Genomic DNA, 72,089 nt, shown 5'->3' with positions numbered 1-72,089 from the left:
GCAAAACTTTATAAAAGTTTTAGTACTGAAGCAAAAGAGGAGCCATTCGAAGTTGGGCTTCTTAATTCATGTTGCTTTTGTAGTGCACAATTCATATCATCTATGCTTTATGCATTTGATTATTTAACAACAACTAATCCTAATCATGTGCCATGCACATCATTACTTAAAAGGAACCAATCTGAATACTTGTAATTGACAACTTCCCCAATTAAATGCATTTTAACACAACTGCAATGTAATAATTTGAGGATAGATTTTGTCTGAATTCTAGCTAATTGGAAATGCATAGATTGCTAATTATTTGTATGACACCTTGTCTAATACAAGTTGGTTGATGTTCAATCCTGTACATTCTTATGTTTTTTGATTTCCCAAAATAAAGCATGTTCCCCATCTTAATAAGGACCATTGAAATGGTTAGTCCTGCTACACAATTGAGGTCAAAACTTCAAATATTTATACAAGTATTCTTGAAATTGAATTTGACATTACTAGATCCAAAGTAGCTTTTGTTCCATGAGCAAAGTTTTACTTCCCTCATGTTTATGATCTAAAATTTGAATATTCTCATTCAAATGATGAATTGGCAATACAATCCGGGGTGATACTTCATCATGTATATTCTCATTAATCATGTATCATTATATTCTATCTGTTTATTTTTAGCTTCAATTTAATACCTTTTTTCTCTCTCTGAAGCTCTTTTTTTCTTGCTTGTAAAAAGACGGTCTTGTAATTTTTAAACATAAAGAATTAGTTTCTGGCTAGATTGTTATTCATGATCTTTGCCTTTCCACTAGTCTATTGGCAATTGCTTTGCTAATGTGCTGCTTCAGTGCCTGATATACACAAAACTTCTTGCAGCCTATCTACTCCATGGATCGCATTCTCAAAAATGTATGTTATCATTTCTCAGTAGATTTATCCTTAGACACAGGCATTGCAATATTAGTTGTGGCTTGCAAAAACAATAACCTATACTATTTGTTGGGTCTGCTTAGGTCAGAAGAAAGACTGGTGCTTCATGTGTGAGCTTGAGTTTCTTGTCTCGAGGGTGAGAAGAGGAGATGGTGCCTTATCACCAATTAGAATACTTTCTAGAATTAAAAACATTGGCAATCACCTTGGATATGGAAAACAAGAAGATGCTCATGAGTTTTTGAGGTAACATGAATTGCAAAGTGCTTAGAGTCTTTCAATTTTTAAATCATACTGACATATATCAAGACAGAAATGCTCATAGAAAGGAGTATTTAAGGATATGCTACAAATTATGTGCACACAAAAATTAATCTCCATTGATGTGCTTAAACATACTTACATGGCACATGCATGCATGCTCGCGTGTGCGTGCGCACACACACAGATTGATATCTTATTTTTGTTTTCCCTTTTAGATTTGTAGTTGATACTATGCAGTCGATATGCCTTGGTGAGCTGATTGAAAGAGTCAACTCATTGAGGTGACTGGGTGGGAGTGACTTGACGAGCTGACTTGGAGAGTTGACCTAGGGGATGGGCTTGGTGAGAAAACTTAAAGAGTCGACTTGGTGAGAGCACTTGAATTTTTGGCTTGGCAAGTAGACTTGGGGACTTGGTGGGACATGTGGGCAAGCTGACTTGGTGGGCTAGCTTGGCGAGCCAACCTTAAAGAGTCAACTTTGTGAGTGTACTCAAACAATCAACTTGGTGAGATGACTTGGTGGGCTTGGCGAGTTGACCTGGCGTGCATACTTGAATAGTAGACTTGGTGAGCTGACTTAAAGAGTCAACTCGTTGAGGTGACTCAGTGGGGGTGACTTGGTGGGCTGACCTGGAGAGTTGACCTAGGGGGCAGACTTGGTGAGCGAACTTAAAGAGTTGACTTGGTGAGCGTACTTGAATTGTCAGCTTAGCAAGTTGACTATGGGAGTCAGCCTGGCAAACTGATATGGCGAGTTGACTTAAAGTGGTGACTTGGTGGTGAAGTTGGTGAGCTGACTTATTGAGGCCACTTGGTGAGGCAACTTAGCGAAGCGACTTGGTGAGCCGACCTACTAAGTGTACTTAAAGACTAACCTTGATGAGGCACTTTGGTTGGGTGACTTGATGAGAAAACTTAAAGTGTCAACTTGGCATGCCAACCAAGTGAGTTTACATGGTGAGCGAGCTTAGAGAAGCAACTCTATGCGGCAAGGTGGTAAAACCACTCGGTGAGTCAACTTCGTGAGCTGACTTAATGAGTCGCCTCATTGAGTTGACTGGGTGGGGGTGACTTGGTGAGCTGACCTGGAGAGTTGGCCTAGGGGGCAGACTTGGTGAGCAAACTTAGAGATTCAACTTGGTGAGCATATTTCAATTGTCAGCTTGGCAAGCTGACTTGGGATGTCAGCCTGGTGATCTAACATGGTGAGTGGGCTTAAAGTGGCAACTTGGTGGGGCAAGTTGGCGAGCTGACTTAGTGAGGCCACTTAGAGACGTGACATGGCGAGTTGACTTGGTGAGCAAGCTCGATGAGCGGACCTAAAGATTGACCTTGATGAGGCACTTTGGTGGGGTGACTTGATGACCGAACTCAAAGAGTCAACTTGGCGAGCATACTTGCACTAGTGCATTTGGGTTCATTTTTCGACCTTCATTGATCAAATTTTTGACCAAATTTGACCAACCCATTGGTCAAAATTTTGGCCAACTCACTGGTACATGATTTGTCTCAATCATATAACTAATTATATATTTTTCATATTAGTTAGTGTCAGTGTTTTTTAGGCATTCTATAAAACAGTTCACATGCCTTGCGTATGATATGACATTTTGCACGCATCCTGCACTCTCTCTCATTCGGCTAATGATGGATTACGTAGAGTGATCTGAAACCATGATGCTAAAAAGCACATAATCAAATCCAAAATGAACTTGCACTACAAATGGATTGTGGAAATCTAATATTGGTAAAATTGCATGCATGTCTACCAGGACAATCACAACTTAAACATATATTTGTCCTGGTAGACATGCATGCAAAATTAACAATATCAGATTTCCACAATCCATTTGTAATGCAAGTTCATTTTGGATTTGATTGTGTGTGTTTTTTAGCATCATGGTTTCAGATCACTCTTCGTAATCCATCATCAGCCGGATGAGTGAGTGCAGGATGCATGCAAAATGTCATATCATACGCAAGGCATGTGACTGTTTTATAGAATGCCTAAAAAAAATTTACACCTACCTGTTGCTAGAAATTTTTACCTTCATTGGTCGAAATTTCTACCTTCATTGGTCAAAATTTTTGACCTTCATTGGTCGAAATTTCTACCTTTATTGGTCAAAAGTTTTGACCTTCATTGGTCAAAATTTCTACCTTTATTGGTAAAAAAAATTTTCATCATTGGTCAAAATTTCTACCTTTATTGGTCAAAATTTTCTACCTTCATTGGTCAAAATTTTGACCAATTCCTAGTAGAACTTGCACCATGGCTATGGAGGTTTTTTGACCAAAAAAATTCTAACCAATGGGTTGGTCGAATTTGGTCGAAGTTTGGTCAAAAATTGGGTCAAATTTTTGACCAATAATGGTCGAAAAATGGTCTCAAATGTACTAGTGTCCTAAGGGGATGGTAGAGTTAGAACGTATCTTTGACCAAGATGAATCAACACGTAGTGAGAGAATGATTGAAGAAAAAGGGATTCAAGAATGTGATTCATATAATCTAGACAAGAAAGATGATCCTAAGTTGGTGAGGATTAGAAATACATGTAATCCTCAAGAATGAGAAAGTATGCTTTAGTTACTTACATGATACGAAGAACTCAAGACGTACGATCTTGACATCATCACTCATGATATCTCGTTGAAGCCTAATGCTAAGCCTTTTCGTCAAGACATATGATCTTGACATCATCACTCATGATATCTTGTTGAAGCCTAATGCTAAGCCTTTTCATCAAAGAAAGAAACTAGTGGACCCCATTATCAAGCCATTAATAATGAAAGAAGTCTAGAATGCTTGATGTCAAGAATATCTTTCCAATCTAACATTCTACATGGGTTCCTAACTTGGTGACAATAAGGAAAAAGACTAGAGAAATTTGCCTTTGTCTAGACTTTCACAATTTGAACCAAGCATCCCAAAAAGATAACTACCCTTTTCCTTTACTAGATGAAGTACTACAAATTATAAATGGGTCTAAAATGGTGTCTTTCATAGATGCATATTTAGGATACAATCAAGTGATGGTAGATAAGGAAGATAGGTTAAAGTTGCATTCACAACAAAATGAGGAACATTTACATACAAGAGAATGCCCTTTGGATTAATCAAGGAAGGAGCTACATTCTAAAGAGAAATGGATGAAGCATTCAAGGGGCTGATAAATAAATGCATAGTTATTTAAATGGATGACCTAACTATCTTTTCAAAATATTGGAGTACTCATATTATTGATCTCAAACAAGTTTTCAACCAATGTCATAGATACGATATATCTTAAACCTAAGAAATGTTCATTTGGGGTTACCAAAGGAAAGATTTTGGGTCACATTATCTCTGAAGTTGGGATATCCATTGATCCTGAGAAGATAGAAGTAATTCTAAAGTTGTCACCTCCCCATAGTTGCAAAGAGCTTAAATCTTTCTTTGGGAAGATTAATTTTGTGTGAAAGTTCATTAGTGGGTTTGCTAAGATAGTTCACCCCCTCAATGACTTACTGAAGAAGGGAGTAAAAACTAAATGGGTTCCTAAAATCAAGACATCTTACAAAGATCTAAAAGTAGCTATCTCCATGACTCCAATACTTGTAAGTCTAGATTATGAGTTACCTTTCAAAATCTATTTGTTTGCTTCAAAACATTCATGTGCAAGGATTCTCTCACAAAAGAAGGATAAAGAAGATGAGAAACCTATTACGTTCATGAGTTATCCACTAAAGAATGCCAAATTGAACTATTCCAATCTTGACAAACAATCATTTTCCTTAATAAAGGTAGTCAAGAAAATTCATCATTACATAATCAAAAGTAAGGTATGTGCTATTGTACTAGATCATGTAGTCAAACCCTTATTGATGTAGAATAAATTAGGTGAAAGAAGAGGAAAATGGATGGCTATATTACAAGAGTTTGATTTGGAAATTCAACCAATGAAGCTAGTGAGAGGACAAGGGTTGACCAAGATGATAACTGACAATGAGATTAGAACAAAAAATGGGATCATAACTGATAATGAAGAACAAAATATAGTGTCTCAAGTAGACATTGATGAAGGGATAATCACAGATGTTTGGTATCAAGATATTTTGTATTTCCTCTTGCAAAATGAATAACCTCACTAGATGAATAGTTCCCAACATAGAGGACTTGAGATGAAATGTGAATCCTATGTGCTTCAAGATAGGAGACTTTACATGAAGAATTATGAGGGAATTTATTTGAAATGTTTGGTACATGAAGGAGCAAGAGAGGTATTGGAACAATATCATGACAAGAATTTCACTAGACATGTATCAACAAACGCTAAGACCCATCACATTTTGAGATCAGGTTACTTTTGGCCTACAATTTTCAAGGACACATTTGAACATGTAATCTCTTGCCATACTTGTTAAATAAGTGCCAACAAGAAGAGAAACCCAACTATGCCACTATAACTAGTATTTGAGGTACACCCTTTTGTTAAGTGGGGGTTGGACTTTATTGGATCAATAAACCCACCATCATCAATGGGACATATGTTCATCCTTATAGAAATATATTATTGCACACAGTAGACTAGAGCATAAACTTTTCAAAACTGTACAACAAAAGTGGCTATTGATCTCTTAGAAGATCACATTGTCACTAGGTTTAGATGCCATTTTTTCTAGTGTGTGATAACAAATCATATTTTACATCAATTTTCTTTACTCAATGAGCATTGGGAAATCAAGTTATAATCAATTTTTCATCTAATTACTATCCCCAAGGGAATGGTGTGGTTGATTCTACCAATAAGAACTTGATTATAATCATAAAACACTTGCTCACGGAGAATCCAAAAGATTGGCACACTCAATTGAAGTCTGCATTATGGACATATAGAGTCAGGATTAAGAATGTTTTGAGAACATCCCCATATCTACTCATCTACAAAAAAGGACCAATATTCCCACTCAATCTCAAGATTCCAATGTTTAAATTTATGAGAGGGTAGGCTGGGGATGCTGATAGAGTCCATATCAAATTGATGAATCTCTTAGAATTGGATTAGAAGAGAACAACAACTTTAGAGAATATGTCCAAACATTAGACTATCATAAAGTGATGATTCAACAAGTAAGCCATAATCAAATCTTTCAGAACCTTAGACCTTTTTCTTCTATGGGACAAGGCTGGAAAAAACCTAGTCATACCAAGTTTCAATGCTTGTGGATTGGTCCTTATCAGATTGCAGAGATTTTGGGAGAAAACATATTTAGGCTAAGTTCTTTACAAGGGGAATTGGTTCTATTTCCAGTCAATGGTCAGTTTGTGAAACATTATTTTGAAGCCTAAAATAGAAAAATCTCAAAAATTAATAAAAAGTCTACTTTCTGCAAGTGTGTTTATTTTTTGCAAGTGTGTTTTCTTTCAATCGTGTGTTTACTTTCAAAGTTGTGTCTATCTTTTCTTGTCAGTACGGGGGTTAGGTGCAATCAAGATTCTTTCTTGATGCATACAATAGATCATCCCATCTGGTTTCAACTTTAGGGAAGAAGTATTTCTTTGTCAAAGCATTCAGATGATGTTGTTTCTTGTACCAACTAAAATAATAGGTGTTGCTCACAGTTGTAGAGGACTTCTAGTATTAAAATTAGAATCACAAATTGATAGCTCTCAACAAAAAAATTTAAGAATTGATTATCTAGGTGATTTTCTAATTTAGGTTGATGGTATCAAGGGATAATTTAGAACTTCCTGGTTCAGACAAAGGGTCTCTTCAAAGAACTACTAAGATCACTATTTGGCATGAGAGTTTCCTAAAAGTTAATTAAAAGAGGAATGCAAGAGTTATCAACATAAGTACAGATCTAGAAAGCAACACCAATACCTTAGCCACACAGTTTAAGTGTGGTCGGGGTAGAAAAGAAATAAAAAGAATCACAAAATTTGTTACATCTAAATATTCCAAATGATTGTAAGAGGTAATCAAATATAGGGATATGCACTCCAAAATGGCTATCCTATTCTATACAATGAATGAAAAGGCTTCAAGGAAGAATCAAGTGGAAACATGTGAGCTCCACGAAGCAAGTTAAGGAAGATTGCCAAAGACTCAAAAAGAAAGGATTGATAACTCTCCAAGAGCCCTCAAAATGGATTCTCTCATCTAGTCAGATAGTGATGAACAAATAGGTTTACGAGGATTCTTGATGAATGGACCAATAGAGCCAAATGTTTTCTCCAAGTTTCCAAATAGTCATGATAGACTACACCTTGAGATGTCAAATGGAACTTGGTACACTAAGCACACACTAAGCCTAAAAAATTGAGATTATGAAGTTTTGACTTCCAAAGGACTTGAAAGCTACTTGAAATGTTTGAAATCTAGTTGTCACTTGACAAATGTTAGAAGATTGCTTGCCAATGAAGAAATGCCTTTGTCATTTCTTCCCTTTTTGTTGGGGATATTTGTTGTGGTCCCACAATGTACACCCCATTTTGAGTCACAATATGGGGGCCCCCTAGTTTCAAAGTTCTCTATGAAGCATTTAGTCTAACGCCTTAGTCATTTTGAACACTCCCCTATGTCTAGGTCAAAACTTAACCCTCAATTAGGCACTATCGATTAAATTTGAAGGATAAAAAGTAGTCTAGGAGAGGAACTTTGCCCTATGAGTGAAGATGCACACTTGCGCACTCTCTAGATGTGTGCAGTTGCACACCCTCCAGATGTGCATAGTTGTGCACCCTCCAAAGGTGTAGTGTGCACCCTTTTAGGGTGGTCTATCTCTCCTCACTTCTCCCTCACTTCCAACCTGCACTCACACCTCTTCAACCTCTACAGCTATGCAAGTCTACTCCAACCTTACAACCTCCAAGGTATTAAACTCCCTTTCAGAGGTGCACATGTGCACACCTACAAGAGGTGTGCACCTCTACACCTAAACTAAAGGATAAAACACAAAACAAAGACTAAGTTTATCCCCCTCCCTTACACAAGTGCTAATGTCCATGTGCACAACTATGAACTTAGTTATTTCAAAGACAAAAGATAGTGCACCCTATGCACCTATGTAGGTGCACTAGTGCACAAAACAAACTTTGGAGGGGGAAATTCATAGTTTTGTCAGTTTTGACGAGTTTTCACTCACTTTTTTGTCAGTCAGGGCCCTAGTTGAGTCATATTTTGGTCCTTAGACATTAGATTAATAATGTTTGCCTCTTTTGTGAAAATATAATGGCACCATCATCTTCATCTATGGAAAAAAGAATGGTCCTAAACCTGTAGCATTCAAGTACTAGGGAGTTCCCAAAAATTCTATATTGGGCATGCAAAGATCCAGGATACAGAACTTGGTGACATTAACTAGAACACAATTTTGACAATATGCAACAAACCAAAGGAGAGGTCAACAATGATATCAACATTGATTCAAAGTGGGTTAGTGAACATCGCATCACACCCTACATCAGTTCAATCCTCATAAATGATCATGACACTAAATGAACACTACATGTTAGAAGAGAAGGTTGTAAAGAGCATGATGAGAGAAATAATCCTTGATCTTTGACCAAGGAACATAGAGAAAGTTTTCCACCTCCCGAGGGCAGATCAATACCTCCAAATATCATATGATGGAGTAAATAGGTGGTATAGAGAAAACAAGAAAGAGGCAAAGAAATTGGTATAGTCCACATTTTTTATCGATATGACACCTATGGGACAAAGAGTAGGCAAAGTGGATATGACCCAAGTGGTACATGAAGGATGATATCGAGTATTCAATTGTTCTCCTCAACAGAACAATGGGCCTCCCTACAACAGGTCATCTACAAACATGGATGGTTCACTTCATTGAGACCATCAGGACTACAGAGATACCTATTGATTGGGCCACCATCCTAAGTGACAACTTGGATGAGCAATTAGTCTCTGTTAAGATAGGCTCACACTTTTATATAACATCTTATATGGTGTATCTAATGGCGGCCAGAACTACATATTACCTAGGGTTGTATAGGAAGGGAAGCATGCAAGATGCAAATGCTTGGCCCCATGTGGTTTACCCACAGCTAGTAAAGAAGAAGCTTTCTATACCAAGTGTGGAATACAAGGTAATCAATGATGGTTTCATTTTCACCATCATTAGGTTTATTGAGGGAAATTATGCTAAACAGATGTTAGTAGAGGTAGCAACAAGGATAACTAAAGTAGGTACCTACTACATTTAGTTTAAGATATTTACCTATCTCTAGGTAGATGGTATTATTTTGTGCCCAAAGAACCTCGCAAGGTATCATTTTGACAAAATTATACTTTTGTAAATAGCTCACCAACTCACCTTTGCATATAAAATAGTGAGGAAACAACACAAGAAGACTTGCATTTGGCCCATAACCAATGGAGCATTCGAGATAAAGTAGAATCAAGACATTTATATCCTCGATTCATAATGGGATTAGCATCCCTTGGAAGAATATTAGGCTCCTCGCCCATATTTGATAATATTGGGATGGTTCACCATCTAGTGGGGAAGCAGTTTGTGCATGAAGAAGCCCTTAAAGACCACTGGATAAATGTGATAGATGAATATGATGTATAAATTAGGGACTATTGTAGGATTAGTCTACATCTGACAGAGAATACGCAAAAAATGAAGATACCCCTGAAAGCCATAGAAAAGGATGTTCTAGAGGTAATGAATCCTTTGTATAATAGGGATAAAATCTATGATAGGCCAATTATGAACACAAAAATAGGACACAAGAAGAATGATGACGTAGATCATTGGGCTAGACATGTAGTGGAGCTAACAAGGGAATAAATTTGGAAGCCATTTTGGATGGATCTAGTTCCCCAGGCCATACCTTTACAAGCTACTACTAGACCTTAGAAATGAAAAGGTGCTAAGGTCACTAGACCAACCTGTTGACAATTGGCTAATGAAGATGTAATTATTGTCATTTATGGCAACACATGATGTACATGCTTATAGGAAACCTCAGAAATAAAGATACTTAGCTTTTGGTACTTAGAAAATTGTCTAAGTATGAATTTGGTTTACAATAGTGTATTGTTTTGTATGTAACTCGTTATTGACATTATATTATGATTAGCAAAGTTAGATGGAGATAGTATACATGTTGATTATGACATGTATAAAATTGGACATCAGTATAGACTATACAGAAAAGAGATATTTGTGTTTTACCAGTGAAACAAGATAGTGAAATTAAAGGAAAGGAATTATTTTATTTACAAAATAATTACTTGATCAATTAGGGCTGACATCATAGATTATTACTCTAAGTTGGAAAAGTATATTATGGTCTTAGCCAACCTAGAAACAATTTGTGAAAAGGCATGGTATTTATGAAAAGGACATATTGCAAATTAAAAGTGTGCAAGTAAGTGATGCATTGTGATATGTGAACTTTCTGCGAAAGAAATATATGTGAAGTTGATTTTATGATCTGAGATTAAACTAAGGAAGAAGTTACAAAATCTATATTTCAAAGGACTAATTACTTGTTTGGGCAGTAAGCTCTTCTTGTAATTGGAAGTGCATGTTTGGGCAATAGGCTCATCTTGCATCTACTGTACTACAACTCCTAACAAGGTTGGAATCTCCTAACAAGGATTCAAAGTCTCCTAACAGGGACTCTCTATACTGATTTTTCTCATTGACTCCTAATAGGGTCCATCCTCTAACAAGGAACATATATATCAGTAAATTATCTAGTGGGTACCATCCTCACCATGTTTTTCCCTTGGCCAGGGTTTCCCTAGTTAACAAAACATGGTGTTATGAGTTATCTTTGTGCATGGTTACTATTACTATTCAACATTCCTTTATTACTTTCTTATGTATGGTTCAAAGTAATAAATAATATTCAATTGGTGACTAAAGTTTGTGAATTACTCACTCACCCCTTCCCCTCCCCCCCACCCCTCCCCCCCTCCCCGCCCCCCCCTGCCCCCTCTCAATAATTCCCATTTCTAACAATTGGTATCAGAGCACAGTTACTTAGAAGAGGCTTAACAACTTCAGTAAGATCCTTATGAATATGGAACAATCGATGAAGAACCTTGAAGAAGCACTTGAACAAATTGATCTCCTTACTAAAGAAAGAGATAAGATGAAGGATAGATATGAAGACTCCAAAGATATTGGACAACTGAAAGACAAGATTGAACATCTCAAATCCAAGACTGAATCTACTAAATTTGAAACTAGTGATGATGATTATTCAAAGCTAAAGACAAAGTATAAGATCTTGAAGCATGAATTGAAGATTACCAATCTAAAGTTTACTTTGAAGAATGATCCTAACAAAGTTGAATCTAATTTGAAGATTGAGAATATAGATCTTAAAGCAAGTCTAGCGAAGAAGACATCTGAATTTGCAACATTGAAAGAAGATAATGAAAAACTTCATAAGTACAACACTAATGTGAAAGGTGAGCTAACTCAGTGCAAGAAACAACTTGAGAAGCTTTATTCTAGCAAAGAAAAGCATGATGATTCAATGTCTATACAAAGACCTACCTATGATAAGACTGGTCTTGGTTATCTATTTAACATGTTTGCAAACAGACCTGAAAGTAGATAAGATCTGAAAGAAAAAGATAAATCTGATGATAAGATTTAATCTAGTCAATCTTTTGATAAACCTAAAGAAATTGGACAAGAGAAGGAAGTTGAGATTTTGGATGAACCAAAGCAAGTGGAATCTCCTAAATAACCCAGGTGTGAATTTAGAGGTCAGTGTTTTGTGTGTAATTAAATAGGTTATATAAAAAGAGATTGTAAAAATAAGTCATTTAATCATGTTAAGGATTTTTATTGTGATAATTGTCATGGTATGGGTCATAAAGCAATTGATTTTAGGAAACCTAAATATGATAGAAGGAACAATAGAATGTCTAGAAATACTAACCTTGTAGATAGAAGAGGATCTAATGAAAGGACATCAAGAGAAGGAAGACCTTGTGAAGAAAAAAGATAAATCATGTGTTATAAGTGTAATAACTCTGGACACATAGCTCAAAATTGTCATGCACTAGTTGATGAACAGAATCCTAGAAGCAGAACTCCAACATGTTAATTATGCAACAACTTTGGACATACAACAAAGTATTGTAGAATGGAAAAAAACTTCAGAGATAGAAGGAACAATGGAAGAAACTTTGCTAACAGAAGGAACAATGGAAGAAACATTGAAAATGATAGAAAAAACCATGAAAGGAACTCTAGAACTAAGAAAGACAACGAGGAACAAAGAAATGTAGTCAATGACCTTTGAGAAGAACTTAGTGAGGCATTTGTAAAAGGATTAGACATCTCAGAAGATAAGTTAGAAGATGGTGAGACAAGAAGATCGAAGTTAGTAATTGAGTTTGATTCAACTAAGTTAAATTAAGCTTGTTCACAACACCGGTATTTGAAACTTCACTTAGAGATAGAATTATGGGTAGTAAAATTGGGACAAGGTGTATCGAGATAAGTTTAGATGATATCTAAGATCGCTTGAAATTTGGAGCTTATTAAAACTTACTTTGAATGAATTAAGAGTTATTGTTATTTTAGAGAAAGTTAATTCTGTAGTAGAAGATGAAAACTATGTTGTTACAGACAATTTTGTAGAGCAAAGATTCTTGGAGCATTTTCATGATGGAAGGAAGTTATGATAAACCTCAAATAGAATTTAAAGATTGAATAAAGATTATCAAAAAAATATTTGATTTCAGAATGTAATTGACAACTTTTTCATGTTTGCAAAGTACATAATTAATGCAACTTCTTGAGAACTTGGAGAAAATCAAGAGGACCAAAAATGGTGTGTTTAGATTTCAATCATTGATCAATTATATATGTTTTCATGTACTTAAAAGATTTCCATACTTATCAGTTATAGAGATTATGAGTAGTGAGAAGTGTACCATGGAAAAAATTATCAATTTATGTAGAAGACATCCAACAAATAAAATCTTGGATAGTGGGAATTTGATAATGAAAACATTTCAGAATGAGATGAGACAAAGATTCAGAATTGCACCTAAAATTGTAGAAAGATTTAAAGATGACATATATGTTATGGTTGATACAAATTTTACTCATATTCAAGCAATAAAACCTCGGGAAACATTTCTTGATCCCTTAGGTTATGAATTAAGTGATGATATAGCAATTGGATACGTTGATTTATTGTTGAACTCTAAGAAGGACCAAGTTGAGTATAGATTTGGGACTTATGAAGAGATTATCGAATCAGCTCATCAGACATCTTTAGAGAAAGAATCTCACAATAAGATTGAGACAATAATCAAGAAATCTTTATTGGAAGCCGGTATGACAGAAAGTGAGTCACAGGCAGCTAGACAAACAATGAAACAAGGAATAATCTATGTGCAACCCTTATCAGTGTCTATTGCAGAGACATCTTTAGAATAGAGCATTCAATATGCTATAGTGTCAGATGTACAACCAAGTGATCCAAAGAGGAAATCAAAAAGATTAGTGGAAGTTGTGACTATAAAGACAAAAAGAGTCAAGCAACAGACTACTTGACTAGGTAAAAGACAAAAGACATTGTCGACAATTGTAGAATCTAGTAAAGAAGAAGAAGAAGAAGATGCAAAATAGGCAGATAAATTAACCACTTCTAAACAATCAATAGGTAAAAATCAACAACCTTGGAAGCCGAAGATTGAAAAGATAAATTCAGCCATTGATAATGAAGGGAACTTTGTTTAGATAATTTTTTTAAATGATTTGTATAATGATATTGAGAAAGATCATATTGATATCTCCACTATGAGATATATAATAGATAATAATCTGCAACTTAAGGATATTGAAAACACGGTAAATCAGAAAGTCTATGATGCACTTATTGAGAAGAAGGCACCAGCTTGAGAAGAAGACACAAAACTTCAAAAGTCTATGATAAGGACAATATGCAAGACTGATGATGAAGAAGAAGTTAGGAATTTGTTGAGCAGTCTGGCACCTTACTTAAGAAACAAGGTGAGACCATTTCTATTTATGGTGGATGAGAAGGATAAGATAAGAAGTGAAACAACTACAACTATTAGTCAAGTGGTCACGAAGTCACGAAGTCTAAGGTAGCACCTTCACCAATACCTAGAACCTCAGAAGTGTCAGTAAGTGGTGACACAATTCAAATGATCGGACCAATGCTACTATTAACATTGATACTAACCCTTTTAAGAGTTCAAAACATCCTAAATCTCATGCTGAGGATATTCAAGACCAATCAAAACAAATTGAAGAGGAGAAGAGGCTATTAGAAGAAGAAAAGAGGAAAATAGGAGAAGCCAAGCAGAAATTGCTTGAAGAAGAAATGAAGAGAAGAGTTGAGGAAGATAAGAAGAAGAGAAAAGAGAGAGAAGGAAGAGAAAGAGAAAGAAGAGAGAAAGGTCAAAGAGGTAGTAGAGAAGAAGCAAAGGGAAGATGAATCTAAACCATCTAGTTCGTCTACTCCACTCTTGCTTGTTAGCCTAACAAGTGATGATGATGATCAAACTAACTTGATCTCATCTCTAACAAAACTTATTGAGAAGAACATGAAAGTAAAGAACCTATAGAAAACCTTAATGGAGGTTGCTAACAGATTACATAGTACTCTAGTAGTCAAACATACAGAAGCAGATCCTAAATAGAGGGCACAAGCAATGTTGAAGTCTTTTGATGAATAATTTACAAATTTTTTGAATGTGGCAAATTCAAAGGCCCATATTTCACATGATGCTAATCTATTTAGCACCATTTTTCAGAACATCAAGAACAATTTTCTAAGTCTTGATAATTGTATCAAGGAACTTCAGAAATGTCAACAAGATGGAAAAGTATTGTACATTAAGTGTACCTTATCTCACAAGTTGACCAAGGATCTTGATAGTAAGATTAAAGGTAACCTGAGTGAGCTAGAGGCTCTATCAAGCCAGATACAACAACCTTCTAGCAAAGTTAATGACTTTGAAGGACAAGTGGCTAGTATTCATAATGATATTAGAAAAATGGAACTTTGGAAAGAACAAATTTTGAAGAGATTATCATATTTTAGAGAGTTTATTGCTCTAAAAATATCTATTGTTGAGAAACAGTTGGAGGAGTGTGTTAAAACAAAGGACGCATACTCAAACTTTTTATACTCCAATCTTAATGCAATTGAGATTGCATCATATTCCCTATGTGTGATTCTCACCTCTACTAAATTAGCCAAGGATAGATCAACAAAAGGTATGAATAGTCTTAAGGCAAGTTTTGATGACTGTATGAAAATACTATCAGTTTAAGGTAGATGTTTTTTGAGTTTTTGAGAGTTCTTGACATTTCGCCTTTGTCATTGATGTCAAAGGGGAAGAAGATGCATAAGAAAAATTGTAAATAATGTAAAGGGGAGAAGATAAAATTGTAAGTTATGAAATCATATTGTAAGGGGGAGCATATGTAAGATGGACAAGTTGTAATAGATTATTTAGGTAATGTTACTATATTGTTTTTTACACTTAGCCAATTTTCTCTATTTTGTTGCCATTAATGCCAAAGGGGGAGATTGTTGACAATTGGCTAATGAAGATATGTAATTGTTGTCATTTAAGGCAACACATGATGTACATGCTTATAAGAAACCTCAGAAATAAAGATACTTAGCTTGTGATACTCAAAAAATTGTCTAAGTATGAATTTGGTTTACAAAAGTGTATTATTTTGTATGTAACTTGTTATTGATGTCATATTATGATTAGAAAAGCTAGATGGAGATAGTATACATGTTTATGATGACATGTATAACCTCAAACATTAGTACAAACTGTATGGAAAAGAGATATTCGTGTTTTACCAATGAAACAAGATAACAAAATTAAAGGAAAGGAATTATTTTGTTTACAAAATAATTACTTGACCAATTAGGGCTGACATCCTAGATGTTTACTCTAAGTTGGAAAAGTATATTATGGTCTTAGCCAACCTAGAAACAATTTGTGAAAAGGCATGGTATTTATGCAAAGGAAATCTTGCGTATTGAAAGTGTGCAAGCAAGTGATACATTGTGATATGCAAACTTTCTGTGAAAGCAATATATGCGAAGTTGATTTTATGATCTGAGATCGAACTAAGGAAGAAGTTACAGAATCTATATTTCATAAGACTAATTACTTGTTTGGGTAGTGAGCTCTTCTTGTAATTAGAAGTGCATGTTTGGGCAGTGGACTCATCTTGCATCTATTGTACTACAACTCCTAACAGGGTTGGAATCTCCTAACAAGGACTCTCTGTACTGAATTTTCTCATTGACTCCTAATAGGGTCCATCCTCTAACAAGGAACATATATATTATTATATTATCTAGTGGGTATCATCTCCATCGAGGTTTTCCCTTGGCCAGGATTTCCCTAGTTAACAAAATATGGTGTTATGAGTTATCTTTGTGCATGGTTACTATTACTGTTCAACATTACTTTATTACTTTCTTATGTATGGTTCAAAGTAATAAATAATATTCAGTTGGCTAATAAAGTTTGTAAATTATTGATTCACACCCCCTAGTAAATCACCAGTGAGGCCAAAAATTGTACATCAATATGAGTGGGAGGTTGAGTATTTCGAGGTAGACAAGGGAAAAGGTAAGAGGAAAAGAGAAACTCCTAGGGCAAGGAAGCAAGTGATCGAGGCTCGAGTAGCATAAGCCTAGCCAAAGCCAAAGCCAATAGAGTAACCATAAGAGTCACAACCAGAGTAGCAAAAGGTTGAACCTTAAGAGGAACAAGGGGTTCCCACCACCAAGAACTTCAAAGGAAGAAGCCTCCCCATCTATGTCAAGGAGAGCTAGAATGAAAACAACTATGGTAAGTGGTTAGAAGGAGGAGATTGAAGAAGAAGAGTACTCCCTCTCCACAGGTCCTAGAAATGATTTATGAAGCAAAGGATGAGGAAGAAGGGGAAAAATCAAGTTTTTCCATTTAAGTCAGAGAACTCGCTTAGCTAAGGCATCAGAGGAGGAGAGAAGGAGAAGCTCTACTCAAACACCTCCATTTGCCCCAAGATAGCCTATCCGGGTAGAAACTTCAGAAGATGAACAAAAAAAGTGGATAGTTGAGATGGAGGGCGAAGCAGCTGATATTTTTGACCTCTTAGATTTTGAATTCATGCCCATAGGCACTGAGATGGTAGGTGAGAAGATAAGAGATACTCCTATGAATGAGCCATTAGGAGAGGATTGGAATCAATTGCCTCAACGACCTCTTAGCATTCCACCACCACCACAAGACATGGCCACTATACTAGATAAAGGTTAGTAGCTCTACCTCCTCCTATAGTCCAACTAAAATAGGGTATTTTTTAGTGGTGAATATTCATAATTTTGTGAATTTTATAAATTTTGTGCTAGTAATTTGGCTAATAATTTAAGATTTAATGCAACCTAAATCACCACATTTTTATTAAATTTAGTTCTAAAATATTTAAGATCACTCAATAATTTATTTTATTAAAATATTTAAACTCAAAGATTCACCACAAGATTCAATACATGATTAGATTTGATTCACCAAAATATTATATATTATCGAAGAAATTAAAATTGATTCACCAATAATTATAATAATTATTAGTTACTTTAGGGTTATATTACCAATATTTAGTTTTCACTATTTATTTAAAATATAATGTAATTATCCTCATAGTTTCCATGAGATAAAACATGTTCAATTTTGATTTGTAATATTCCACGACAATTAGTGAACTTCCTATTATTATCAATTTTCGCCAATATTTTCTACTCAAAAATTATGATTCCAAAATAATTGCCAATGTAAATAATATTTAAAATAAAAATAATTGAGAGATTCGCTAATAAAAATATTTTGGTTTTTCAAAATAATGAAAGATTCAACAATAATTTATATCTTTTTTTGGAGGGGGGTTTCTTAAAGTTTATCTTGAACCAGAAGCAGAAAGTCAGGACACTAAGGAAGTAGAATATCAATAGCTTCAAGCTGATGAAGTATCTAAAGAGGGGCAACTAATAGAAGAAACTCAATAAGTTCCCTTAGATATAAAGGCTAGATCCCCTAGCCCAACTGAGCATAGAAACTCCCTTCGAAGAACTTCCTTGACACGAGAAGACTCCAGAGAGAAGTAATAAGGGAAATGAGCTTGCTTCTAAACTAACTTCTTCAGCCAAGTACATCACCTATGGGGACTACACCATCATAGCTAAAGAAGGAGGATATGTTCTAATAGAAGAAGCAAATGGAGCAGACATAAGAGGAGGGAATGAAGGAATTGATAAAAGTAGTAAAGAAGCATGAGCCACCTAAGGGTGATGCTAGAACACTTTCCTTCATTATGAAAATGCAAGATCAGAACCTTCTAGTCCATATAGCCATTCCTCCTCCTCATGCTGACATTGAAGAACTGACTCCTAAGGATTACCAAATGAAGGAGATCATATTGAGAATGCCCATGGTGGACATTTCTAAAGTGTTGATTACTGGAAATCTTAAGGAGGTGTTTAAGCACTTGGATCAGGATGAATCATAGTTGATAACACTATGAAAGCATAATGAGCTATTAAGAGGGCACCTAAACAAAGTGGTGGGACCCATTGACTTGGAAAATCTTAAGATCTCTCTTGGAGATGCATTTGGAAGGAAGCAAGTAGGGCTATAAAAAAATTCATTTTTGGAGGCATGTCAACAATGGCGTGATAGTTTTGAAGAGAGAGGAGTGCAAATAATACACAACAATTTGAACTTGTTGCACCATATTCAAACTAATGTCGACAATTTGGTTTCCATTATAAACCAAGATTTTGGGTTGATGGATGAAGTGTGTACCTGGGCTAATGATTTACAAGCACTCAGATCGATAAAGGGTCAAAGGTAGTAGATGCTAATGGAAGTATACTCTGTGGAAGAGCTAGATAAGCTAGATGTTTGGCTAGAAAAGATATTCCCAGGAAATAAAGCTATAGAGGGATTACATGAGGGAATCCAACAAATAAAGAATAAAGCTCAAGAGCAATTTTTGGAAGTAGAAAGGTACAATAACGCTACTAGCATTGAGATTTTTGAAGATGAATCAAAGACCAAGCTCTCCTCTATGTAGTCAATAGTTTAACAATTTAGGGATACATTTGAAAATGCTTTGTTAAAAGATGATGTACAAAAAGCATTCAAAACTGAAGAAGCATTGTTGGAACTCGACACCAAGCTTGAGGATTTTGTGAATAGTAGGATAGAAGTAAGTAACTACTGAAAAGTAGTAAAAGACAAATATAGTGCATTATATTTATTGGTGGATAGTGAAGTTGTGGAGATAATAGAGAAGTTCAAAGGCAAGCATCCATACATCGTTTTGGTATAAAGGGGAAGAAAACCCACATGATAGAAATTTAACATTTATGCTTAAAAGATTTTTTTGGAATTTTGGAACCTTTTACCAAGGTGTGCATGTGCACTTTTCTCAAAGGTGCACTGACAGTTTTGAAGAAGGTGCAATGCACCGATAGTTAACTGCCAGTTGCTATTTTAGAGCATTCCATGCATTGAAAACATGCTTTGATGGTAGTTTAATTCCTAGAAATGCCTAAAGAAGGTCGAGCTTCCATTTTTAAAGCTTTCATAGACTTATACATCATCTCACAACTTCCTTCTTCTTATCTTCTCGTTCTTTTATTCTTTTGTATTATGTAAAGGCTCATGCACCCATTAATGGATATAAACAAGGGTGGAGACCTGCTTAGAACTATTTAGAGAGTTAATTTGTATATTAGATTTGTTTTATTAGCTTTTGGAATAAGTTTGCGTTTAAAGAGCTCTCACTCCTAACCCCAAAGGAGATTTGTTTTAAGAGCTTTTGGCATAAGTTTGAATAATAATGGAGCCAATGGATTTATTGTGTTGTTATGATTGTGTGATCTTTTAGTTATGGTGTTTTCCTTGTGTTAACAAATTCTGTTACTATGACAAAATGGAGAAAGGATCATCTTTATTATTGTTGAGCTATCATTTTGCACAATACTGAAAGGCATGGATACTTTCAAACCCCTCTCTTGAAAAGTTGATCAAGGACCAACTCCAAGGTTCCAGGTTTTTTTCAACTAACTAGGTAACTCAATTGAAGGTAAATGTGCATGTTCATGAGGAGGCCATTACTCATTCAAACCAATCTTACACAACCTATTTTTTTTGAAATATAACCACAAAAGAGATATATTTTTATATTTTATATTTTATGATGAATACAACTTATTGATGCAATTACATGAATTCCTATTTTAACCAATCATCTGAAAAGCAAATATAAAGATATGGTAACGAGAGATTAAAAAAAATCTGAAAGGGAAATTCCTAATGGACATAAGCCAATAGTAACAACATGTCTGCGAATTAAATTATCAAAAGGATTGGGTAGGAAAGTAATAAAATTAGCAACAATACTTCCTCAACTCCACTGATGCAATCGTCGATGGGAACTTCAATAATAACTAAAATATGTTTTATGTTTCATCAAATTGTGAGGCCATGGAGAGTGTGCTCATGCGAGACAAGACACTATGCAAGACCAAAGATGATCCTTTCTCTAATTCCTCACAACATCAGAATCTGTTAACATAAGACAAACACTAGAACTAAAAGATCACATAGTCATAACAACACAATAAAACCATTGGCTTCATTAGTATTCATGAACATACATTCAAAAAAATAACACACTCTGACAAGATTTACTACACTCAGAATGAGAGCACCAATAACATTTATGATTACATCAAAATAATGACCTAGAGTACATATTACATCCATGTATTTATAATAAATCATCTCCTCCTTTTTGTGTTGGGAGTGAGAGCTCTTTCAATGCAAAATTATGCTAAAAAATAATAAAACAAATCTAATTATATACAACTTGACTCTCTAAATGGTGCTAAGTAGGTCTTCACCCTTGTTTATATCAATTAATGGGTGCATGAGCCTTTACATGACTTAAAACAATAAAAGAATGAGAAGATAAGAAGATAGAAGCCATGAGATGATCTAGGAGTCTCTAGGAGATCTAAAAATGGAAGCTCAACCTTCTCTAGGTGTCTCTAGGAGTTGAACTACCATCAAAATGCATTTTCTGATGCATGGAATGCTCTAAAATAGCAACTGGTAGTTAACTATCAGCACACTGCTTCTTCTTCAAAACTGTTGGCACACCTATCAGAAAAACACATCTTAGAAAAGTGCACCTAAACACATGTGCACCTTCAGACCTGCATACCTTCACACCTTGGTGATAGGATCCAAAAATCAAAAAATTCTTGTAAGTGTCAAAACTTGATTTTCGACATTTGGGCTTTCTTCCCCTCTATACCAAAGTTATGTCTAGATGTTTCCCTTTGAACTTTTGGATGGAAAAGGTGATTCATTGAGGATATAATATGTCTAAATATCACACATTTCCCTCACTTCCATGTGTAAATCATGAAGTGTACTTCTTGGGCATTCCTTGGAACTTGAAAGTCATGGGTTTGAGTGTGATCTTAGTTACTATAGAAGACAAGGAAGCCATGGTAATGTGTGGGACCTTAGGGGACCTCTAGATATTTTAGATATGCACACCTATGTACCTTTAGGGAAATTCATTCACAAAATCTTCAAATTGTGCACCTTCAGGGAAGTGCATAAGGTGCTCAATTCACCCAAAAATCAAAATTATCAATTTTGAAAATGGTTTTTGAGTTTTTCTTAGACAGGACTTGGGAGAACTCTAGTGTACCTATTATTGATATTTTTGATTATTTATGCCCTCTTTATAGCCTGACATTGTCATATACTTTAACTCCTTTTGCTTCCTCTATTTGAAATCTCGACGCACCTATTTTGAAAATGCACATGCAATACCATGGTAATTTTTTGTGCTATGGATGACAAGGACACCATGATGACCTACACAAAAGATAAAAATTAGTATACTAGTGCTAGGGGTTAAAACAAATGCTAACTAACTAGACTCCTAATCCCAAACTACAAAACTTCCACTCCCTGAGGCACCTTGGAAGATACCCTACTATGAGGATTGAGCTTTTGTGAGCCAAAAAAAGGGGGTCCCTATTTCTAAAGTCAAAAATACAAAAAAAATTATAAAGGGGGTCCCCATACCCTATTCCAATGATAAATTGCATTCATCATAAGACATAAAATACAAAAATATATCTCTTTATGGTTACATTTCAACAACAAGTGTGTAAATTGGTTGGAACCAACAAATGCCTCCTTGTGAACATACACATTTATCTTCAATTGAGTTACCTAGTAGTTTGAAAAACAACCATCAAAAACCTTGGAGTTGGTCATTGATCATCTTTTCAAGAGAGAGATTCAAAAGGATCTTTGTTGTTCAACATCGTGCAAAACAAAAACTCAACACTATGTAACACAAAAATATTTATATTCTCCTACTTCAAATTATACCTAATATTGTTCATTCAAAAAATTATATTTCCCTTTAGTTAACCAAGATATCTTATATGGAAAAGGATGAGATAATGTTTCTAGTTTCAACTTTTGAACCATTTCTAAAGGCACGTGATTTTTAGTTAGACCAGAATCAATCTCAAGTTTGCATACCTTTCCTTGGACTTTGCAATTTGTTCTAAAAAAACTTCTTTCTTTTTTTTTGGGGGGGGGCTCTTGGACACTTGAAATTTTCAATAGGATTTACCTCATCATTAGCCATCCTACTTCTTCTATATCTAACAATTTTGATGGTGAATCCACACTTTGTGTGTCATCTTCAATCACTTGTGTCCTTCTCTCCCCTTAACTATTTTGTGTCAGTCTTCTCGTTTCCTCTATAGGTTGGATGGCCTTCTTGGTTGTACTTGTAGCAATTGAAAGAACCATAAGTCCTTCCTCCAAATCATCCTCTTCTCATTGGTCTTCTTCCCCTTGAAAGACCTCTACTGTTATCTCCTCCTTGAGTAGTATTATTACTTGTTTTTTTTCAATTTATCCTCTACCGTAATTGCTAAATGAATATTTATAGACTATATCAGTAAACTAAGCTCATCTTGTATAGTATATTTCAGCCCATTAAGATATCTTTCCACCTTTTCCTTTTCTTCTTCATGAACTCTAGATCTCAAACTAAGCCTGTGAAATTGTTTAGTATAACTGCTAACATCAATTTTTTTGTCCCAAATTTTGCCTCTTCTTGTGCAGTTGTACCTCATAATCCTCGAGTATAAAAACTTTCTTAACTCTGGAGACCATTCTTTCCCATGATGAAAATGCATTTTTCCCATCTTGAATCCTTTCCTCTTGTAGATAATTCTACTAGGTTAATGCATACCCCTTCATCTTGGACTTTGTAATTTTCACCTTTTGGTTCTTGGCTACTTCTTCACACTCAAAATGATTCTCCAAAGCCTCTATCCAATCCATAACTTCATTTTGATTCATTTTCCCACAAAATACAAGAATGTCACTTTTTCCATTTGTGGGTCTTCTCCCAACTAACTTAATGCTTTCAATGAAACACTTCTGATCAATAAGCATCTCTAATGCCTACTTAGGGGATTTCTTCTCTTCCCCTCCCTCTTCTCCATCAGTTTGCATTTCTTTGTTCCTTCCTTCGATTCTCCTTAGTTCCTCCTCTAGGAACTTATTCTTCAGATTAAGCTCCTCTTCTAGGAACCTACTTCATTTTTTCATCTCCTAGAACCTTCTTGCCACTTCTACACTCATCCCCTTAGGGGGCATGTTTCTATCAATGTCTCCTTCACTTCTTGACATACACTCACTTTTCTGATTCCCTCACTCTGATACTAATCTGACGTAGAGCTTCTTTGGAGGATTTCTACTACTGCACAAGTAAGCAAATAGGTAGGTTGTGAAATAGAAAAAGTTTTGATCATTCATAAGTGTGCAAATATAAGATTTATGAAACAACGAAAAATAATCTATTAAGGTATATTTGGCTCAAATTTGGTTTCTTTTGGTGTTACCCCTATATTAGGGGGTTTAAGAGGGTTTATCGAGGAAAATAGGGGTGTGGGGTATTGGGTGGGTATTGAAGGGGGTGAGAAAAAATAAGTTTGGGGTAGTTTTTTTTGAAAATAGGGGTATTCTTTACTATGCCATAAACATACATGATATGACTTAGGTTCATTAAGTGCAACCCTCGTGCATGGATCCCATCATCCTAATTGTGAATGCTCTTGTCTCTTTCTAGAAATTTATTTGTACTATTTGCAATTACATTTTGAGAATGATATTAGTGGTTGAGATGACATTTACATTAAGGTCTCTTTACCTAGTTTATACTAAACTTTTATTTTCTTTACTATTAATGTTATTTTCTTTTTATATGTGTATAATTAAATGTTTTCAATTGATTAATAGGATCTTATGTGTTTTTGAATGTATTATCACCCCATCCCTAAATGTCTTGCTCTTAGTTGCTCTATTTATTTATCCCTACTTCACAATGAGTACAAGTTGAGTACGAGTATAAGTTTGTACTTTGAATTTCAACTCCATATTCTAGCTATATTAATATTATCTTTGCATCTCACTTCTAGTTTTGGTTGACTATGCCAATTGTCAATTATGTGTTTCATGATAAAAAGTCACCATTTTGCTATCATTCAACCTAGTTCATTCACATACACTCTACAAACTCAAATCCTTTGCAATAAAGGAATCATAAACCACAAGTATTCAACTCTCTTATTACTATGTAGCTAAACCTACTTATTAGAAATGCAATGGAGTTTTACGATCTTAGTTTACATTTCTAGACTAAGATTTCATCTCCTACATATCAATGGGATATAGAGTAATCTTAGACATACTTTGGGGTACATAAAATGAGATGATATGTTAATTCTATGACATAATTAACTTACTTGTAGAGGCTTGATACAACACATCAAGACTATACTACATTTTTATGCAATCAAATAAACCATGGGGTGGTAAGGATACATTCTCAATCCCCATTAGCCATCACATATTGTGATGACACTCCTCATTTTTCCTCTAGGATCTTCATCTTGCTTGCTATGATATTTTTTATTTGACATGATACTTGACTTTTACCAATTGTGGGCTTGATTAATTGAGAGTTTAGTTTCATGTGTTCCAACTTGTTTTGTATGGTTATTATTGATATGCACATGCTATGCAATATGATTTATATCTTATCCATATTTTTAGGTCATGTTTTCTAATTTGGCCATATTTTATCTTATGATGGTTTATCATACATACTTAACATATGACATCATGATGGTTTACCATAGTCATTTTTGCATGCATGTGTGTGTGTGTTGTGATGGTTAATCATACTTGTTAGTATCTGTATTTTACAATGGTTACCCATTTTTTTTTCCACATGTGCAAGCCATACTCCCCTTGTTGTGTGCATGTCCACAAGTGATTATACTTAGGTGAATATCTCCTAACATGATGTGGTGGACTTATATGCATCACATAGATAGGTGGTGTAGATATACTATCGAAGACTAATAGATCCATTAGAGTGTTTTACAATCATGTACAAGTTAGAAAATGATATAATTTCTTATTGTTATTTAAAAAAAAAAAAAAAAAAAAAATTGAAAAAGGGGTAAAAATTTATTCAGAAAAGACCAATTACAAAGACCTCAGGCCCAATCTACCAAAACACACTCAAAAGCCATTAAGATCTATCCTTCTCCACTAAAAGCTCGAAAATCCCCACATAATCAGTAGGAAGATCATCTCTATCAGAAATATCCCAACCTGCTCCCTTCTCCGAAGCCCATTTAGCCAAGACATCAGCAACTCCATTCCATTCCCTGGGAATATGGCAAAAGGAGATCTCATCCATAAAGCTGCTCAAGTGAATAATCTCTCTAACAAGAGAAGCAATATGCCAGTTACAGTCATCTATTCTCTGGTTACTAATCATGTCCACAACAATCTGAGAGTCTGATTCGCACACAATTCTCCTCCATCCAAGAGAACAAGCCTGCACCAAAGCCACCTTAATGGCCAAGGCTTCCATCACGTTATTGGAATGAACTCCTTTATGAATAGAGAAAATGAAAGCAACCTTGCCATCCACATCTCTCCCAATTCCTCCAACACCCGCTTGTCCAGGATTACCCTGGGAGGAGCCATCAGTGTTAATCTTTAGGACATTATTTGGTGGAGGTCTCCATCTACCCATCCTACACACTTTTCTTTTTAGTGGCTGAGGTTTCTTACTGCTTCTACTTTCCAAACCTTTGTCCACCAATCCCAAATTCCTAACTATCCTGGAATCAACAGGATCCACTGGCTCCGTCATATCACATTTAGCATAGATGGTCTCCTGAAGCCTGCTTAAGATCAACTGCCATAGTTTAGTGACTCCTAAGCTGGAGTTACAGAAGATCCGACAATTACGCTCCAGCCAAAGATCCCAAAGAATGAAAGAAGCTCCAATAGCCCGGGCCACCTGGAGGAATGAAGTTCTGGCAGGGGGTCTACCAAGACTATCCCAAAACTCAATAAGAGATTCAGCATGAATGCATCCATGACACCATGCCTCCCACCACTTATGCCAAATTTCTCTAGAGAGAGGGCATAAGAAGAATAAATGAGAAACATCCTCTCCATGCAACCTACAAAGGGGACACAAAGAAGGACCTTGAAACCCTCTTTTCTGGTGGTTATCCCAAGTAAGATATTTTTTTTGAGCAACCAGCCATAGAAAAAAATTACATTTAGGCCATGAGAACCTATTCCAAACTTTCCTCCACTAGGAAATTTCCTGAAATTCATTGCATTGACTATCCAGTCGAGCATATCCTTGGGCCACACTGAAAGTACCTTTAGGGCTGGGACCCCAAGCCAAGATGTCTTTGTCCATAGAAGAGCTGCACAACCTAACTGAGAGAAGATTGGCTAGTTCTGCCCAAATTTTTGAAGAGCCCCCCGGGGGCCAATTCTAAGGATCCTTCCAATTAGCCACAACCATCGAGCCACACCTCCTCAAAGTTTTGAAGTGAACTACTTTGGTCCATCCTGCAGCTGAAAAAATCTTATCTAGAGGTTGAAGGTGTGGATAGCTGGAGAGAATGGGAGGATAGCCATCCCAGGAGTCTAGCCAGAAAAGCACACATGATCCTTTATTACATATCCAGAAGAGGTCGTCTTTGATGAGAGGAGGTCCTCTTTTAAGAGTGTCCCAAATAAAGGATCCCTTACCATCCAGCTCCAATCTAGGAATATCTTGAAGTTTCGCTCCTGGGAAGTACTTATGACCCAAAATCTTAGCCCAATCTCGATCTTGATTCTTGCACCACCGCCAATATAACTTTGCTGCCAAAGCCTTGACGCCAAGAGCCATACATTTAAGGCCTAATCCTCCAACAAATTTAGGCAAGCAAACAGTGTCCCATTTGACCAAGCACCATTTAGAAGAGAGGAGATTTCCTGTCCAAAGGAATTGTCGCGACAAAGCATCAAAGTCTTTCATAACTCCAATGGGAGGAGTTTGCACTAGACACCTATAAATAGGAAGAGCCTGAATCACAATCTTGAGAAGGATGACCCTACCAGTAGAAGAGAGCCATCTATGAGTCCTGTGACTCACCTTGCTACGAAATTTGTCCAACAGACCTTGCCAATACTCTTTCAGCTGAGCCCCAAGGGTTAGAGGAACTCCTAGATAAATCAATGGAAGGGATCCAACCTGAAACTTCATAATTCTAGCAATCCTGACCTGAATCGCCTGAGGAGTATTAAAAAAATAAATAGATGATTTACCTTTGTTAATCTATTGTCCAAAGGCTTTCAAATGAGTATCCAAAATCGTTCTGAAGTTCCTTGCTTCATTAATGGTAGCCAAACCCATCAATCCAGTATCATCCACAAATTGGAGGTGCGTATATGCTGGAATATTATTGTGCCACTTCCACCCCTAGACAAAATCCCTGCTCAGCTTGAGATTTTATAAATTTGCCCAAAGCCTCCGCCATAATGATAAATAGATATGGAGAGATAGGATCTCCCTGTTGAAGCCCTCGAGAAGTAGAGAATAGATCAATCGATTCTCCATTAATAAGAACAGAAAAGGATGTGGAAGTCACGCAGCTGAGAACCCAATCCACCCATTCCCTATCAAATCCAAAAGCAAGAAGCACCTGTTTCAGGAACTCCCAACTAACTCGGTTGTAAGCTTTAGCTAAATCCAGCTTAATAAACATAGCTTTTTCCTTGGACGTAGCCATAAAATGAATAGCCTCCGAAGCAATAACCACTCCGTCCAGAATCTGTCTACCACTAACATAGCCTCCCTACTCCTCGGATATCAAAGACGCTAGGAAATGCTTAAGCCTTTCAGCATTTAATTTAGTGATAATTTTGTATGTGACATTACATAAAGCAATAGGTCTGAATTGATCCAACCTATTAGCCCCATCAATCTTGGGGATGAGATTCAGGAAAGTAGCATTCAAAGACTTGAGCATTTGTTTATTTTGATATGATTCCTAAACAACATCTAGAAGATCAAATTTAATAATTTCACAAAACTCTTGGAAAAATTCAATGGGAAATCCATCTGGGCCCATGGCTTTACCTTTCTTCATAGAAAATACCACCTTTTCCAGCTCTTCAAGCGTAACAGGTTTAAACAGATCTTTGTTCATACTTCCAGACACAAGATGGGGAATACATTCTAAAATAGACCTTCTCTCAACCAAGGAAACAAGTTCCTCCTTTGAGAAAAGTTGAGAGAAGTAATTAGTGGCTTCTAAAGAAATTGCCTCCTTGGAAAAGAGATGATCTCCAGAAGAAGAAACAAGAGAAGTAATGGAGTTTCCAAACCTGTGAGCTTTAACAGTGTTGTGGAAGAAAGCAGTGTTTCTATCTCCCTCCTGCAGCCAATCCACCCAAGATTTTTGCTTCCAAAATACTTCCTCTCGAAGCTCCCATTCTTCAACCTCTTTTAAAGCTGAGGATTCTTCAGATACCAAATCTGGAGTCATTCCATGGTCCCTGATCTGATGAGTGATACCATCTAGCCTGGCCTGGGCATCTTTTAAATGCTCTTGAAGGTTTCCAAAGCACTGATTATTCCACTGTTTTAGCCTGAATTTCACATGTTGAAGGTGTTTCTCAAAGGTGAACATGGAAGTACCATGAGGAGGCCTGCCCTCATGCCACCAGGCTATCATAAGATTCTGAAGGGAAGGATCTCTCAACCACATCAGTTGAAACTTGAAGGAGGGATTCTTAGCAGTCTTGAAAGGAGTGACAGAGAGCCTGATAGGCCAGTGGTCAGAGCCTCTCCAGTCAAGAATATTTGAATTGGTAGACCATCTAATATTCATCCAAAAATAAGATACCAGGAACCTATCAAGCCTTTCCAAGATAGCCTCCATCCCACTCCTTCTGTTATTCCAGGTGAATATGCTAGAACCAGGCTTAACATCAATAAGATTCAAAGAGCTAATATTATCTCTAAGCATACTAGAAGAAGGACCCAATCGAGAAGACCCGCCTCTCTTTTCCTCGAGACTAGTAACATCATTAAAATCTCCGGCAACAATCCAAGGAAGGAAAGGATCTAAAGATCAAACAAATATAATATGTGACCACAAAAAAGATTTGCCTACCAAATCACTAGGAGCATAAATATTGAAGAACAAGCACCTTTCACCTGTCTCAAAGTGAGAAGCCATAAAAGAGATGGAAGACCTGCTCGCAATCCACCACAAGGGAGTCACCTTCTTGGGATTCCAGAGACAAGCAAGACCACCTGAGTTTCCTTGAGCACCTACTGCCTGCCAGCTACCATAGGGCCATAACTTCGGCCCGCAACTATTCAATTCATCAACTAAGAGTTTAGTTTCTTGAATGAAAATAATATATGGAGAGTGAGAATCTATCAATCTACGAACAACCTTTTGTCTAGGGATGCTGTTCAACCCCCTAACATTCCTAGAGATAACAATCATTTAGAAGATTGCGAGAAATGGGAGTCAATGGGCTTCACAAATTCTGCCTCGACTAAAGTCTCACCTATCATCTTAACTTTATCCTAATCTGTCTTCCTTCCACTCTTAGCAGACTTCTCTGAAATCCCCTTTTTAAAGGGCTTTTGCTATAAGCCCAATGTGGATGCAGCTTTAGAGCCTTTTATGCTGTCGGTCACTCCTTTCTTGCCAAGATGGGTGGAGGCTATGATATTTGGACCGTCACGGGGATGTGACTCACCAAGAATGTCATAACATAACTCCTGAACCAATTCATCTGGATCAATTGGCTGGCCTTGTACTTCTTCAGGAATCTGGACTAGATTCCCAACTTCCTCTAGCTAGGGTTCCAAAAGAGAACCCTCACCCGGGGATATCTCAATAGGTATACCTTCCTCTTGTATCAAGTTATCCAGCACATTAAACCTGTTGAAGGTATCATCATTTTGTCTATTTGTCCACGTTCTCTTCTACCCCTTACCTTTATTACGTGGCTTCACTAGGATAAAACCCTCCTTATCTGCAGAGGGACCAACTGGCATAGGGGCTTTACCCTTGTCATCCTTAGGGTTCGGAAAAGTGGTTGTTGATGATTGAGCAAATTTATTTCAAGGGCATTTGCGTTGCAAGTGCCCATACTCACGACAAATCTTGCATCTGAAGGGTAGAGTTTCATAGTCCAACTGCTGAGTCCATGAGGAAGGACCTAAGCAAATTTCCATAGAATCAGGCAGTGGATTAACAAGATCAACCTCCACACAGATTCATGCATATGAAATTACCTTTCGATCTTGGGTTTGGGAGGCTGATCCAATTGGTTTCCCAAGCAGAAGAGCAATCGAATGAAGAATATCCTCTCCAAAATTCCAGTGGCAGACGTGGCAGCCGGATCCACATAGGGACCTGAGACGAGATTTCTTCAGCGAAGTTGAATCCAGTGTGCCAGGGCTTGATAAACAGCCCAACTTGGTTAAAAAAGTATGGGCCTCCTTCGAATACTTTGTTCCTGTTCGACATGCATGAAAAAATAACCATAAAATAGTTGTTAGCTGCTAGAAGAATTTCCATATCCCCTTTCGGATTCCACATACGGTGTGCCCACGATTCCAACACATGGAGAGGGAGTCAGATGTGAAAAATCAAACTATTGTAGTCACTGATTATTAAACTGCTGAAAATAAATTCCCAACTAATATCGAAAAATAACACAACTGCAACTTCACTTATAAAATACGGAAAGAAATGCGCAACACAATGAACACAATATTTTTGGACAAATTGTCCCTGGAAAAACCCCTAAGGGAAAACCAGTTCTACAGATGAGGAATTATATTAAACTTTAGCAAATAAAGAGATACAAAATTCCTTGCCTCTCACTGGCAGAACTCCGACAACCTCCTAATTTCTCCCGCTGATATTTCTCACTGCTATCCCTGCGCTAACACTGCGCCCTTGCTAACACTGCAAGACTGTTTGCTAACACTGCAAACTGCTTCTCCAAAATGCTTCTTCAAATCCAAATGACCCAATGACCCCTTTCTATACTACTCCTGTTGATAAACCAACGACCGAGATTAAATCTAACCAATGGCTGAGATTAAGACAACTCGACAGCCAATAATAGAATTGGTTGCAAAGTGTCCAAAAGGAATCACTAAAATTAGTAAATAATAACCATTTACTAATTTTTGGCAAGTGGACAAACAGCTATCCAAACCACCCATAAATACAACCGCTATTCATAGATAAGGACGAACAGCTGTCCAAGCTACCCATAAATAGTGCTACTATTTCCGGGTCAGAAATAACAGCTGTCCAACTAACAATAATTAACACTCCCTCTTAGCGAGGAAGCTGTTCTGCATGACACCCATCTTATCTCTGAAGAAGATAAATTTGGCCTTTCCCAAAGCCTTCGTCAGAATGTCTGCTACCTACTCATCTGTAGGTATGTATTGTAGTCGAACAACTCCCCTTTGTACACAATCTCTGATGAAGTGATATCTGATATCTATATGTTTAGACCTATCATGAAACACTGGATTTTCAGACAACTTGATGCAACTCTGATTGTCACAATGTATCACAGTAGTCTCAACCTTCTGACCAAACAAGGCTACTAACAACTTCCGAAGCCATATAGCTTCACATGTCGCCATGCTAGCTGCTATGTATTCTGTTTCTGCTGAACTTAGAGCCACAGACTTCTGCTTCCTGCTGAACCAAGATACAACTCCTGATCCCAAGCTGAAACAACACCCTGAAGTGCTCCTTTTGTCTGTTGTACTTCCTACCCAATCTGCGTCAGTATAGCCTATCAACTTGATACCTTCACCTCAAACATATCTGATCCCATACTCGACTGTACCACACAAGTAACGTAGCACATGCTTAGCCGCTATCCAATGCATTCTCTTTGGTTCAACCATGAACTGACTAAGAGAGTTTACTGCAAATGCTATATCTGGTCTAGTGTTGACCAAATACATAAGCGAACCAATCAACTGTCTATATAAAGTGGGATCTACATCTTTCTCCTTAGATGTATCTACCTTCCTCCAATTCGTGATCATGGGTGTAGACATGGCTTTGCAATCCTCCATCCCGAATTTCTTCAAGATTTCAATGCAATATTTCCCTTGACCAAGGAAAATCTCCCCATCTGTCTGCCACACTTCCATGCCTAGAAAGTAGTGCATAAGTCCTAAATCCTTCATCTCGAACTCTTCTGCAAGGTTCCTCTTGCAATCCACTATGAGCCCTAGTGAACCTGTAAGAAATAGGTCGTCCACATAAAGAACAAGAATGAGAATCTCACCCCTAACCATCAAGTAGTAGAGGTTAGCATCTGCTTCACTCTTCACAAAGCCCATTTTCTGCAAGTATGTATCAATGCGCTCATACCACGCTCTAGGAGCCTGCTTGAGTCCGTACAATGCTTTCTTCAATCTGCACACGTGGGTCTCTTTGCTGTGTGCTACAAAGCCTTCTGGTTGTTCTATGTATACCTCCTCCTTCAACTCACCATTGAGGAATGCTGTCTTGACATCCATTTGATGGATCTGCCATCCCATCTGTGCTGCAAGTGAGATTACAGCTCGTATAGAAGTATACCTGGCAACTGGAGCAAATGTCTCCTCATAGTCTATTCCCTCCTTCTGAGAGAACCCCTTTGCCACAAACCTAGCCTTGTATTTCTCGATGCTACCATCTGCACCGTGCTTTATCTTATAGATCCAGCGTGATCCAACTACAGCCCTATCTGTTGGTCTAGGTACTACCTCCCACACATCATTCTGCATTATTGAAGAATATTCCTCAACCATAGCATCTCGCCATACCTGATGTTCTGCAGCTTCTTGATAGCTAGAAGGCTCACTATCTACCAACTGACTAACTAATGCCACATAGTCATTGAACTTGGCTGGTTGTCTTCGCTGTCTAGTACTCTTCCTAGGAGCTCCCACAAACTCCTGAGTATCCCTTTGTGTATCTGGAACCACATGGTTCCTGCTGCCAACTATAGAGGATGAAATGTCAACCTCTAAGTCTTCCAAATGCATTTCCTGTTGCACCTGTTGCTCCATACTCTGTGAATCTTCACTAACTGAGTCTACACTCGTACTAGTAACTGTACTTGAGCTTTGATGCCCTTGACTTGGTCTTGGAGCTTCTGTTGGCTGCTCACTCTGATCATCTGCTGGCAAATCTCTAGATCTCTTGAATGCCTTGTCCTCCATGAACTTGACATCCTGTCTGACAATAACTCTTTTAGTCCCCGGAATGAAAATCCTGTATGCCTTTGAGGTCTCACTGTACCCAACAAAGTACCCCCTCTCTACAGTCTGATCTAACTTTGTACGTGTATCTCCAGGAATATGACAATATGCCAAACTCCCAAATATCCTGAAGTGACTAACATCTAGCTTCTTCCCTGTGAAAGCCTCCTCTGGTGTCATCTTCCCTAGCACCTTGTGTGGAACTCTATTTTGAATGTAGACTGATGTATTATACGCCTCTGCCCATAAGTAACAGGGCATGTCCTGGTCATGTAGCATAGCTCTTGTTGCCTCCGATATAGAACAGTTCTTCCTCTTAGCAACTCCATTCTGCTGTGGATTGTAAGGAACAGTCCATTCTCTCTTGATTCCTTCTCTGGTGCAGAACTCCTGGAAGACATTTCCTTTGTACTCGCCTCCATTGTCTGACCGAAGAACCTTTATCTTCTTTCCTGTCGAGTTCTCCACAAGAGCCTTGAACTCTTGGAATCGACTGAAAACCTCATCTTTAGTCTTCAAGAAGTATATCCAGGTCTTTCTAGAGAAGTCATCAATAAAAGTAACATAGTACTCATATCCTCTGAGAGATTTCGTTGACATTGGTCCACAAACATATGAATGTACTAGATCAAGAACACCCTTAGATCTGGTGTCACTCCTTGGAAAAGATGCTTTCGCAAACTTCCCCAACACACATCCCTTACATACATCGTCATGCTCTGTGCTCACCTCTGGAACACCTGTCACGGTCTCACGAAGCAATTTAAGTGCTCCATGATGAATATGACCCAACCTCCTATGCCATAGCTCTCCAAGATCTCTAGGATTATTGTTGCTCATAAGTGCCTTAGGAGTATCAAACTGCAATCTATAAAGGCGACCACTCCTAACCCCAATAGTTATGGGTGATTTCCAATCCTTGTGCTTAATCAACACATGTGTCCCTCTAAAGAGTACATTATACCCCCTATCCTGAAGAACAGATACAGAAATCAAATTCATACCTAAGCCTGGCACATATAACACATCATGAAGAGGAATTATCTTTCCATTCTCCCTCTGAAACTGAACAGTCCCTTTCCCAACAGTGTTGAGTTTGGACAAGTTTCCCATAGAAATCTGGATGTTGGTGTCCTCCTCCTTGTAACTGGAGAAGTACTCTCTAACTCCTGTCATATGAAATGACGCCCCACTATCTATATACCAAACACACTGTGAGGTTGAGCTAACCATACAAGCTATGAGTGCAAACTCATCTTCCATTCTGCTGGAGAGTTCTTCTGCACTTGTTGAAGCTGCCACCTGCTTCTTACCCTTTTTCCTCTCTAGCCAATCACTAACATAGTGGCCAAACTCGTGACATCCAAAGCACTTGACCTTAGAAAGGTCCTTCTTCTTCTTTTCACTTTGTGAATTTGATCCTTTGCTAGATCCCTTCTTTGCTTTCCCTTTACCCGCTAGGGCAACGTTCTCTTGTTCCACCTCATTTTTCTGACTCTTGTTGGCCCCATTGACAAGACTTAGTCTAAACTCCTCCTGAGTGAAATCAGTCCATAGTCGATCCCAACTCGATAAAGTATCTCGTCCACTGACAACTTGAACAAAGACACTCCATTGTTTAGTAAACCCATTTAGGGCTATTCTCACTAGCTCATCATCACTAGGGCTATCTCCAACAGCTGCTAACTCATCCTTGACAAGTCTGAGCCTGGTGAGGTAACTTGTGACGTCTTCTCCTTGATTCATCCGGGTATTCTTTAGCTTCTCTCTGAGAATCAACTTCCTGTTAGTGGTAGCATTCTGGTACAGATTTAGAATGGCATCCCACATCTTCTTTGCTGTATCTAGCTCCGAGATATGTGGAACAATATGATCCTTGACACCATCAAGGATAATCCTCCTCGCTTTGGCATCGTCCTTCCTATATGTTGCAAGCTGTGTTGCATCCGTTGGTACAGGTACACCACTGGTAGCATAATCCTTGATACCATTCTCTTCCAACAATAAAGAAATTCTGGCCTTCCAGACACCAAAATTTGAGGCACCATCCAATCTATCCTGATCTCTCAAACCAGCTGAAGCCATCTCAAGGGTTTAAAGCAATAATAAATCTAAAGAGATCAAAATTTCTTTCCTAGGGCAAAACTCTTCTACCCTTAACAATGCTCTGATACCATGTGAAAAATCAAACTATTGTAGTCACTGATTATTAAACTGTTGAAAATAAATTCCCAACTAATATCGAAAAATAACACAACTGCAACTTCACTTATAAAATACGAAAAGAAATGCGCAACACAATGAACACAATATTTTTGGACAAATTGTCCCTGGAAAAACCCCTAAGGGAAAACCAGTTCTACAGATGAGGAATTATATTAAACTTCAGCAAATCAAGAGATACAAAATTCCTTGCCTCTCACTGGCAGAACTCCGACAACCTCCTAATTTCTCCCGCTGATATTTCTCACTGCTATCCCTGCGCTAACACTGCGCTCTTGCTAACACTGCAAGACTGTTTGCTAACACTGCAAACTGCTTCTCCAAAACGCTTCTTCAAATCCAAATGACCCAATGACCCCTTTCTATACTACTCCTATTGGTAAACCAACGACCGAGATTAAATCTAACCAACGGCTGAGATTAAGACAACTCGACAGCCAATAATAGAATTGGTTGCAAAGTGTCCAAAAGGAATCACTAAAATTAGTAAATAATAACCATTTACTAATTTTTGGCAAGTGGACAAACAGCTGTCCAAACCACCCATAAATACAACCGCTATTCATAGATAAGGACGAACAACTGTCCAAGCTACCCATAAATAGTGCTGCTATTTTCGGGTCAGAAATAACAGCTGTCCAACTAACAATAATTAACATCGGAGACCCAAAAACTTGCATATGAGCGCATGCTTACCCCAATACTCCACATCTTCTGAGATTTGCTCTGGTTGAATAATCAACACTGGTCGATCATCAAATCTTTCCAAACACCCATTCGTCTTCTTAATTCGGATAGAACCTTTTGAAGATGTCACATTCTTGCTAGAAGGTATATTGTCCATCTGACCTTTAGCCTCCCCTCGCATTTGACAAGAGGTATCAGGCATTTCCAAATCTTCAGACAAAATCTAAGCCTTAGGGGCATCCGATTGCCCCATGCTCATATTTAAAGACAATAGCACCAAGCCAAGTCAGAAATTAGACCCAGACGTTCACTGCTGTGCCTCCCCCACCACCGTAGAAGGAAAACACCCGCAGAACGTCAACACCCGGCTGGCTACACCTCCACACAATCATCCAACAGTCAAAGCGCAGCTTCCTCCCTCCTCCTACTCAAACCCTCATCCTCGCATGCAATCCCAAAGCAAAGAGAGGAACACGACCCAGAACCAGGCGCCAGAGACCAACATGCAAGGGCACACAGGCCCTAGCCTCGCAGGGAACGAAAACACATCACAGAGCTCCGGCCTCTGCCAAAAAAAAAAAAAATTCTTATTGTTATTTATGATTACTTTCTTATTATTATTTATTTTTCAAGAATGTTATAAAATGTATAATTAAGGATATTTGAGTCCTCATACGTAATTATATAATTAAAGTAAAACCTTCTTTTGAATGGATTATAATCCACCCACATAAGTGTTGATAAAGTTATTGCAAAGGATAGGAGAATGGACCAAACCTCTTAGCCATATATAAAGATGTGGAAGAAAATGATGAACATTATTCTTATAAAAACATTATGTTCTATGAGCATTAAGTCCAAAGAATGTTGTGTTTGATGTAAGTATTATGTTTCTAATAATAGAAATATTGCTTGCAAATTTGAAGAACTATTATAATATGTAAACAATTGATAAACTATTAACATTCTAATAATGTTAAATTATATTTTTTAATCAGATGATATTTCAAAAAAATGAATTAAAAAGATGTGAATTTCATTCCATTTAAATGTTTACGATATGATTATATCATTTACGTAAATATGATATAATATAAGAATTCAAATAATATTTTTCCCATACTCGTCAAATATGATTTGATGAATTTGATATAAGTCTCACTAGAAAAACTCTTCTTACTTTTTAAATTATTATTTTTTCAATCATGAACCATACCACAAAGGAAAATTTGAAAGACTCAAAATAGGGGAGAGGACCCAGTACTTGAACACTTTAACTTCACGCTTATTAAAACCTTCAACAACTTACTTGACACTACTTTTAACTAAGGTTTCAAGTCCACGTCACCTGTTATGATGCCACATCATCATTTTTTTTGCCAAGTTGTCCAAAACAGCCCAAAAAAAAATGAGACCAATGGTCATACATTTAGGGTACCAATGGTTTAACAACAGATGTATTATCACATTATTGGTTAATTTTTATAAATAAAGATACATTTCATTCAATTTTGGGTAGTTAGCATTGTAGTAACAACTTTAAAGTCACAAGTATTAGTACAATGTTGTAAAAAAATGGCAATGAGTCAATTAGTGTGAGTATGAAGTGAACAACTAGTATTACAACTGTTGGAACGCCGTTGGAAGGAAGAAATAGTTGTCGGGGAGGCAGAGAGAAAGGGAGAGGAATGGCTTCAGGATGGGGAATAACGGGAGGAAAGGGACGATGCTACGATTTTTGGATCGATTTTAGCGAATGCTTTTCTCGCTGTAAAGAGCCCAGAGAATGTGCTCTGCTTCGGGAGGACTATTTTGAATGCCTTCATCACGGCAAAGAGGTAACGCCCTTTTCAATCCGCAACTCTGGTGTACAAATTTTTGGTTTTTCCTATTTTAGGTCAAAACCGATATTAATTCTTTTGTCCCTTAAACTGTTTCGATTTCTTGCGAATTTTTGCGTGAGGTTATTTGTTGACATGACCGCGGTGTGGCGAAAACTGGCTATGTTTGTAAGAATTTAATCCTGTGTTTACTCCAGTTCACTAGATTTTGTTATTTCACAACCTCGCAAGGTACGGCAGGGAAAAGGGGGCAAAACGTCCGGAAGGGTAGGCAATTATTAGTTTTTTGTACTTTGACCGTTCCAGGGCTAGGTTGTTTTTTCATGAGATTGGTGCAATTGTTGGGTCGTCGGCATTGTCTTCAAAGGTGACTGGGGAAAATTCCGCTGAAGAATTCTAGCAGTCTAGCTCGAATTTGTGTTGCTAATAATGCAGTTAGTGTTTGAGCGCTGAGTCTCACCAGGTTAAAATACAGCCAATTCACGATTTGTGGTTGTAGTAGGAGGATTTTTGTGGTTCGGAAGTATTCCTACTGCGTGATTATGGTTCCAGTAGAAATGTCTTTTTATCCTCTTTAACAATTATTGAGATTGTCTCGTTTCTGAATTCAATAGATGCCATGGCAGAAACTGAGCATTGTTGAACATCATGGCTTTAATGGTTGAATAGATCACGCTAATCTGAGTGCAGATCGCTAGGATTTGCAAAATGCAAAAAACTTAAATAAAAAGGATGACAGCAGGCTTTCACAGTGTGTTTTGAATGACTCCATACAGTCTTGAACACATGACCCCCCAAAGCTGGTTATACACAATCATCAACACTTTTGCAATACTTCTTCAGAAATCAATGTCGATTTACAAGGTCACCGGGAGACGGGGAGACTTCGAGGTCTCCGGTACTGGTACTGGTACCGGTACGGCAATTTTTCAAATAGGAGACGGGGGTACTTGGAGACTGGCAAATTTTTTTTTTCATAAATTTTTTTAATAGTTTAAAGAGTCTAATACTAAAAGTAAATACAAAATTTGAAAACAGTAATACTGTAAGACTAAAGTAAATAATAATAGTAATGTCACATTAAAAATTAAAATAAACTCATAGAGTCAAAGATTTCAAAGCTCACATGATCACAATATTGTATCTCATAGACATATTTGTTTTTCGAATATTGCATATGATCACCATCATATCAGATTGATAATCGCTGAGATTATCATTACATATTCAAATTTTAAATTCAAAAAAGTATAGTTTGATGTTGAATTGCTGATATGCAAACAAAAATGAACACTTTGTACAATAAACAAAAAACAGAAATATATCTAGTATTAGTATGTCGATGATACTATCATCTACTCCACAAGGTTGTGATCATCCATCTCAAGGTCTTCAGCTATCATACTCTCCAAAAAATCATCACTCTCCAAAAATATTTTAAATGATTTAATCATTTAAATTGTTGAATAAAAATAATTTTTAAAAATTGTTTCTAATGTTTTTAAAGTTATTAATTTATTAAATAAAATATTTTAAATGATTTAATCATTTAAATTGTCGGTGGTCTTAATTTTTGTATTAAAAACATTAAAATGAGGGCTAAAATATATAAAATTATTTAATATTATATTTTACATTTATATTTTACCAGGAGACTTCACTTTTTGGATTAGGAGATGGGGAGACTTTAGGAGACTTCGTCATGAAGTCTCCAACCTTTTTTGAGGTCTCCGGAGATGCGAAAAGTCTTCGAGGCGCGCCTCGGTCTCCGAGACGCGACTTTTAGGGGGGAGACGGGTCTCCTGGTAACCATGTCTTTTTATAAATACATCCTCATGAAATCGAAACATAAAACTAACGAAAAATGAAGATAACGAGCTTCAAACTTGCAACCTTTGTTATGCAGATATGTTAAACCGAACCCTACAATCAGTTCTGCTACATGATAAATTGAAGTAAAGAAAAGCAAATGATGTTTAATATATATATGTTTTGTCTATACAAAACATGAAAAATAAAACAAGGCCCTCTCTTTTGCTCAAAGTTTGAACACCGAAAAGAGGACTTCCTCAGAGAAGTAAAGATTTCTTGATAAAATTTTCAATTCCAAAACGGGATTTCTTCCAAATCTTTGCTCCTATTTTTCACGGCAACTTCATCATTGCAACTTTTTAAATTAAAAAAAATAAAAAATGTTTTGAATATGCTGATCCAAGTGCCTTCTGCAGGTTGTCTTTTGTCTACATGACCTGTTGAGGAATATACACAACAAACAATCCTTCTCTGTGCTTGTGGAGGTCTCTTGTTAAATTCCAACACATGCATTTGCAGTCAGGGATGCCTTCCAGCTATGCTACCACTTGCAGGATCAGAGATCAAACAGTAAAATATTGAATATCAAGGATTCCTGACCAGATTTTAATTTGGGATTTATAAAAACCTTTCACTTTTCAACTACCCGAGAACCTTTCTAATCTACCTATTAGCAATCACTGAACCTTATACTCAAATACCCACTAATACTATTTAATGTAATAATTTAATAAAATGCTAACATGAATGAACAATAGGCTGTAAGTATAAACCTATGCTCCAACATCTAATGCTTTAGTTAATTGCATGACTAAATTATAGAATAACACAACTTTGGGTCACCGACTCTTAATAGAAAATTCACGTGTGCCTGCTATAATGAGTTCAGGCTAAAAACTAGACATATGCTTTTCCTTATTATAAACAAGTATAATGTATGATGAACTAGTAGTGATCTACTGCCGGGAGTTCCTTTTAATTGCAGTAAATCTCTCATCAGGAAGTTTTCTCTTTACTTGTTCTGCAAAATGATTATGTAATGCATGCAGACTTGGTGGTCAGCACCTCCTTGGGGACTTGTGCATGGCTTAACCACCTCCTGGTGGGTCCGGTTAACCCTGGTGTTTGTATCAGGCATTGACAGTTTGAGTTTTTGGCACAATGGTGAATGATTCCAACAATTTGTATTTAGAGCCTTGAGTCATGCGTTTGGGTCTCCCTTTATTGGGTACTGAAGGCTCAGTCAGTGCTGAGGGGGAGATTGTTGACTTGGTAATCAGCACCTCCTTGGGGACTCATGACATGGCTGAATTGCGTCCTATGGGTTAGGATATATCTGGTTGGTGTATTGGGCATTGGCAGTTTGATCTTTTGCCACAACAGAAAATGATTTCAACAAGGCAAACTTAAGTTTCCCTTTAAATATTTTGAAGGACAGCTTTTCGAATAAGTTAATAACTAAATAGAGATTTCCTTTTTCTGAGGTTTTTAGAAGAGGCTATTGGTTTTGTTTTGCCTTCAGACATCGAACACCTGAATAAGATGGCAGCAGTTTAGATTGGATTGCTTTACAGCCAATTACTTTACAGATTTCTCACAAGTTTATGGGACTGTGAAGTTTGGCAGCACATGTAACAATGTTTTTTTATATATGATCTATTATTCTATCCTCTTTGTCTCCTATCCTGCACTTTTCATCTTTGTATTAGCTAAATTGACACTGGCTAGGGATATTAAACATTCTTGACTGTCCAGCAGCCAGTGCTTCATTCTGTAAAGCAATCGGAAGAACTTATTTTGAACTTAACCAGGAGAAAGCAGGTTTAGCCTTAAAATTGACATGGAACTCAGCTTAACTAGAATATTTTTATTGGTTGGAAAAGGTGAGGGGAAAGAAGGGTAAACAGTTCACTCTCATCACCTTCTGGTTAATTGTGATTGGCATCTATTTTCACCTTAGTATTTCAATGAAATTTTTGTTACTCTCTTTGCAATTACCTTCTAAGTCTTACACTTAAAAGCTGTTTTCTCTGAAAATCAAGGGCTCTTTTTTTATATGTAAGTTTGAAAGCAGGCTGCCTCTGAATACAAGGATCTTTTTTTAAAAGCTGTTTGAATTTTCAGAACAAGATTTGTAATTTTGCTTTATCATAAGGCTGATAATGCACGGAATCTCTCAGAAAAAGTTCTCTTGTTTTCAAGTAAATAAATGGTTATATGCAAAAACCTGGATGATTGTTGACTTGCTACAAGTTGAAGCTAAGAATAAATACATAACCTATAGTTTGTATAGGATGTATACTATTGTGACTAAAGTTTTGTTGTGGTGGAGTGTGCTACTACAATAAGGAGATTAGCTGAAAACTATGTTTTCTAGGTTTGGAAAATTCATTTCGTCTGGTGGGTCATTTTATTGGGAAATCCAGAGTTTTCAAGAAAGTTTGGTGAAGTATTTATAGTAATTGAGAAGTGTAATACCAATTCAAACAAATTTAGCTGAATGCACAAAAAATAATCACATATAAAAGGGTTGAAAAGGTGTATGCACAGCCGAGTAACAAGGTATACATGCCAGTGTATCGACAGCAATGCTAAATGTCAAATACAGCGTGCAGTACAAAAAGGCATCAAAACAACTAATAGTTTTATTTTCCTATTTTTCATAATTATAAAAGATAGGGTTATAGTATTCATGAATTTCCAATTCATGCATTCCCCATAGAATGTAAATGCTTAATTGGAATTTAAAAAATGATGACAACTAATAATTTCTTGACTTCTAATGGTGGCAATGGTGCAATGTCATATCCCGACCAATTTAAGATGATTGCAGCCTTGTTAAATCAGATCACAGTATCTTTATAGGTGGAGTTACTAATAATGGCAGCGTTTCTAATGGGAGTCAATGAAGATTAAAATTATGAACATAATGGGAAATAATTTCCATATGCATACAACTAAAATTATTAAAAGATTCAAAGCAGGGTTTAAATCTGAAAGGTTGTAACATAGATGGAAATCCTGCTAATTGCCAAGTCAAACATGCTTGCAAGTTATTCCGGAAAAAATCACCATTCAAACTCGACGAATTTTTACATTTTGCGGTAAAATTCAAAAAAACAAAAACCAGTTTTTCATTTCGTTTTTGGTTTGCAGTGACTTGACTTGTAAGTGGATGAGCAAAGTGGTCTTCCAAGCCATTGCTAGGTGATTGCAAAGTATAGGAGGCGGATTTGAGTGAATTTAAGGCGGATTCTAGTTTTGTAGAAATTATTTACTATTGTGCTCCTAGCCATCAACTTTCCGCATGAGAATGTGATTTTGTTCCCACTTTGCATTTATATATATCTAAACTCTGCTTGTTTCTCTTGATTCTCATTAATTAACTCATTGGATGCATCTCTTCATCGAATTTTGCCCAAAAAATGCGTTGTTAATATTTATGCTGTTTTTTAAGTCCCGAGTTTTTCCCCAGTTTCTTCAAAAACTGGCTGAATTTTTCCCAATTTCTTTTGGTGCTTGTTGAGTTTTTGCCAAGTCCGAGTTTTTCATCTATGGTTGCAAGTCTTGCAAGAGCCATCATTACGAAGAGTTGTGACTCCCTCACATTGAAAAATATAAAGCGAAGAATATCTCATTTGAGAAGATCACCAATTTAGAAATTAATTTACAGTCAATTGAGAATATCAATTCAGGAAATCAGTCCAACCAACAATCATTTATTAAACATTTAAGTATAATTGAAGGAGGGCATTGTAAAATCCATCAAGAAATATTGTTCAATATTAGTCTAGAAAAATACATCTAGTTATCAGTTTTAAATTCTACGCAGAATTTGCAAATTGGAAAGTTAAATTCCCTTCTAGGCTACTGAGAATCGGCAGGACAAAAACCATTTCATGCTCTTATTGAGTTTGGATCCACAAATCCTAAGGATTGGATAGTTAACAATCCTTTCATGCACTTGACGAGTTAGGGATGATGCCCTTGGTGTTGTCACCATTGAGTGAGGGACAAAACATTCTAATTCAGCAGATTTGCAAACTATTTGTGGAGAATTCACATTGTGACCAACTTTGGGTATTGTGTTATAATTTGTTCACCTAAATGTTTATCAGAAGTTTGCTAAGTTGCTGGTTTCGGTTCGAGTTCATGGGCTTGAGCCATTTTTTTTTCCATTTGGGTTCGAGAGGGGTGGGGGGTGGCTAAGGGAAATATACATAATTGCAAAACTAAATCATTTCATAGTATGAATATATGTTGCTTGATCATTGATCAGTGCCAAATGTAATCATTAAATACTCTCTCATTTGTCTATGTTCACAATTATAAAGAAAATCATACATTGCATTACTGAATTGCAAAACATAGAGTAGTTCATTAAGTAAAGTTTGAAACATAATAGTAATAGTGAGAAGTGTTTAATAGTTGAACATTGTATCAAGGCCCTTCAAGGGTCAAATGGGTCATTAAAAAATGAGGGATCAATGGGTTCATCCGTGGCTGCAACTAAATCAAGATCCTCATCATTGGAACCTAGACAAGCTCCTTTTAGAGTTGGAAGAAAATAAAATTCAATGTGTTTTAAAGTTGCTTTTTGGCCCCATGGGCTGCGAGTTCTCATGGATCCCCGAAAGTTTGTGCGGGTCTTTGCCAAAGCCCTGTGGCTCCATGGCAGGTTTGTGCAGGGTCCGCACCATGGACCCAACTCGATTCTGAACCTTGACAAACACGGACCCGATTGGTAGGGTCCAAACCCTGCAACTTAGTAAATTGTAATCTTTGTGAAAACTATTATCATACTTTGAGCAAATATTGTTGCTTAAAAGAATGTCCACAAAGGGGACATTACATTGGTACCAAAGCTTTGATGTTGCCAACGTGAGAATCATAAAATTTAAATAAGTATAAGCAATCGGGTAAAAAAGCTCAAAGAGCCTTGGAAGACGAAGAAGAAAGCTAGAATCAATTTGAGGCAATCGAATAGTTGATCTTGAGGGAAATTATGTAAATGAATTAAAAGCTTATATGGAGAAACAATAGCATACAACACAATTGTGTTGTAAATGAATAATTACTCTTAGACCTAATCAAACCAATGGGGGAGATGTTTATTCAAACCATTTAGTTAGTCCTGTGATGGAAGGTAAAGTTATTAAATTTGACATTCTTCACCTAGAGGGAATTGTTAGAAAGTAAAGTCCACCAAGATAACTAGGGGGGGGGGGGGGGGGTGAATCTGTTATCTAATCAATACAACTTTTATCAACCTTATTAAACTTCAAACATGTGATCAATATAAAAAACAACCACAAGAAGATACACATACACAATAACACCAGATATGTTAACTAGGGAAACCCTTGATCGGAGGGAAAACCCTAGTGGGGATGGTACGTACAAAATGATGTACTAATATAAATATTCCTTGTAAAAAGATGGACTCTGTTAGGAGCCAATGAAATACATTCAGTACATATTAGTCCTTGTTAGGATACTTTGAATCTCGTGAGGAGATTCCAACCTTCTTAGGAGTAGTGCAACCCTTGTTAGGAGTTGAAGAAGGCAAATGGACCCACTGTCCAAATAGCTTAAGGGGCAAGACCACTGAACTCACTGTCCAACTGGCCTCTATATTATTCCTTTTAGAATAATAGAAATGCAATTGATCTTAGTAACTCAAACTCTTGCTCTGTCCTGTTATTGTGCCAATACCACACCAAATACTTCTTAGATTCAATACTAGATCTCCAACTTCGCATCACAATGATCTCTTTGATTGCTTACTCGCATTTATCAATCTTCACAAATCCAATACCATTTGCTTACAACTTATACCTTACATCACAAGGAAAATAACTTTCCTTTACACCATGACCTCAAAATAATTCATCGAGTCAGCCTCAATAAGATGATACAATTCATTACATCTTTTCATAATTACAAAATACTGTCGGCTCACAGTCTTCACAACTTCTCACACGTGTGACCTTGGACTTTGTGCACTCGTTGACATCATCATCAGGTTGTCTTCTGTCTTTGTTTAACATCGCTTATCCAAATTCTATCCCTGTTAGGAGATACAATCCAATTACCAAAAATGGCTTATCAGATGCTCTATGTGGACGCTGTCTTCTGTAAATCATGAATAAACCGCTCACATGTCTTCGACTTTCTGCATGTGCACTTATCCATATCACTAGGACACATTGTAGCACATGTTCTCCACTGCGCTTGACCTTATCATCATACTCAATTCGTACAACCTCGTTCTCTGTCTGCTATTTTGCTAGTCTTTTTAGTATGTTGACATTAATGACAAACATAGTAATGAATGCAACACACAATCATGCTAATTGTCTCTCTACTACAACAATGCTAGAATACTCTCCCACAGGAATATCATCAACATTCATGCTAACAATCTGTTGTTGCTGCCGCTCTTATCTTTTCAAATCCTCTTCATCAATCAAATCTGAAACCCTTAGGAACAACTGCTGCTTCCCCATTGATATACTTCTCTTACTGATAAAACTTTTCCCCATTACCATCAATATAACTCTTCTCCATTCACAAGAGATTCCCTCATATGCTTTGCTTCTTCCCCATTGACTTTCCCTATTCATAGGAGATGTTTTTCATATGCTGCTTCTCCCCCATTGACATCAATGTTAGGCATCGTTATGTCAATCAGCTACTCAAAGCCTTCAACTAACTCAGGTGTCCAAAGACACTGTTCAATACCAGCTACCAAGAGTCCTTCATGACTCTGCTCAATCACAGATACTCCCTCATAGAGGAAACATCAACATTCGGTCCATGTGAACAATAGTGTTTTGTACCACTAGACCGATGCAATCTCTGCATTTTCTACTCTAAAGTAGGCAGGTGCATAGCCCCAAGCATACCTTGCAAATACTCAAATGTATCCTTAGGCAAAGGCTTTGTAAAAATATCTGCAATCTGCTCCTTTGTATTAACATACTCTAATCTAATCTCTTTCTTTGCAACTTTCTTTTTCATAACATGATACTTAATCGATATGTGCTTTGTCTTAGAATGTAACACATGATTCTTAGATATCCTCATTGTACTTGTGTTAGCACAATGTATGATAACAGGTTCTGAAAATTCTATCCCAATATCCTTCAACATCTGTTTCATCCACTGATTTGATTGCAATTGTTTGTTGCTGCTACATACTTTGCTTCTACTTTGTTGCTACATACTTTGCTTTTGTTGTACTCTGTGAAATACAATCTTGTTTCTGGCTTAGCCGAGAAACCAATCTTCCTCCAAGGAAAAATGCTCCACCACTTGTACTTTTTTTTTCCATCCATATTGCCTACATAGTCCACATCCGAATATACACATAGAGTAAAGTCATTTGATCTATCATACCATAACCCAAAATCAGGTGTACCCTTCAAATATCTAAATATCGTTTTTACTATTGCATAATGTGATTCCTTAGGATTAGCTTGAAATCTTGCTACTATACCAACAACATTTGCTATATTTGGTTTTGTGTGAGTTAGATATTTCAAACCTCCAATCATGGATTTGTACTTCTTCTGCTCAATTGTAGGTGTCTAATCTTTGCTAGATAGCTTGTGACCAGTTATCATAGTTGTATCAATAGACTTACAATTTTTCAAGTCAAATCTCTTCAACAAGTCTTTCAAATACTTAGTTTGTGATAGGAAAATACACACAATCTGTAAACCCAAGAAATATTCCATCTCACCAATCATGCTCATCTCAAATTCATTCTTCATTTCATCAGTGATTTTGTCATTTGCTTCATTATTACCTCCAAAGATTATATCATCCACAAATATCACAATAATCAACGAACCATTCTCAATTTCTCTTAGATATAAATTATTATCTGTAGTACCTTTATTAAACCCAATTTTTCCAAATACTTATCCAGTCTCGCATACCAGGTTCTAGGTGCTTGCATAAGTCCATATAATGCTTTCCTCAACTTGCATACCATATTTCCTTTTCCTGTAAAAGGAAATCCTTCAGGCTGCTCAATGTAGACTTCTTCAAGTTCTCCATTCAGAAATGTTGAGTTCACATCCATCTGATACACTTTGAACTTTTTGTTTGTTGCATAAGCCAAGAACATTCTTTCTGCTTCAATTCTGGCATAGTCTATACCTTCTTGTTGCAAATATTATTTGCATACCAGTCTAGCTTTGTTTCTCACAACCTTACTTTGTTCATTCATCTTGTTCCTGAACTTAGTTCCTATAACATTCTTATCCTTAGGTCTAGGGAACAATTCCCATGTTTCATTCTTCACAATCTGATCTAGTTCTTCCTTGATTGCTTGAATCCAGTGATCAAGCTTACATGCGTCATCTGCACTCTTTGGTTCAACTTGAGAAATCAAACATAATTCTTCATGTACTCTGTTACTTGACATAACTTCTCTGTCTTGCTGTCTTGCTTCTAATAATCTGATAGCTGGGTGATTCTTCGTTAAACTCTTGTTTGGTGTTGGTGTCACTATCTCAACTCTTCTGCTCTAGATTCAGATCTTGGCTCCTCTCTCTGTTCCACAACTTGAATATCATTCTGCAAATCATTGTTAGTCTCATAAAAGGTCTCAACATTTTCTTCGATGGGCTTAGGATTAGCTTCTTCATCATCATAATTATAATCAAGTATTCTCTCTTAAACTCCAAACTTCTCATCCACTTCTTCATTTGTGCTCTCAACAATAGTCTTAGTCCTTTGATTAAAACATCTATAAGATTTGCTTTTCAATGAATAACCAAGGAACATACCTTCATCGCTTCTTGCATCAAACATCATCTCTCTTGATAAAACATTTACTTCTGAAAGTTCCGAAATACTTTACCGATGGTGCATGTCCAAACCATAGTTCATAAGGTGTCTTGTTCGTACCTTTTATGATCTGCACTCTATTCATTGTATACACTACTGTATTAATTGCTTCTCTACAAAATGTCTCTGATACATCATTCTCAAACATCATAGCTCTTGCTGCTTTTGTTACAGACTTGTTTCTTCTCTCAGCAATACCATTCTTCTCAAGAGTCTTAGGGGTTGATAATCGCCTCTTAATATCATGCACTTCACAAAAAGTATTAAACTCATTTGAAGTTAATACTCCACCTCTATCAGATCTTAAACATTTAATTTTTAATCCAGACTCATTCTCAACTCTATTCCTAAACAACTTAAACTTCTCAAATGCTTTAGACTTTTCTGTAAGGAATGCTACCCACATCATCTTAGTAAAGTCACCAACAATAATCATGAAGTACCTTCCACCATAGAATCCTCTTGTCTTTGTGGGACCAGTCATATTTGTATGAACAATCTCCAATTTTGCTGTTGTAGTGAACTTCTTGCTAGAAAAAGAACTTTTCTTCTGCTTAGCCATAACACTTTCCTTTCACATAACATTAGTAGGCTTTATAATTTTTGGTGAATCTCTAACAACAAATGTACTACTTGCTTTCACAATATTATCAAATTTTATGTGACAAAACCCTCTATGCCACAACCAATTGTTATCAACTTTAGCAACCAAACATGCCATCTCTTAGGGTTCAACTGAAAAACATTACCTCTAGATCTTGTACTAGTGCCAATCATCTTTCCATTCTTGTCCTTGATAATGCATGTCTTCTCTATGAATTGTAATTGATTTCCCTTATCAACCAACTGTCCAACACTGAGAAGATTATGTTTTAGTCCATCAACAGAATAAACATCATTTGTGTTAGTTTTCCCATCAAGAGTAATAGATTCTATTCCCTTGATATGACAAGTTGCATTGTTATCAACTCTGACTCTATCATTGCTGTTGAACTGATTAAATTTATTCATGTCACCAGTCAAATGATGTGAACAATCATAATCTATGATCCAATCAACTTCTTCTCAACTTGTGACACTAGGGCTTTCTCTTCTTTGACTTCTTTTTTAGGATTTTCTTCTTTTATAGCTACAAAGCTTAACTCATCATCACTTGCACTCTTTTCTTCAGATTCATCATCATCATTTGCATACAAACATATGTTATGCCTTCCAGACTTTAAATTATTTCTGTATTTTTTTACTCTCTTAGGACATTTAGAAGCAAAATGGCCGAATTTAGTGCCAATCATCTTTCCATTCTTGTCCTTGATAATGCATGTCTTCTCTGTGCACTATAATTGATATCCCTTATCAACCAACTGTCCAACACTAAGAAGATTATGTTTCAGTCCATCAACAGAATAAACATCATTTGTGTTAGTTTTCCCATCAAGAGTAATAGATCCTATTCCCTTGATATGACAAGTTGCATTGTTATCAACTTTGTCAATTCCTCCATCATCGCTGTTGAGCTTATTAAATTTATTCATATCACCAGTCATATGATGTGAACAATCATTGTCTATGATCCAATCAACTTCTTCTCAACTTGTGACACTAGGGCTTTCTCTTCTTTGAGTTCTTTTTCATGATTTTCTTCTTTTATAGCTACAAAGCTTAACTCATCATCACTTGCACTCTTTTCTTCAGATTCATCATCATCATTTGCATAAAAACATTCTCTATGCCTTCCAGACTTGAAATGATTTCTATATTTCTTTACTCTCTTAAGACATTTAGAAGCAAAATGGCTGAATTCACTACACTTCCAACATTTAAAGATTTTCTACTATCTGGTTCTCTCTTCACAAGCAAGACAATTCTTTCTTCAATCTTTCTGTCTTCTTTAGATCTTGATCTACTACTACTAGTATAATCTCCACTGGTACTTGCACTCCTTGATAAGGAAGGGGGAATACTTAATGCACTAAAAGCAGTCTCCACTCTAGGCAAATCTCCAAACTGTTTCAAACTTACTTCTCCTGCTTCCAATCTTCCAAGAAGAGTCTCTTTGGAAAATTTCTTAGCACAAGGTATCACTTGCTCAATCATCTGCACTGTCTACTTGAATGGTGATGCAAAGTCTTCAAGATCGTTCATATGATCTCACCTTCATCTTTAGTTCCATTGCAAACTAGAGTCATGCAACAATTTCTGATATTCTGCCAATATAACTTCTTACATATTCATCTTCCATCATATTAGCCTCTTGAAATAAACATATCTAGTTTTGCAATCTGATTCTCTTAGCATGCTTATCACCTTCAAGAGTCTCTCTGGAAAATTTCTCAGCACAAGGTATCGCTTGCTCAATCATCTCCACTGTCTACTTGAATGGTGGTACAAAGTCTTCAAGATCTTTCATACGATCCCACCTTCATCTTTAGTTCCATTGCAAGACTTGATTCATGCAACAATTTCTAATATTCTGCCAATATAACTTCTTACAAATTCATCTTCCATCATATTAGCCTCTTGAAATAAACATATCTAGTTTTGCAATCTGATTCTCTTAGCATGCTTATCACCTTCAAAAGTGGATTTCAAAGCTATGCAAATTTCATGAGATAATTTTAAGGATTTTACCTGACTGTACTCATTTTCAGGAAGAGTTGACAAAAGTGCTTCTCTAGCAAGCATGTTACACATGAACAAATCTCTTTTAGCTTCACTACACTCTTCAAGCCTGCTTTCTTCAAGTACTATCTTTCCATTCTTCTTCATCACCCAATATCCTAGAGCCATGCATAGCATATGTGTCTTCATCTTCTCTTTCCAACTATCATAGTTAACTCATTCAAACTTAAGACTTTCTTTTCTGAAATGATCCACCTTTGATCTCCTTAAGCTGATAAGCTTTTCCTTCAAGAACTTGATGCTCTGATACCAATTGTTAGAAAGTAAAGTCCACCACGATAACTGAGAAGGGGGGCAAATCAGTTATCAAATCAATATAACTTTTATCAACCTTATTAAACCTTAAACATGTGATCAATATAATCAACAACCATAAGAAGATACACATACACAATAACACCAGATATGTTAACTAGGGAAACCCTTGATCAGAGGGAAAACCCCGATGGGGATGGTACCCACAGAATGATGTACTAATATAAATATTCCTTGTAAGAGGATAGACTCTGTTAGGAGTCAATGAATGCTTTTAGCAATATTGGATTTTTTAGGGGAAGGTATTGGAGTAGTATCAAAGCAAAATAAACACCCAATTACTTTAAGAGTTGCAAGCTTAAGGAGTTGCAAGCTTAAGGAGATGCAAAACAATTTTTATTTATGACATGCAATGCTAGCTCTATGAATTCTGTAGCCAAGTTTATACGTTACCTAGTTTATGGAGGCTTTGTTGTTAAGATCAACTATGATTGTCTAAGATTCTTTTTGAACCCAGCAGATCTAAATGATACGTAACAGAAGTAGGTTAACAAGTTGCAACCTAATGGCTTTATATTGAGTATATAAAGGGAAAAATTAATGTTGTGGCCGATGCGCTATCACAAAGGACTCACCTATGTGCTATGATGGACATCACCGTGGATTGGAAAAAATCGATACTTGTTGAATATGCCAAGGGTGCATTGCTATTGATATATTGGAAGAAAAACTACAAGATGACAAATACAAGGTGGTGAAGGAGCTCATTCTGTACAAGGATAAAATATATCTCACCCAAGGATTGAAAATCAAAGAAAAGATTATAAGGGTATACAATAATACTCCTTTAGTAGGTCATCAAGGTTACTATAAAACAAACAAGCTAGTAAGGGAAAGATTTTTGTGGAAGTGGTTCAAAGTGGATATTTTGAAGCATATTAGGGAATGTCTCGTCTATCAAAGAAACAAGGAAGAGTAAACATTTCCAGCTGGTTTGTTACAACCTTTGCCAATACCAAGTAAAAATGGTAGAGTATTTCAAATGGATTTTATCACTGACTTCCAAAGGTGCAAGGAAAGGATTGTATATTTGTGTCAGTGGATAGGCTAACTAGGTGTGCTCACTTAAATGCAATATATTGAATTTAGAGCACTACAAATAGCTGATATTTCTCTAGAGGAATCTTCAAACTATATGGGCTATTCAAAAACATTGTTAGTGACAGATATAGTGAGTTCCTTAGCTTATTTTGGCAAGAACACTTTATTTTTCTGGAACAGAACTATCCGAAGCATTAACAATCACCCACAAATAAATGCCCAAACAAAAGTTGCAAACAAGTGGCCCGAAGGATTTAAGTGGAATTATGTCATAGGGCAGCGAAAACATGTGTCAAAAGATTCTTTCTCAAGGAATATTGTTACAATACTATTCATTACATGTCTATAGGGATGAATCCTTTCAAGGCACTATCTTGGTATGAAACAATATTATTTGGAGTTTTGATTCTTACAGAAAGCAGATTCCTTGGAGCAAGAGATTTGGTGCAACAAAGTGTAGGTATTTTAAACACATTCATAGACAACTTGTAATTTGCCCAAAATCAACAAAAGATTTATACCGATTATTAAAGATCTAAAAAAACATATGAAGTTGGAGACCAAGTTTTCTTAAGATTGCAACCCTATAAGAAATCCTCTATTAAGAGAAATGGATCCGAGAAATTGAAGCCATGATTCTATGGGCCTAATTAGATTATAAGAAGGATTGTAGAGATTGTTATAAATAGGAGGTACTGGTAAAGAGTTCAATTTAAAATGTTTTCCACAGATCTTGTCTCAAGAGGTACAAGGTCAACATTTTATATCATGTCTGGAGTTACCCCTGTTTGATGAACAAAAGAATAATATGGGAACCTGAGGCCATCATTGATATGAGAGAATAAATTAAGGAATGAGGTTATTCCAAATATTTGGTCTAATGGAAGAATTTGACTATGGAAGGAACATGCATTTTTTCTAATCCCAATTTAAAATTATTTGTGGATGAGTAATCTTGGGAAAGCTGACTGTCATGGCTCTCCCAACTCAAGAAGATAACAGCCTTATTGAATCAGATCACAATATCTAGCTAGGTGGAAGGAATGATAACGACAGTTCTAATAGGAGCCAATGAAGATTAAAATGAAGAATATACTGGGCAATGAATACCACAAGCATACAATTAAAATTAATTAAGATGTTCAAAGCAGAAGCTAAATCTGAAAGGGTGTAACTCTTGCAAGAGCCATCATCATGAAAAGTTGTGACTCTGTCAGATTGAAAGATATAAAAGGGAGAATATTTGATTGAGAACAACATCAATTCAAAAATTAGTTCACAATCAATTGAATTTTTTTGATTGAGAGATACAATTGAGAAAATCTACCCATGCAAACCATTTATAAAACATTCAAGTATTATTCAAGACTAACATTGTCAATCCATCAAGAGCAATTAATTTGCAATAGTCTAGTGAATAGATCTAGTTATTGATTTTGAATTCTAGGTATTATTTGCAAATGGGAACAACAAAACCCCTTGTGAGCTCATAGGACAAAAACACTTTCATGGTCTTATCCAAATCTTGGTTGAGGAGAACAAAAACCCTCCAAGGTGGTTTAAGGCTTGTAAGGCCGACAATCCTTTTATGCCCTTCACAGGTTAGGGAGAAGATCCTTGGTTGTCACTGTTGAGTTAGGGAGGAACCATCTAATTTAGCGAATTTGCAAAGATTTCTATAGGGTTCATGATTTGATCAGCTTTGAATATTCTGCTAAGATTTATTGTAGATTTTTTATCTTGAGTAAACTAATATCATATTTTGAGCAATTTTTTTTTTCTAAAAGAAAATCCCAAAGGGACGGTATGGAATATGAGCATTTTATTGTACTAATGGAGGGCCAGAAAGGCACATGTTCAACCCTGAGGGCATCACTTAATGATTCTGTGGAACAGAGTTTGACTTTAATAAACAAATGTCTGCAACTTGGGTAGTGGCAACTCCTCACAATACACCCATGAGCAATGTGACACCTGCAGATTTTTTTTTTTCTAAAAGAAAATCCCAAAGGGACAGTATGGAATACGAGCATTTTATTGTACTAATGGAGGGCCAGAAAGGCACATGTTCAACCCTGAGGGCATCACTTAATGATTCTGTGGAACAGAGTTTGACTTTAATAAACAAATGTCTGCAACTTGGGTAGTGGCAACTCCTCACAATACACCCATGAGCAATGTGACACCTGCAGATTTTAAGGGCCAATTGCAATTGCTAAATGTTGAGTATATTGGTTGAGAGAGCAGCATAATCTAACTGTTACAATATCAAGCAAAATGCTGCTGATTACAAAGATTAGAGTTTGAAATCTTGAGGCTGACAAAAGAGAATGTGGACCTCAAGGCAGTCCTTGGAAAAAGATGAGTGATAGAAACTATTGGATTGATAGCTTTGGCTAAGTTCTGGGCATTTAGCAACATTATGTCTTCTGCTCCTCTTGTAGCTCAACTCAAACTTGTCATTCTTCTTGTAATACAATCCATAATCCTTTGTTCCTTTCAGATATCTCAATATTCTTTTTACTCTCTGTTGATTTGAGTTTTGTATCACTTACATAACATATTAGTAATTGGATATCTGATACGGAGTATCAAACATACAATTTCTCTCTTGAAAAGTTATTGCCCATGGGATATGAGGATAACTCTAATGTTCCTTACACTTGTGGATACTTGCTCAGTTTATCGATGTGATTTGCTAGTAATCACGTAGGCGGCCTTACGTTTTTCATTCGAAGATAACTTGGTCTTTGGTGGAATGATGGTGATGGTGATTCGTTACGAGTGCCAGATGATGTTGATGGAGAAGGTGATGGTGATGGAGGGTGAATGGTCTTATAACTTGCGCCTTTCTAGCTTTCTTCTCCTAAACTCTAAGCCCTAAATTACTTGTTATCCTACTCTTACTCCTATGGATGGAAGATTAGCGAATGGACTGGGATCGAACCTAATGAAAGCTAACCAGTGGCCTCACTTCCACAGGTGCAATGATTCAAAGGAAAACTAAACTAGTTTGCCACACAAGGCTTCCCAACAAGCCGCTAGGATGCTAGTGGTTTGGTATTGATCCCTATCAAACATTCACTAACATCACCGTACAATTAGCCATCTACTTCTACTCTAACAACATGAAATGAAATCCTACTTTAATTTGAGAGATGAGAAGAACCATGCAATACACCAAAATGATCATGTATATTCACCATGCAAGTCACAACAATGAATAGAGAGCAATTTTGATAGTATCTTGGCAACAATCCTCCAACATAACTCTCTCACAAATGTTACCCTAACTATTTGGAAGTAGAAACCATGCAATAATACCAAAGGCTCTTAATCACTATGCAAGTCACAACAATGAGAAAGAAAGCTATTTTGGCATTATCTTATGCAACAATTTTCTCCCACCATTACAAATGAGAACAAATGGCCTTATATAGAGGCCAAAATTACAACCGACAATAGAGATCAAAAGCAAAACTGACGATCCAGAGGGAATCCCAGAAACCCTAATTAGGGTTGCCACCCCATTGGCCAATGAGAAGATGCCACCTCGTCAATGGACCAATGAAAAAAGTGTAAAAGTGGCAACCAATGAGAAGGCACCAAAATGGCGGCCAATCAGAAATAGACACTTGTCCTATCTTAGAAGAAAGAGAAATTGCTACTTGGGCTTACATCAAATGATCTTCTAATATAACTCTCCCTTTTTCTTTCATTCTTTTAGCTAAGGCAATGAACCTAGCTAGCGTTTCGTTGACTTATTCCATGGGAGGACAAGGTGTATGCTTTATCTTGAGCTCAGCCGATTTTATCATGCTGCTTGCTGCTTGTAGTGTCTTCTCATGATCCTTCTCATACTCTTTTGCGAATTCAATAAAGGCATTGAGGGAGGAAAGGGTGTTCAAATGTTTATTCTTGATAGCAACCTTTCCTAACTCATCCAATCTTGATCCAAGTCTTGTCTCATTGATGTCCTCCTCTCTGATATCTTCAAAATCAAGTGCCGCTCCAATGTCATTCATCATGGTTGTAATGGAAGTATCGACGCTTGGGCTGTGATGTGCAACCGTCTTCTGTATATCTCTTTTTGCCAAGGGGGATTGTCCTTCCTTTAGTCTGTCCTTTACCCGTATCATGTCTACTGTATCGATATTGGTGTCGGTTATTTGCTTCATTTTCAAGAAGAAAGGTGTTTTGGGCATCATATCCTTTTTGTCTTTCTTAGTGTTTGTCTCCATAGGATTCTTGCTTGTACTAACATCCTCCATCTCGTCGCCCTATTACGGGATGGTAAAGTGGTGGACAATTAGACTAACAGAACCAAGGGAGGCAATCCTTAGACTAGAACGAAAGACGGACGTTAGCTTAAGGACCCCTGTCAACTCTAAATGATTAAAAGTCACCTCTATCAATAGCCGAATCTGTTGTTTGCCTCATTTTTGAGAAGAAAGTTGTTTTGGGTATCATATCCTTTTTGTCTTTCTTAGTGTTTGTTCCCTTAGGATTCTTGCTTGCACTACCATCCTCCATCTCGTCGCCCTATTACGAGATGGTAAAGTGGTGGACAATGAATGCAAGAGGAACCAAGGGAGACAATATCTAGATAAGAACGAAAGAAGGAAATCAGCTGAAGAACCCCTTTCAACTCTAAATGATTTGAAATTACCTTTACCAGTAGCAGGATCTTCTTTTTGGAATTTAGGATTAGACTTCAAAAATTTCAAACCCCTTGCAAATCTTGAGGAGAAAATCGCAGCCTCTCTTGAAAATCAGAATTTTATCTTCCACAAATTTTGGCTCCCACAAAATTCCGCTCCCACAAAATTCACCTTCCACAAAATTTGGCTCCCACAAAATTCGCCAAGCAAGAAGAGTGTAGATCTGCTCTTGCAAAAAAAATCATCCAAGGAAAATACCAATCTGCCCTTGCAAAAATTGTCCAAGGAAGAAGAAATCTGCCCTTGCAAAAATTGCCAAAACAAGAAGAAGATCTACTCTTGCAAAATCGCTCACACCATGGAGAAGAAAAAATGAAAAGTGAGGAGAAAATGGGAGAGAGGCCTCCTCTTATACCCAACTTGCCTACTCCCTCCAAGTTGGCCGACTTGCCTACTCCCTCCAAGTTGGCCGACTTGGACCCTAGGAGCAAGAAAAACAATAATTAATGCAAAATTATTGCCCACAATTAAATACTTAGCTAAAATTTAACTTTGTCAAAATGAAAATTGCCCTTTTAAATTGCCAATTAGTTTCAAATTGCAACAAGAAATCAAACAATGCCTTGGGGGTATTAAATATTTTCATTTAATGAGGATTTAGTAATTAATACGTCATTGAAATTGGATTTTGGCTAATCAAAAGCCACTTTTTAATATTAAATTACCAATTTCATTAAAGGCAAAAAGTTTTCAAGGCAATTTTAATCTATTAAAGACAATTTTTGCAATTTTTTATCCAAATCGATTTTGCTATGCCATTAAATTTTTTTTCAACAAAAATAAAACCACTTCTAGATTCTAAAATCGATTTTGCAATTTGGCCTCATTTCTACAAAATTAATTTTTTCACCAGAGAAAAAATTTAAGATTTTCCAAAACTCAAGTCTAACAAAACTTCATTTTTGAAAATTAATCAAATTTACATAGTTATATCCAGATTTTGAAAAGAAAACGTCTAAGTACAAATTTACAATTTTATCATGCCAAGCATTTCCTGTTGAATTTTGTCCGGCCTAAAGATGAAATTGGTTGCTTTGTAAAATTCGGGTGAAAATAAGCTAAGTCTCTCCTACTGGCCTGAAGGTGTCCAAGGCTCAAAATTCTCGAAAAATCAAAATTGTTGGACAATCCAAAAATTTGCCAAGGCGATTAAAAAAGGGGGGTCCCCAAAGTTTTGGGGCGATGGTGTGAGAACCTCACAAGACTCTCATCATGTGATTTTCCGTAGGATTCACATAATATCTACCAACAATCCCAACTGCTAGTGCAGTATTTTCGCACTCCAATTACTTTAAAAGCTTGGGCTTTTCATCCTTGTACCAATTTTTGTTTCTACAACCAATGAAGCAACACTTGGGTTGTGTTGATGTGAGTTTTGTTCCACTACAACATGCAAAATCAACTACTTAATGTTTTGAGGAGAAACACCAAACTCTCAATCCTTTCTTGATATAATGTCGTCTTTCATGCCAAGCTTGCAAAATAAGATAATGAAATAACTTCAAGGTTCCTTCTTAATTGTGGACTTTGCTCAATTTTATGATGTGATATGCTAGTTATCACCGAGGGACTTTCGCTACTCATTCAATGGATATCATCTCTTTCTCTTATAGATTTAGCTTTACAACTTTCAATGAAAATATAGTTTTGATCTTCAAATTTTCACTTCAACTTAAACTACACTCCCACTTCTACTTCTAATTTATGATGTGATATGCTAGTTATCACTGAGGGACTTTCACTACTCATTCAATGGATATCATCTCTTTCTCTTATAGATTTAGCTTTACAACTTTCAATGAAAAGATAGTTTTGATCTTCAAATTTTTACTTCAACTTAAACTACACTCCCACTTCTACTTCTAATTGCAAATGCAAGGAATCATGGATGAACTTCGACTCTACTAGATGTAATCTCACCAATGACTTCAACCACCTAGTGCAAGCTTCTAAGGAATGCTCAAATGGTTTTCAAATTAATATCTTTTCTCCAATCCCATCAAATGGATGCCAACTAAAGATTCAACATCAATTGAAGTTAAGTGCTTTCAATCATCGACTTACCACACAAGGCACTCCTATCATTAACAAGAGGCTAGTGACTCAGCTTTGTTTAAATCAAGCAAATAAACATCCACAACAACTTCTAGTCAACTAAACTACTTCAACTTGAAAATAAATCTGCTCCAAGTGAAAGATTAAGGAACCCATGCAACACTTTAAAGCAATATTAAGTAGTACACCATGAAAAACCAACAATGAATTATCAATTACTTTGACAAGCATTATAGTAACAACTTCATTAGGTCTCTCCATTAGCTAATCTATTCTAGTCTCTTACACCAATAGCTCTCTCTCCAACTCTACTCTTTCAAACCTATTACTAATTTCTATTGTTATAATTGTCATGGTTTTGGACATAAAGTAGTAGATTGTAAGAAACCTAAGTTTGATAGTAATAATGGCAATAGTACAATGTTTAGGGACACTAACCTTGCAGGTAATGAAAGAAGGAGATCTTCAAGCAGATCCAATGATGAGTAGTGGATCAAGGAGAAATATGGTGTGATATAAGTGTAACAACTTTGGACACATTGCAAGAAATTGCAAAGCACCAGTCAATCAGAATGGACCTAATTAGAGGAGTACACCTGTATGTCAGTTATGAAATAACTTTGGTCACATAGCGAGGTTTTGCAAAATGGATAAAAGGAACTTCAACAGGAACCTAAACTACAGAAGGAACAACAATAGAAATGACAAAAGGAATGACAATAGCAATAACAATAAGAAAGAGGCACTTAAAGAGCATGTTGAAGAATTTAAGGAAGTATTTGTGAAGGCAAATGATCCATCAAGTTCACATCTTAGAAGAACAATCTTTTGATGCACCTGATGAGAGATTGAAATGAGCAATAGTGTGTGATTCACCTTACTTGAATTCAACACTTTCTATCGAAGACAGAGCATTAGAAAGATGGAACGAAAGTTAGAGAGTGAACTAGAAGTTGCGAAGTTAATGAAAGGTTTAGCAGATCACAAGGAAGCTTTGGTTAAGAGCGCAAATCATTTGGAGATCGTATACAACCGTACAAATGAAAACAAGTTTACTGGTTAACAAAGAGTAGTTTTACAGATTGAGTAGTTGTACAATTAATGTGGAGATCGTTACGGAAAGATATAAGTTGTGCAAGCATGATTATGGGTATCATTCAACCATGTGAAGAATTAAGAAGCTATCAAGAGCGATTTGACAATGAATTGAAGGAGATTTGAAGAGTTTACAAGTGCGAAGAACATAAAACCCTAGTTACACATTTTATCGTGGTATTTCATAATGGATAGAAGGAACTTCAACAAGAACCCAAACTACAAAAGGAACAACAATAGAAATGACAGTAGCAATAGCAATCAAAAAGAGGCACTTAAAGAGCATGTTGAAGGATTTAAGGAAGTATTTGTGAAGGCAAATGATCCATCACGTTCACATGTAGTCTTAGAAGAATTTTTTTTGATGCACCTCATGAGAGATTTAAATCAACAATAGTTTGTGATTCATCTTACTCGAATTGGACACTTTCTATCGAAGACAAAGCATTAGAAAGATGGAACTAAAGTTAGAGTGCGAACTAGAAGTTGCGAAGTTAATGAAAGGTTTAGCAGATCACAAGGAAGCTCTAGTTAAGAGCGCAAATCATTTGGAGATTGTCTACAACCATACGAATGAAAACAAGTTTACTTGTTAACAGAGAGCGGTTTTTACGGATTAAGTAGTTGCGCAATTCATGCGGAGATCGTTATTGAAAGATATAAGTCACGCGAGCATGATTGTGGGTATCATTCAACCATGTGAAGAGTTAAGAAGCTATCAAAAGTGATTTGACAACGAATTGAAGGAGATTTCAAGAATTTACAAGTGCGAAGAATACACAACCCTAGTTACGCATTTTATCGAGATATTTCACTTCTAAATCCCAGATTTGTTTGAAGAATTCAGTTATAAGGATGGATAAATCTATGATTCATAGTGTGGAAGATGAAGCTAGACCTTAGTTAAAGGTTAACCCAGTTAAGAATGTAAGTGATGACCCTAGTTTTGGATTATCAAGAATGCCTGAAAACGTCTTACACTCGAAAGATGTTAGTAGCTATCTAAGAAGTAAGTTTGAGATTGTAGGAGAGGATCACATATACAAGGAATTTGAGAATATATATAATCAAGATATGAGCTATAAACATGGATTTGAGTACTTAAAGGATAATGACCTAGTCAAGTTTCTGCTCTACTATGAGTTTGATAATGAGGAATGGACAAGATAATTTTGAGTAGAATTCATTATGGCAAGTTCTAGTTAGGAGATAATGTGATAGAAATCTCTGCAAACCTAATTGATGAGGTAACAAGACTGTGTAATGAATGTAGCATACCAATCAATGAGAAAAATGTTAAGAAGTTAGGACTTGGCAATACTAAGTCAGTCTACAATGGCAGAGGAATTGTCATAAGCAAAATTAAGCAAGATGATGTTAGATTCTTGAGCAAAATCAGGGCTGCAAGGATGTGTTATAGTGCCAGAGAAGATGACATGGCAGCTGGCTTCATACAAGTAGCTTACAAAATCTGTGTTGACAAAGAGAAGGTCAGTGAAATTTTGAGAACATAGTTGATAGAAAACTTGGAAAGGATAAAGAAAGTGAAGAACAGTTAGTTCAGATTCTAGTCCTTAATTACACAAATTTTCTTCCATTTAAGCAAAAGATTTTCATTTATCCGAGATCTACAATACTGAGTAGTGATAGATGTACAATGGAAAAGATTTCAGAAGTATACAACAGGCACCTTATTGAGAAGGTAAATGATAGTGCACGCAACACATCTGATAATGAAGATTTTTCAGATAGAGATGAAGGAAAGATTTAGAATACCACCTTCTATGTTAGACAAATACAAGGAAGACATTTGCTTCATGGTAGACACAGACTTCACCTACATAGAAGCAGTTGAGCCAAGAATGTTGTATATTGAACCCTTGGGTTATGAATTAACAGAAGCAAAGATAGAAGGATATGCCCAAGCTATCCTTAAAGCAGACCAAGATGAAGAGTTTGATAGATTTGGAACATGTGAGGAGCTGATATAGTCAGCTAGTCAAACTCAATTGGAGAAATCTGCAAAGAAAAAGGTAGAGGCAGTAATGAAGAAATCATTGGAACAAGTTGGAATGACAGCTGAGGAAGCAAGTGCAGTGAGGCAGACTCTCACTAGAATGCAACAAATTGGTCAACAAGGGATGATGTACATTCCACCCTTGGCATTAGCAGGACCAATCCACCCTTGGCATCAGTAGTACCAATTGATAGTGTGACAATGGCCGCATCGCCTAGTGCAACACCTATTGTTCCCTATGCAACGGTCTCACATCAATAGGCATCTATTACACCTGCTATTCCACTCACAAAGGAGTCAAAGGAGAAAGAAGTAGAAGTTGTTGAGGTTAAGAGGAAGTCTGGCAGAAGTAAAGCAAGAATCACCTGATTCACCAAGGAAGACAAGGATGAAGGCTATGGCTACAGGACCAGGCGAGAGACAAAAGCAAATCATGCCAAGCCTACCAAGCAAGAAGATGTGAGGTCAGATAGAACCTCAGAAGACTACTGAGAGGGAACCAGAAAGTGCACAAACCGGAAGGCTTGGAAGCTTAAAATTGAAAAGGTAAACAACACAATCATAAATGATGGAAGTTTGGTTCAATTAAACAAGTTTTATCATTTGTATACTGGCATAGATTGACTACAACTAGAAAATGTTGTTATTAGACATATCATTTTGTCTAATAAGAAATTTGAGGATGTAAAAGATATTCCCAAAAACCTCAAATGAGAGAATGATAAATAGAAGGAAAAGAGTTGTTGAAGAAGATAAAAATATCAGACATAATGCACTTAGCAAACTATGTCAAATTGACAATGGTTTTTGTAAAAGCCAAATTTTAAGGAAGTTTTTGAGTAACATTTTGGGACTTAGCCAATTTTTCCATATGTTGCCATCAATGCGAAAGTGGGAGATTGTTGGCAATATGGCTAAGTAGGATGAGTAAGGGTTGTCATTTATGGCAACATATATCTCAAGATGAGATGACAAAATGAATAGAGGAAGACCCTACAGTAGAGGCATAAAATTGTCTGAGTGTTAGACAATTTCAATGGCAATACATAGATAGTTTTTAATATTGCAAAGTCTATAGTGACATTGGGCACGTGCGCAATTAAGGATAGGTAGTGTAGACAATCCTGATGATGTGGCTAAGTGCATAGTACAATACAGTTAGTACAACATTAGTTATATTATATTCACTAGTAAAGGCAGTGAATAGAGTAGAACAAAGCACAACAGTAAAAGATGAATAACAAATTATTTTGTTTACGAAATAATTACTTAATTATTTAGGGACAACATCCTAGATGTTAACCCTAAGTTAGTATGGGCTAATTTTGTATTTAGCCAAACATGTGGAACCATCAAAGCCGATTGGACAGAGTTCTGCAAGAAGGAAAGGTATAAGTAAGAAATCATTACTTGCGAAGTATGTGGAGAGTATGCAAACTATGTACGCGGTATGAAAACTTATGTGAAGGCTTTATGATGCGAATTCTGATGTAAGATCAAAGTACAACAATCAACAGTAAAGAGGTTATTGTATCTATCTCATTTTGTATAAAGACACTATATTGTATAATTGCATGTTAGCGTAGTGGGCTCTTCTTGCATACATATGTAATTGTATTACCAACTCCTAACAGGGTTGAGGTCTATAACAGGGCCCAATCCTCTAACAAGTACTAAGACACTATATGTATTTCATAGACTCCTAATAGGGTCAATATCCTTAACAAGATTCTTTTGTTTAGTGAATCATTTTGTGGGTACCATCCCCACTGGGGTTTTCTCTTGGCTAGGGTTTTCCTAGTCAACAAATATGGTAGTATGAGTTCTCTATGTATGGATTTATTTACTGTTCAGCATTATTGGTTTACTTTCATATGCATGTTGTGAAGTAATGAATAATATCCAGTTGTGGGCAAAAGTCAGTAGAATACTGATTCACCCCCTCTCTCAGTATTATCTATTTCTAACAGTTTTTATATGTGGACTAGTTTGGTTTCTTCTCCCAATCTTGCTGGGGAATTGAATTAATATATTTTTTGTCCTTTAGTCTTTGATAGAGTCAGTGGTTAATTCCGTATCCCATCCTTTCTTTTTAATTTTTCAACCCATTTAAATATTTTGTACCTTGACTCTTCAAGCTAGTTTGTGTGAACTCTTTTAGGATAACAATAAAAGTTTATGCAATCTATGATGTCCTATGACTTTTAGTAAAGTGGTATTTGCCATATCTATAAACATGATGCAGAGCATAGGATTGGAAAGGCACCTATTCTGGTGGATTCAAATTTACAACTTTGTGCAACAATCTCACTTCGTATTCAAAGGCTACTAATGGTCTTGGTTGTTCCAACTACGCAACCAACTTTCCCAGTTCCAAAGTTCCACTTGCTCATTTCAATGACAAACCCCAAGTTGCTGATCAACTAGGCCTAGAAACCAATTAGGCCTCCAGCGACTGAAACTTATTGTTTTCTTCCAACTTTTCCAAAGGACCTGTAAAACAAATTGCATATTTGGGCACCCATTTTGCCCCTTCTTCAATATATCACAAACTCAGTATCACTTGTTTTGGACCAACACCCACCAATGGCTTACTGTGACAGTTTTTGGCCTAAAATAAGGTCACTTTTTCAAAGCAACTATATGCAATCCTTATCACCCAATTTTCTAACTTGGTAGAAAATCCTGTTTTGATCCCAACGGAAAGATTCCTTCATCAATTTGAGTCTACACAGGGCCTAGAAACAAAAGCCCCAATTTAGTTACCAAACCCTCACCCAAACTAGGGCCTCCTCAATGTCACTCTTGCCAACACCCATGCAACACAACAAGAGTAGATTCACCTTCTCCTAGGTGTATTCCAACTGATTCAAACATAAAATATAGCCCTTCCATGGCTAGATCCTCCGCTGCTATACGTTAGCCTCAAATTTGTGTCCCTACAACACACATTTATGGTGATCACCAGCAACTCTGTGTTCTATCTGCACATCAAATGATAGTGTACCTTTTTACATGTTAGGGCATGATCATCTCATAGGTATCAGGCTCTTACATCTATGAGATGATCATGGTTCCTTGGAAGAGACAAAACTGGTTAGAAATCAAAGCAATTTCCTTAATCCCTTTCAAAAATTTGTGTATCAATGCAGCAATAATGACTTCAGGACATTCAATAATGATCAAACAAGAGTTATAGATGTTTCTTAGATCATTACAGAGAAAAAAGAATGGAAAACAATCAAAGAACCATAAGAAAATTGCAAGTATAATGAACTTTTATTGCTTCTCCAATAACCATTCTGTACAAAATGTTCTCCAATCCGTACTCTCTCAGCCTCTATGCCTTGACCAAGCTAAATAGGGTGCACATTAACTTCCCCAACCGATCCAAGTTGGTTGGAATGCACTGACAACATGTTTAGAGGCTCAAATCAACTTTCGCTCCAGAAATCTTCTAACCGTTAGAATTAAAATATTTGAATTTTTAACTTACATTACCACCTTTTAACGGATTGAAAACTTATCAGATTTCTTCCAAATTTACTCTCAGACTAATTTAACCTATCCAAGACCCTTACAACTCATTTAGATCCCATGTGGGCACTATTGCCTCCCCCCTTACATCCATTAATCCTAAGGTCCTTATTAGGACCTCTAGGATTCATACATATTTCATTGGTTTGATCATTACAATAGGCCATGATGAGCCTCAAGACATCCCAACTAACCCTCACTGATGAGGATGTCTTCATGTGACCAATTCCTTGCTTGGGTGCCCCTGCACCAAAACAGCCTTTGAGTAATAATTTAATTCAGTCATACAATGTCTGCTGGAAATCTAGCATAGCTTTTTTGTTGTATAAGGGATAAAAAAGTAGGAGATTAAATTTCATTACAGAATTTCATTGCATTTAGCAAATATTCTTTGTAGTACAATGGATAAAAAATTAGGAAACTAAATTTCATTACAGAATTTTATAGCATTTAGCAAAGATTCTTCATTTTAAAGGGATAAAAAATTAGAAAATTAAATTTCATTACGGAATTTCTTTGCATTTGGCAAAGCTTCTTCATTGTGGATTCATGTAATGACACTTAAGTCATGATAATATCTGCAATACTGGGTTTAAAAACTGGCTTGTTGTTTAACCATGTATCTGCTTGACAATGGAATGTCAAAGTCATGGCATCCTGACATAACCCCAAAAGGTTAATGATTAATGAAATATTTTGAAATAAACAAATCCTTAATTTTGTTTATTGGGCAATGAGATCTGCATGATCTTGCAGAATTTGAACTTTTTGCAGTATATTGTGAAATGATTGAATAAATAAAGCTGCCTACAAATTCCTTATCTTGGATTTTGGAAAGATCAAATAAATGATGAGACATCCCAATGCATCTAAAAACCGCAAATGGAATAAGATCCAGGAATCTGACATTTCATTTGGCATTTTTATCGAGTGATATATATATATATTCAGACCCTACAACCCTGGATGAAGGGTGGGGTTGTAGGACCCTCCAATAAAACAACTTCAAAACTAGGAAAATTCAGGCATATTATTCATTTGACATTTTTGAATATATATTTTACTTCCAGTCTAGATTCTTGAGTTTCAGCAAAGCTCGATTTCATAGACGTGAGACCTATGTTTACTTGGGACCCGACAACCTATTGACTAAGTGAAGAGATTGTCAATGTCACAAAATCAATAAAATAATCCCAAAAGCCTCGCAGAGTATAAGATACCCATTGATTTGATGAAACATATGAAAAATCTTATATAAGTATGAAAAAAAATTCTCGAGCTGGGCAGAAAAATTTGCATCTCCTAAATAAATAGGAGGACCCGACACCCTATTGACTAAGTGAAGAGATTGCCAATGTCACAAAATCAATAAACTAACCCCAACAGCTTGGCTATAAGATACCCATTGATTTGATGAAACATATGAAAAATCTTTAGGAGTATGAAAAAAATTTCTTGAGCTGGGCAGAAAAATTTGATTTGGAAAGAATCTTTAAGGCTTAGTCATTTTGTGAGTCACCATTGGCATTGAGTGGTTATAGGATGGGCACATGTGCTCAGGGTTTAGATAGAATCCGCAGTAGTCTGTGCTCCATGGGGCACGTCCCCCGCTGAATTTCCCCGGCTCCCTTCCTGGGGACAGTATGGGGACAAGAATTTCCCATCCCCAAATTTGTTTCTTTTTTCCCAAAAAACTGGGACGTTTCCAAAATGGCACTTTGAATGCAGCAGGGTATGGGGAGACGGCTAGAAGTCCCCTACCCATCCCGGGGACTTCTACCCATCCCCAATGGTTCAAGCCATCTATGGACTCTAAAAAATTTAAAAATGAGACATTTCTAAATTTGAAAATCAAGGCTGGTTTGTCCCCAAAGACGCCCAAACCACATTTAACACTACCAAAACCTAATCTAAGCATAAAATAACCTAAAAATGAAAAATAAATTCATTTTCACATTCGCAAAGGAGAAGAGCAGCAAGTGAAGTATCAACTGGTCAAGGAGTGAACAATAATTAAAAGAGGAGGCTATGGCATCAAATTTACTTGATTTAGACTCTCAGACATACCATCTGCTGATTATGTACAGCTATATATTATTACAAGCTCCTATATATACTGTTTAGTAGTTTATTATACATTTTAATATTATTATGGACAGCTGCTTATGGAGTTGGACTTCTGTGCTATTGTTTACTGTTAAGTATTTTTGTTATAATAGAATGTCCATTGTTTATATTTCAATATATTTGTCATTTCATGCACGAAATTTGGAGCCTTTTGGCATTTTTGCTATATGTACACTATAATTTTACAATGAGTGAATTTGAATTTTTTCAATTTAATTTACTATGTATTGAGCTTCTAAATTGTTTATAGTAAATGGTTTATCAATTTTATGATATGCATATTTGAATTCTTCTCTCTCTCTATATAAAAATTCTCCTATTTTTTGATAGCTGTACCCTAAATTTTGGCTTTGATCCATACCTGTGCTGGAAACATGTCCCTGTCCCCTAATTCCGTGGAACATAGGTAGTAGTATTTTGCAATACTTATTAAATAAGAAAAACAATCAAGGAGACTTCTGCTATACTTCAAAATTTCCCTGTTTACATTTTTCTGTTTCTTTTGATTTTCTATATGTAGTTTTGCATAGTGATTGGGAAATTTTAACATTTTAAAAATGTAATAAGCACCTGGATGCAGTTAGTTCTTGCACGTTTTTTCTTGGTTGAGAAGGACTCTTGTCTTGGAAGGCTGAAGTGCTTTATGAGTTATTTTTTATGTTACATAGAAAACTGATTTGTCGTGATAACAGTACTCCCGGAGGAATGCTGTCTACAAAGAAAAGCAACGGCAGCTGAGAGAAGCTGCTCAGAAGGAAAAGGGAGGGGAAGCAGGGGGGCACCATACCTAGCTAACACGCTGATTTTTCATCTCATTTATGTACCCTTCAGCTTGAAATTTTTAGACATTTATTTTTAATTGTCCAGTGCTGAATCCGCAGAGATGCCGTGCCTGTGTTCTGAAACAATTCCGTAAGGGCTTTAATAGCAGGAAGATTTGATAAACAATGCTTATCATGGCTTGCAATCTATTCTTATTTCTTTCTTTTGAAGAATAACAGAGAATAGAACAAAGAACCTAATCTTGTGATAAAGGGAAAGCTCTAGTGTCATACGATGTTATATTTTAATTACATGATAAGCGTTTGTATGTTTGAAAAATACGTCTCTTATGTTAATTGAATGCTTCCAAGGATATCTTAATAAATACTCTTTTTATGTTAATTTCAGCTGTATGCTTTTAATTCCTGAAGATGATGCCCTCTACTGGGGTTCATTATGTATAGAGGCCATCTTAGAATGAATAAAAAACATTCATATAGTGTCATTTAAGTCGCCCTTACCAATGCAAGATAATCTGTTACTCCTAATAGTTACAAGTCAATTATGTACTTGTGTTAAGTGAAGGCTTATATGTTTTTGACTAGGTAAGCAGCGATTTGAAAGGGCCAAGTGAAGGCTTACATGTTTTTTTATTAGGTAAGCAGGGTTTTGAAGGTGCCAGCTTATATGTTATATTAGTCAGAGTTGTAGTTTTCTATGAGAATTGACAAGTGTTTTCATAGTTATTTATGCATACCGATTCTTATGTCTATACTCAATCGTTTAGGTGTAGGGAATTTGATCTTTACACCCTTACACATTCACATTCACTCACCTTCACCTTTATATTTATATTTATTATTGCTTTGCATTCTTTGGTATTCTACTATATTTTAACTTGTATTGTTTCTTTCCGTCTTTTACACTACTATATGTGAGTGGGAGGCAAATTGTTAGGATTAACCACATACATAAATAACAATTATATGCAAATATAACCAATATCAGAAAATAATAGATCGCACACAAGAGAACACAAAATACAAGTATTTAACGTGGTTCACCCAAACCTTGAGCTACGCCCACCAATAACAAGTCCAATATTATTATTATCCAGTGATTATAATTTGCAATCTCTTACAACTCAATACCGCCGCAAGAAGTTACAATCCCATCATACGTTATGAAATCCTTAACCCTAAGCCATTTTATACAAGTTTTTGCCGCTTACAAAATTAGGACTAGAATAAGTCGTCCAATGGAGAAATAACAGTCGATGCCTTTTAAAATAGTGAGTAATTTTTTTTGGCTTCGAGGGCATTGCCCCTAAAAACCCCTCATGGGGGCATTGACCCTCGACCCCACCTTGTATTATGATAGGGAGTGCACTTGGGGCGTTGCCCTTTGACCCCGTCTGGGGGGTGTTGCTCCCAAACCCTTGTAGAAATAATCTAGGTGGAAACCATGTCTTATAAACCACCGAGTTTGATTAGGCTCCACATCACAATATGAATCAATTATATTTGTGTTCTTACAATCTCTTAAAACAATTTCAGTACCAAACAAAGTTCATAAACATCATAAGTAATCACTTGATGTACTCATTCAACTTCCTAATTAACTCGTTCAATTTATTCCAAATTGTCTAGTAATCGTTATTGTTATTCTGACTGGTAGTAATAAAACTTATTATTAACGAACATCAAACTAGTTATCGAGTTGCAGAAAAATGTAAATAATATGATAATTTACACATTGTTAGGATTAACCACACAAAAATAATAGTTATATGCAAATATAACCACTATCAGAAAATAATAGATCATTATGATATTGCTATCAGGATTTAACTGTGTGATTTTGAGTCAAAACTCATTGACCCATGTTTCATGAGTAGTGATTCAACATGAATCCATCTCTCGTGAGAATAAATGGAACACTTAACACTCATTGGATCTAGGTGAAGCTCACAGGGGTGAAGCACCGAGACTTCTCGGGAGGTCACCCATTCCAGTACTACTCCAGCTTGAGCACGCTTAACTACAGAGTTTCCTCCATGGTTAAACCCAAAGCTTGCAACCCCATTTGCAAAACCTTCACCAAGTGTTGTGCCTTATGAACCATTCATTAGAAAGCCCCTTAAGCTCATCGATTGATAAGTAAGAGATAATTTCCATAGTAAGTCAAATTATGATATTGCTATCAGGATTTAACTGTGATTTTGAGTCAAACTCGTTGACCCATGTTTCATGAGTAGTGATTCAACATGAATCCATCTCTCATGAGAATAAATGGAACACTTAAACACTCATTGGATCTAGGTGATGCTCACAGGGGTG

The 72,089-nt window shown here is 36.4% G+C and overlaps 2 protein-coding genes across 2 annotated transcripts; one reads left to right on the top strand and one right to left on the bottom strand.

The window, feature by feature from the left end:
• Positions 1-25,888: 25,888 nt before the first annotated feature.
• Positions 25,889-37,088, bottom strand: LOC149532634 (uncharacterized). The gene is made up of 8 exons (XM_089805744.1): positions 36,896-37,088; positions 30,980-31,203; positions 29,193-29,645; positions 28,818-29,096; positions 28,131-28,514; positions 27,204-27,949; positions 26,285-26,708; positions 25,889-26,200 (listed from the first exon to the last, which is right to left on the bottom strand). The coding sequence occupies exons 1-8, from the start codon at positions 37,086-37,088 to the stop codon at positions 25,889-25,891; spliced, it is 3,015 nt and encodes a 1,004-aa protein (XP_089661870.1).
• A 1,389-nt stretch (positions 37,089-38,477) lies between these two features.
• LOC149532633 (NADH-ubiquinone oxidoreductase-like protein) lies at positions 38,478-70,152 on the top strand. The gene is made up of 2 exons (XM_089805630.1): positions 38,478-38,724; positions 69,681-70,152. Exons 1-2 carry the CDS (start codon positions 38,575-38,577, stop codon positions 69,777-69,779), a joined length of 249 nt encoding a protein of 82 aa, XP_089661756.1. The 5' UTR covers positions 38,478-38,574; the 3' UTR covers positions 69,780-70,152.
• The last annotated feature ends 1,937 nt before the right edge of the window (positions 70,153-72,089 follow it).

Source organism: Cupressus sempervirens, chromosome 10, assembly GCF_028749045.1.
Source record: "Cupressus sempervirens isolate cs-2001-9-10 chromosome 10, ASM2874904v1, whole genome shotgun sequence".
In the NCBI taxonomy this organism is placed as follows: Eukaryota; Viridiplantae; Streptophyta; class Pinopsida; order Cupressales; family Cupressaceae; genus Cupressus; species Cupressus sempervirens.
This window is presented reverse-complemented; position numbering and strand designations above follow the sequence as displayed.

Excerpts from the sequence above, each read along its gene's own strand:
- LOC149532634 (XM_089805744.1), bottom strand. The coding sequence starts at position 37,088 with ATGCCTGATACCTCTTGTCAAATGCGAGGGGAGGCTAAAGGTCAGATG. Across the intron at positions 29,646-30,979 it reads CCCAAACCCAAGATCGAAAG|CCTGGTTCTAGCATATTCAC; the intron begins GTAATTTCATAT and ends ATTGATGTTAAG. Across the intron at positions 26,201-26,284 it reads GGAGAGATGTGGATGGCAAG|GCTTGTTCTCTTGGATGGAG; the intron begins GTTGCTTTCATT and ends GCTTTGGTGCAG.
- LOC149532633 (XM_089805630.1), top strand. The coding sequence starts at position 38,575 with ATGGCTTCAGGATGGGGAATAACGGGAGGAAAGGGACGATGCTACGAT. Across the intron at positions 38,725-69,680 it reads GCCTTCATCACGGCAAAGAG|TACTCCCGGAGGAATGCTGT; the intron begins GTAACGCCCTTT and ends TCGTGATAACAG.